This window comes from Hylobates moloch, unplaced genomic scaffold, assembly GCF_009828535.3.
Source record: "Hylobates moloch isolate HMO894 unplaced genomic scaffold, HMol_V3 SCAFFOLD_17, whole genome shotgun sequence".
Taxonomy (NCBI): Eukaryota; Metazoa; Chordata; class Mammalia; order Primates; family Hylobatidae; genus Hylobates; species Hylobates moloch.
In genome coordinates this window covers 73,868,606-73,940,694 of record NW_026652292.1, presented here as the reverse complement: position 1 = coordinate 73,940,694, position 72,089 = coordinate 73,868,606, and the positions used below count along the sequence as shown (strand labels likewise).

At 36.4% G+C, this 72,089-nt stretch overlaps 1 long non-coding RNA gene across 1 annotated transcript; it reads right to left on the bottom strand.

The window, feature by feature from the left end:
* Positions 1-29,193: 29,193 nt before the first annotated feature.
* Positions 29,194-57,798, bottom strand: LOC116456923 (uncharacterized). Its single transcript, XR_004244846.1, has 4 exons — positions 57,633-57,798; positions 35,261-35,327; positions 31,347-31,482; positions 29,194-29,476 (listed from the first exon to the last, which is right to left on the bottom strand). It is a non-coding gene; the product is annotated as an uncharacterized LOC116456923 (long non-coding RNA).
* Positions 57,799-72,089: the final 14,291 nt, after the last annotated feature.

Here is a 72,089-nt window from a genome sequence, read left to right as displayed (position 1 = left end):
ATGACTAGCTAAGAATTCTGGGGAAACTAGGTTTTTGAGAACTTGGTGAGCAAAATTTTTTTTTTAATTTTTAAAAAGGGACCACACAGATATCAAATATTCAATGCTAGTGACTGGAAACAAGTATTTAGCACAATGCTTGTCACAAAATAAATGATAAAAATTTATTGAATTATTAAACAAATCAATACTTAGATAAAAGGCAGGAGCCATTAAAACACAGCACTGGTTCATAGAGAAACTAAACCTACTAGAATTTTTGACAGGTATTTTAGACTCAGAAATAGATACACATTTTTTAACCTGGATTTAAGAAGGCATTTCCAAAAAATCTCATGAGTTCATCATGTTCAAGATCTAGAAATGTGCATTAAGTGACTGTAATAATTGGTTTCATGGGGGATTGCATAAATCATAAGGTAAGAATTAATGAATCAATGTAAAATTGACAGAGTTCCCTAGTAATGCATCTGATGGTCTTGTCTTTAACCCTGCAGTGTTCAACATTTTAATTAAACCCAGAAATGGTTACAGGAACATAGATAGTCACTGATGTCATGTAACAAGGAGTATTAACTATCCTGCATGATAGAATCAAGATTCTCCAAGGTCCTGATGGTGACTTTTAAATTAACAAAAAGAAAAAGGAAAAGAAATCGTTCACATTTAATTTTTTTAATGTAAATAAGAATTCCTGAGGTGAAGTTGGATATCTTCATGCTCCTATATCTTATCTGCCTCCTTCAGATGTCCGAGAAATAGAGCATAAACATAAGGAAAATTTAGACCTGTGTGTACTTCTCATTAATACATAAAATATGATCTGTTCTTAGTCACTGTTTTCAGGCTCACACTGAATTTTTCTTTGCGTTAAGGAACATGGAATAGTCCTCTTCTATTTCCTTCTTTTCTTTTTCTTTTTAAATTGACACATTTTTATTGTACTTAAAATATGAGGTACAATTTGATGTTTTGATACATATATAATGATTCAATTAGGATAGTTAGTGTACCTATCACCTCATTCATTGTTATTTGTGGTGAGAACATTCAAAAACTTCTAGCTATTTTGTAATGTAAAACACTTTACTCTTAACAATAGTCACCCTACTGTGCTGCAGACCACCAGAAATGATTCCTCCTAATGGGAGCTTTGTACCTGTTGAACAGCTGTTCCTGGTTCTTCTTCCTCTGCCCCACTTCCCCATCTCTAGTAATCACTGTTCTGCATTCTGCTTCTTTGATTTCAGCCTAAAAACACTTTTATTTTAGATTCCACACATGAGTGAGATGAGGTATTTGCCTTTCAGTGCCTAGCTTTTTTTCACTCAGATGATATCTTCCAGATTCATTCATGTTGTTGTTTAACAGAATTTCATTGCTTTTTATGGCTGAAGTATTCCATTGAGTATGTATCACGCTTTTTCTTTATCCGTGCATCCATTGTTGAACACTTAGGTTGATTCTATATCTTGGCCACTGTAAATAGTGCTGAAATAAACTTTTTTATTTTTAATACTTGAGGGTACATAGTAGGTGTATATATTTATGTGATACATGAGATATTTTTATACAGGCATGCAATGCGTAATAATCACGTAATGGTAAATGAGATGTCCATGACATCAAGCATTTATCCTTCGTGTTACAAAAAAATCCAATTATACACTTTTATCTATTCTGAAATGTACAATATATTATTATTGACTGTAGTCACCCTGGTGTGCTATCAAATACTATATCTTTTTAATTCTATTCAACTATATTTTGGTACCCATTAACCACCTCCACTTCCCCCAGTCCCCTACAAACACTACCCTTCCCAGCCTTGGGTAACCATCATTCTACTCTCCATCTCCATGAGTTTAATTGTTTTGATTTTTAGCTTCCATAAACAAATGAGACCATGTAAAGTGTGTCTTTCTGTTCCTGGCTTATTTAACTTAACATAACGCCCTCCTGTTCTATGCGTGTTGTCTCAAATGACAGGAATTCATTTTTTTTTAATGGCTGAATAGTAGTCCATCATTTCTGTGTACCACATTTTTTATCTATTACTTCTGGATTTATTTTTCAGATTATTCAGTGTTGGCATATAGAAATGCTATTGATTTTTGTATGTTGGTTTTGTATTCTGCAACTTTACCTTAATTTGTTTATCTGTTCTAACAGGTTTTTTTGGTAGAGTCTTAAGTTTTCCCACACATAAGATTACATCATCTGGCCAGGCATGGTGGCTCACATCTGTAATTCCAGCACTTTGGGAGGCTGAGACAGGTGGATCACGAGGTCAGGAGTTCAAGACCAGCCTACCCATGGGCAGGGCCTGCTGAAACTCAGAGTCCACTTGTTGGGATGGGTTATTCACTTCTGGCTAGGGCTTGTCTAAATTCTCCCTCAATGGAAGCCAGCCGAGTCCTTCCCTGTGTTTCTTCTACTGTGACAGGGCAGCACAGAGTTCCAATGGAAACTACCATAATCATTGACCTCTCCCTTCTCCAAGTGAATAGATTCTGTCTCCACACCACATGGCTGCTGCCACGGAATGGGGATGGGGTGACAGGTGATTCAAGACTGTCTTTTCTACCCTCTTCAGTGCGTTTTTTCTTAATATAATGTTAAAACCAGGTACTGTGATGGCTCACCTGAATTTTGTTCCTTATGAAGATATTTATTTGTGTGTGTAAATAGTTGTTAAATTTGGTCTTCCTGCAGTGGAGACAATTGCTGAAGGCTTCTATTCAGCCATCATGCTCCACCTCCTCCTCTCCAGCTGCTTTCATTTTGAATTTATACGCAGTAATGGGATTGCTTCATCATATGGTAGTTCTATTTTTAATTTTTTGAGGAACCTTCATGCTGTATTCCATAATGGTTCTACTAGTTTATAATCCCACTGACAATATGTAAATACATCCTTTTCTCTACATCCTTGCCAACACAGGGTTTCTTTCGTCTTTTTGATAATAACCATTCCACCTGGAGTGAGGTAATATCTCGTTGTGGTTTTTGATTTGCAATTCTGTGATGATTTGTGATGGTAACCATTTTTTTATACACCTTTGGCCATTTGTATGTCTCCTTTTGGGAAATGCCTATTAGGGTATATTGGCCATAATTTAATTGACTTTTCTTTTTGCTGTTGAATTTTTTAAGTTTTGTACATATTCAGAAAATTAATCCTTTGTCAGTTTTACAGTTTGAAAGATATTTTCTTCTATTCTATAGATTCTCTTTCCTCTGTTGTTTCCTTTGCTGTATAAAATATCTTTAGTTTGATATAATCCCATTTGTTTAATTTTGTTTTTGTTGCCTTCCTTTTCAGGTATACTTTTAAAATTCTTTCCCAGTCCAGTATTGTGAAGCATTTCCCCTGTGATTTTTTTCTAGGACTTCTATAATTTCATGTCTTATAGTTAAGTCCTTAATTCATTTTTAATTGCTTTTTGTATATAGTCAGAGGTAGGAGTCTAGTCTCGTTATTCTGCATGCATATATCCAATTTTCCCAGCACTACTTATTGAAAAGACTGTCTTGTCTTCAATATGTGTTCTTGGCTCCTTTGGCAAATATTAGTTGGCTATAGGTGCATTCATTTATTTCCAGGCTGTCCATTTTATTCCATTGGTCTCTGTGTCTGTATTTATGTCAGTGCCCTGCTGCTTGGGTTACTATAGTTTTGTAATGTATTTTGAAGTCAGAGGTATGATATCTGCAGCTTTTTTCTTTTTGCTCAGGATTGCTTTGGTGATTCAGGCTCTTTTGTGTTTCCAAATGAATTTTTGTATTGTATTTTATATGTCTGCAAAAAATGCTATTAGTATTTTAATACACATTGTGTTAAATCTGTAGATTACTTTGGGTAATATGGTCATGTTAACAATGTTTTTCAATCCATGAACATGGGATTTTTCATTTATTTGCATTCTCCTTAATTTCTATTATCAATGTTTTATATTTCTCCATGCACAGATCTTTCATCTCCTTATTTAAATTCATTCCTAAATATCTTTGGGTTTTTTTATAGTTATTGTAAATGGATTTGGTTTCTTGATTTATTTTTCACATGGTTCACTATTAACATATATTAACATATAAAAACACTACTGATTTTCTGTGTAGATTTTGTATCTTTCAATTTTGCTAAATTCATTTGTTAGTTCTAACAGTTTTTTGGTGGAATCTTTAGGATTTTGTATATATTAGATTATGCTATCTACAAATGATAATTTGATATTCTCCTTTCCAGTTTGGATGCTCTTTATTACTTTCTCTTGCTTAATTGCTCTAAATTCTAGTACTATATGTAATAGAAGTCATATAGCTGAACATCTTTGTCTAGTTCCTAATGCTACAGGAAAAGCCTTCTGCTTTTTCCTATTCATTGTAATGTTATATGAGAGTTTGCCATCTATAGCCTTAATTTTGTTGAGGTACATATCTTTCATACCTAGTTTGTTGAGAGTTTTTATCATAAAGCAATGTTGAATTTTGTCAAATACCTCTCTGCATCTATTAAAATGATCATAAAGTTTTGTCTTTTTATCTATTAATGTCATGTATTATATTTCTTAATTTGCATATGTTGAACCATTGTTGTATTTTTGGTATCAGTCCTACTTCATTATAGTGAAGGCTGTTTTTAATGTGTTATTTAATTTGATTTGCTAGTATCTTGTTGATAAATTTTACATCTATGTTTGTCATGGTTACCATCGGTAGTTTTCTTTTTCTGTGTATACCTGTCCAGTTTTGGAGGAGGAGTATTGCTGGCCTTGTAAAGCGAGTTTGGAAGTCTCTCCTTCTCTTTAATTTTATGGAATAATTTAATAAGGATTGATATTAGTTCTTCTTTAAATGTTTGGTAGAATTCAGCAGTGGAGCCATCCAGGTCCTGTGCTTTTCTTTAATGAAAGATTTTTAAATTAGTGATTCAATTGTCTCAATCATTATTGGTCTATTCACATTTTTTATTTCTTTATAATTTAATCTTGGTAGGTTTTATGTATCCAGAAATATATTCATCCCTTGTATGACATCAAATTTGTTGGTGTATAGTAGTAGATAATTGTCTTTTATAGTCCTTTGTATTTCTGTGATATCCATCAGAATGTCTTCTTTTTCACCTCTGATTTTAATTCTTTGCATCTTCTATTTATTTATTTATTTATTTATTTATTTATTTATTTATTTATTGTCTAGCTAAAGGTTTGTTAATTTTGTTTATCTTTTAAAAAATCAACTTTTCATTTTATTAATATTCTGGGTTTTTTTCCTCATCTCTGTTTTGTTTATTTCTGCCCTGAGCTTTAATATTTTCTTACTTCGACTCATTTGGGGTTTAGTTTGTTCTTGTTTTTCTAGTTTCTTGTGGTGCATCTTTAGGCTATTTATTAAAGTTCTTTTTTAATTTTTTTTTTCTCTTTTTGAGAATGAGTCTCACTCTGTCACCCAGTCTGGAGTCCAGTGGCACAATCTTGACTCACTGCAACCTCCAACTCCCAGGCTCAAGCAATTTTCCTACTTCGGCCTCCGAGTAGCTGGGACTACATGCGCGTGCCACCTCACCCAGCTAATTTTTTGTATTTTAAGTAGAGATGGGGTTTCACCGTGTTAGCACCTCATGATCCGCCCACCTCAGCCTCCAAAAGTGCTGGGATTACAGGTGCGAGTATTTTTGATGTAGGCATTTATTGCTACAGACATCTTTTTTAGAATATTTTTTGGCTCATAGATGTTGAGATAACATAGTTTTGTTCTCTTTTGTTTAAAGAATTATTTTAAAATTTCCCTTTAATTTCTTCACTGACCCATTGGTTATTTAAGAGCATGTTGTTTCATTTCCAAATATTTGTGTGAAAGTTTCCAAAGTTTTTCGTTGTTGTTCATTTCTAGTTTTATAACATTGTCGTTAAAAAAACACTTGATTTGATTTTTATCTTCTTAAATTTGTAATACTTCTTCTGTGGCCTAGCATATCATTTATCTTGAAGAATATTTTTTGTATAGTTGAAAAGGATACATATTCTGAAGCTGCTAGATGGAGTGTTTTGTAAATATTTGTTAGATTCATTTGGTGCAGTTAAAGTCTGATGTTTGTTAATGTTTTTTGTCCATTGTAGAAAGTTGGGTGTTGAAATTTCTTATTATTATTGTGTTATAGTCTATCCCTCCCTTTAGATCTAATAATATTTGTTTTATATAGTTCGGTGCACCAGTGTTGGGTGTGTGTGTGTGTGTGTGTGTGTGTATATATATATATGTGTCTGTGTGTGTGTGTGTGTATATATGTACATAGATATATGTATACACACCTGTTATTTTTGTTGTTGTTGAGTTGCTCCTTTCATCACTATACAATGACTTGCTTTGTCTCATTTAAATTTTTTATTTAAAGTCTATTTTATCTGAAATGAGTATGGCTACTTCTGCTTTCTGGTTTCCACTTGCATGGAGTATCTTTTCTTATTCCTTCACTTTCAGTATGTTTGTCTTTAATAGGGAGAGGAGTCTCTTATTAGCAGCATATAGTAAGGTCTTTAAAAAATTATGCACCACTCTCTTTTGGTTGGGAAATTTTATCCATTTACATTCAGGTTTATTGTTGATAAGTAGAGAAATATTCCTCTCATTTTGTTAATCGTTTTCTGGTTTTGTAGAATTTTGTTCCTTTCTTATTCTCCTGCTGTTGGCCTCTCTAATTTGGTGGTTTTCTGTATGCTCAGCTTTGTTTCCTTTCTTTGCTTCATTCATACATCTGCTGTAATTTCTTTCTTTATGCTTAACATGGGGCTAACATAGAGTCTTGTAGTTATAATAGATTTTGTAAACCTATATGTTGTTGTTTTTACCATTTGACTAAATCTTCATACTAGAGGCCTGAAAGATTTACATAGCACCATAATATCACTGAAAACTTCTGAGTTTGATTTATGTATTTATTTCTATTGATATTTTACTTTCATATGTTTTCATGATAGCAATTATATCTTTACTGAATATGGTACTATTGGCTGGCATTTTTTTTTCTTTTGGCACTTCTAATATATCACTTTACTCCCTCTTGGCCTATAAGGATTCTGTTGAGCCCCTATACATGATTTCATGCTTTTCTCTTTAGCTTTTGGAATCATCTCTTTATCTTGTCTTTGACTTTTGGCAGTTTCATTATAATGTGACCTCAAGGGTAACTTTTTGAGTGCTATGTCTTTGCAGACCTTCAATTTTCCTGGATCTGAATGCCCATATTTCTCCAAGACTTGGAAAGTCTTTACCTATTATCTTATTAAATTGTTTTTTCACGCCTTTCTCCCTTTCATCTCCCTCTGGCAATTCTATATCATGAATATTTGTTTGCATAATGTTGTCCTAGAGGTCTTATAGTCTTTTTCATTCTTTTTAAATGGTTAATTTTTTTTCTTTCTGACTGGGCTATTTCAAAAAACTTGTCTTCAACTTTAAAAATTCTTTCTTTTGTTTTATCTAGATTGTTATTGAAGCTCTCAATTGTATTTTTAAAATTTCTATGTTTGAATTCTTTAGCTCCAAGACTTTTGTTTATTTTTGTATAATACCTATCTTTGTTGCATTTCTCATTCAAATCATGAACTGTTCAATTTCATTGAAATTTTGTTTATGTTCTCTTGTATCTCACTGAGTTTTCTTAAGATCATTATTTTAGAATTGTTTTTCAGGCATTTTGTAAATATCTTTTCCTTTGAGTTCTGTTACTGGAGACTTATTGTGCTCCATTGGAGATGCTATTTTTCCTTCTTTTTCCATTTTTCCTGTGTCTCTATGTTGATATCTATGCATCTAGTGGAAGGGTTGCTTTTTCTAGTTTTATGGAGTAAATCATAGGTGGGTCCTGAGGGTTGTTTGGGTATGGTGCATTGGCTTTGGTTTCGGTTGGACTCAGTAGTGTGGTCTCCATACAGTTTCTTCAATTGTGATCCTCTTTGGTGATGTCTGGGATTGCCTCAATGACTTAAGCTACAGAAGTTCGTGATAGTGGTGACATGTTTTTGCTGGGGAGGAGGGCAGCAGGTTGGATTTCTAGCCCAGTGTAAGTGGGCATGGAGGGCCAACAGGCTATCTGGTGAGCTCTCTTTGTGGGGCTGGGTCACCACTGGACTGACGGTCAAGCTATGTATACACAAGCAGGCTGGCTACTTGTGTGGTAGTCTTTCCAGAAAATCAGGGCAAGTGTGATGGCATGGTTGACTGTTCAACAGCTTCCATTCTATGCAGATCCACCAGTTTCCTGTGGAAAGGCTGTGGAGGTATTGTGTAGATTTAGATGCTAGGATCTCAATAATTCTGTCAGATCTAAGCTGTAGGCAGCCAAGAGCATGGTGTTCCGGACATTCACGGAAATGTGATGGAATGACAGCAGGCACCCAAAGCTGAAAACAGGCAGTGGCCCCTGGTCCCAAGAGCAAGATACGCTTTAGTAGTTTGTCCAGTTTCAAGATGGCGCTGTGCCAGATCAGCTTAAGAGTGGAGGCAAAGGGTGCTCGATGTGGGCTCCTTTTCTAAGACAATGCAGCCACGAAGCCTCTCAAATACTCTCCAAACTGGAGATTGGAGGCCCGTGAGGAATGGGGGACCCTCCTGAATGAAAGGGGGAAACAGTAGAGGGTTCTAGGAAAAAAAGACACAGATGGAGCAGTAAAAGTTACTGATAGATGTTAGAATTCAGTCAGGAACTGAAAAAAACAAACCAAACAAAGTTTGACATAGAAGCAGGGAGAAAGATTTTATTGCTGTATACGAAAGTTTCTCATTCTCTTGGAGACAAAAGGGAACAAATTCCACTCTTGTGCCTTTTTCATAAAGCACGGAACTTCCAGTCTATAGACACAAACTCTTGGCCAGCACTCTCTCTAGTGGTGGACCTATGAACTACCCCTCTGCACTTTTCTCAATTCCATGAAAATGCAGAAGACATCCATTATTTAATAGTTGTTTATTACATCTGGGGAAAGAGAAATACATCCATATTATGTGTATATCCATATATAAAATATAGATGTATTCATATGTATAAAAATCCATACATATATAGATATTATATATATTCATACAAATATATTTATATTTATATAATATATGCAATATATTGGATATGTGTGTGTGCATATGTCATGCATATATATATGCATTTCCAATAAAGAAAGTAATTTCCAATGAAGTAAGTATTTCCAATAAAGACAAAATTATACCCATGAGATCCCACCTAATAGGAAGAAGTGGCCCCTGCAGAGAATAAACTTGCAAAGATATTCAGGGACCCGGAAATCAATGATAAGGGAATGCATCTGGAACAGGCGATGTGTAATTTACTAGCTGTGAATTCTAATAGTTCACATAAGCAATCTATGCCTCAGTTTCCTTAACTGATCTATTTGGATTGATCGTATGTCCCAGCTTGCCTGGGACCGTTTTGGTTATGCCAATTGTCCCATATAATTATTAATAATTCTTATTTTACTCTCTAACGTGTACCATTTGGGTGATGAATGATATGGTCACCCTAGTTATGTGATCCAAGGGTACTTTTTATATACTTTCATGGGGAGAAACGATTAAGCATGGAGCAATTGAGGTACAGCCAGGAGTCAAGTGCTTGGTACTCAGTGCATTTTTAAACTAAGGTTTTGTCTGTGGAACTAATTTCACCAATGATTGTTAAATGTCTCTTTGTATCTTCAATGTGTTATGTAAAGATGAGAGACTGGAGAGAGTATACATATCTTGTATTACATATTTCTCTGCATTTTCTGGCTTCTTGAAATCCTTAAAAACATTTAAAATCTTTCACAAATAACTGAGAAACATTGACATTTCCACTATATTATAAAAAGTTATGGAACAGGACAGAAAGCAATGATAATGAATGCATCATAATTTGGGTTTGGGTTAAGCTGGGCATTCCTACAGCCGCACATTTTATTTTGATAAAAACACACATATGAAACAACTTTAATATCAAATAACACGTAAGTGGAGGAGTAATTATAGAGCATCCATACAATGCAACATATTGCAGCCACTAAAAATGATGGCATAAAGTTGTATTTATTGACATGGAAAATAGCTCATAGCATACCATCAAGTGAAAAAAGCTATTGCTGACAAGCAGGTGCAGTATTATTGTAAATTTATGTACAATTACATAATATATAGTTGTGTGTGTTTATATGGTTTAGAAATGTCTAAAGTGTTCATCCACATATTAATAGTGATTATCTCTGGGTGGGGTGATTGCAGAGGACTTTTATTTCCTTTTTCTATTTTTTAAACAATGAATATGTTTCCTTTTAAAAAATATAAAACATACAATTTACATGAAATTACAAAAGGAATTTCTCTTAAACTATAATTCAGAGGGTGAAATACTTATGCACAGATGATGAGAATAGGCATTGATATACGAAAGCTAAATAGTCAGAACCTACACACAATTAGAGCTCTTTCTACCGGCAGTATCTGAGCCTTCCTGTTAGCTCCATTTCTTGTAACTACCCCCCCAACACCACCAAGAAAAAACAGTAGACCCTAAATGTAGCACCACAATTCCTGTGGTGCCAGTTTTAAGGTGCCAAATGGCCCTGTCCCCTGATTTAATACCTTTGTGCAAACCTGTCCCATCTCATGTGAGCTGGACTTGGTGACTATCTTCAGTCAATAGAATTAAACAGAAATCACATGGTAAAATAGAAACTAGGTCATAAAAGTAGTATGACATCACCCGGAATCTCTCTATCACTCTAGTTGTCATGGCAAAAAACCACTTAGACAGACTATGAAGAGATACATAGGGTGAGAAACGGAGGCCTTCAGCCAACAGCTGGGAGAAGCTGAGTCCCGTCAACAATTCAAAAGACTGCAGCCCCAGCCAACAGTTTGATGTAACCTCATGAGAGACCCTGAACCAGAACCACCTAGGTAAGCCACTCCCAGATTCATGACCCACAAAATGATGTGGGATAATAGATGTTTGTTGCCACATGCTGGTAAATTTTGGCAAAATCTATTACAAACCAATGCATAACCAATACAGTTTTAAACTTATTTGAGGAGTTCTGTCTCAGGAACAAGTAGCTAAGGAACACTAATCTCAGCCAGCCTTTCCTTCCATGCCAGGCTCACTTGCTTCTGCAATGATAAAAAGATTCCTTGAATCAGCTGTTATGTGGTGCTTTTTTTTCCTTTAATATCAATCATGGTTCTTGTTCTTGGCACTTAGTATCCAAGTCGGATATTTCAAAGACACGTGACAGTTGTTTTTAGGTTGAAATCTTGCCTGAAATAGGGATTCCAGATGCACTGCTTGTTCTGATCTCTGAGTCCTGACTGCTCTTGCATTTAGTTGGTACTTCCTGAATTTTCCGGGCAGAGACCCATGTACTACCTGGACATCTTCCTTGGGCCAGTGATACCACAGTACACATTTGTAAGCACCATTTCTCTAAAACAGTGCAAGTGGGGGGAGTATTTATTGACTGTCAGTGTTTTAGATATGACTTAATTTAATCAAAATGCTCTGAAAAGAAGTATTTTCATTTTGTAGACAAACATTGAAGGTTCAGAAATGGTAAAAAAAAAAAAAATGTCCTGGAGTATGGAGTTGGTAAATGCAAACCCGTATTTGCAACTGGTACATATTTGACTCATATACGCATGTACTTAACCCAAATAATGCATGGTCTCCCTAATAAATAGTTCTTTGTGGTAAGCCAAGGGGGAAAACATCTTTCTGACAGCCCCCTTAGCTGCTTCCCTGAGATCCTTTCACCTGTATATTCATTCCTCTTCAGTGGTCATGATGTGTCTGGAGTTGGTTCCTTCCAGTGGGTTCTTGGTCTCTCTGACTTCAAGAATGAAGCTGAGGACCTTCGCAGTGAGTGTTACATCTCTGAAAGGTGGGACGGACCCAAAGAGTGAGTAGCAGTGAGATTTATTGTGAAGAGCGAAAGAACAAAGCTTCCACAGCATGGAAGGGGACCCGAGTGGGTTGCCGCTGGGTCCGCGGCTTCATTCTTGAAGTCAGTGAGACCAAAAACCCACTGGAAGGAACCAACTCCGGACACAATGACAAACCTGACCACAGAAAGGAAAACGTTACTATTATTCATGCCACTGGCAGGTGGGGTCTGGAATTGTTTTGCATGACACTTTCCCAGTAGATGCTCCTCCTGGGCCTATTCTAGTATATCACTATGATACCTGTCTACCAAAGTTTATCCACGTGCAGTTTCTTCCTAAACTTTACAGTAGGGACTCTGTTCCCCTGCTAGGATGGAAGTCTTCCATGTCCCAATCCCTGATTTAAAACTCTGACAAGCTATGTGGCCAAATCCTTTTCCTGGGTGGGTACTGACCTTGGCTTCCAGACACCTTTCCCCCTTGATTTATTTCCAAGAATGAACAAAGAAGAGCAGATCAGGTACAAATAGACACAACTGTAATATTGTCACTGACTACAGCTTTTGTTTCATTCTATCCCACACTCTGTATTCATTATCCCTTTATCATCTTGGGGTCATTTTCATCGCATTAAACCCCTAAACCAGTTGTTCTAAACTTTAGTGTGCATAAGATTCACCTACTTCACTACTTCTTGCTTCTATGAACTTGGAGAAGACAAAGTTCTTATCTAAGCCTCAGGTTCTTTTTGTAGTGGTGATTTTTAATAAAAACTACCCTATAATGTGGCTTTAAAAATGAAATGAGATAATCCATGGGAAGCTCTTGGTATGCTTCAAGACAAATAGCAAATGATAGTATTCTTTGCTATTAAAAGGCACAGGTGGTGCCTTCGGATGCCCATTTTTAATAAGCAACTCTAGCAATTACAACACAAGTTGCCATTAGAGCATACTATAAGAATTACTAACAGAATATAACTAAACCTTGTTTGGTTATTTTGATATTATTGATCTTATGCATTCCCTAGTTTCTCTTCTCCTTAACTTTTGCATCTAACTCGCCAGGGAATGTTCTCTCTCTTTTCAGAATTTTCTGCTTTATTTCTGAGATGCTAAATAGCTGTGTTTCTCTTGCCAGAGATTTTATTTTATTTATTTTTTCTTTTTTTTATTTTTTCAGACTGACAACCTGGTAATAGTGACTGTGTGGAAAGTGGCCTGCAGCTCTAACCCATATTCTATCAGAGCCCTTTCCTCTAGAGTTAGTCCATAATCTGTATTGGTTCTTGTTTTTTCCATATCCACTCATATAACAAATATTTCAGGATGTAAAGTACATCTTTTTCTGGAATAAGAACCCAAAGATTATGAGCTACTTAGTCATGGAAATGTCTATGGTTTAGTATTAAATTTCAAGACAAACAAAAAGGCACTTCCATTTTGGTTATGATGGATAATAGATTTTGGAATTATTCTTTGCTTGTACAAACAACAATGGCATGAAAAATGGGACAAATAAATGGAACTAGTTTTAGGTCTTGGCAACAGAGATCTCAGAATGCATGTTGTTTTTAAATGTCAGAAACATTCATCACGATAGCCCTTATATTGGAAAATAAAATGTTACAATAATCTTTAAAATTAAAGCAAACACAGTGACTATAATAAAATTGCATTAGAAGCCAATTAAATATTTCTAAAAAATACCCAAAATATTTAGTAATAAATTGGAACAAAGTAATAATCTGTAATAGTATTATTTATAATTAAATCAATACTAAATACTAAATAATGCAAGATAAAATAATAATTACATATAATTTCTAATAGTATAAAATGACTATAATATTTAGATAAAATTTGTGGAATTAAGCTGAAATATTGCTTGGAGAAAAATCTATAACTTCAAATGACTTGATTAAAAATAAGATAGGTTTAAGATTAGTAATGTAAGTTTAAACATTAAGAAACTAGGAAAACAGAGGTAAATTGATATTAAATAAAAGGAAGGAAATAATAAGGATAAAAATAAAAACACATAAACAAGAATAGCAAACAGTCAACAAAAACAAAACGTCATTCATTGAAAGGACCAATAAGATTAATACACCTCTAGATTAAATGATCAAGAAAAGAAAGAGAAAACACAAATTATCAATATCAGGAATGAAGGAGAAAACATCGCCAAGAATTCTAACAATATTACAAGAATCTCAAAAGATAATTACGAAATCTTTTGTGCCAATAAACTCTTCAACTTAAATTAAATAGAAAAATTCCCTGAAGTCATATTCCCAAAACTGTCTCAAGACAAAATAGAAAAAGCTGTGTATCTATTAAAGAAAGCTAGTTTCTAGTTAAACATATTTTATTCAAGGAAACTCTAGGCATACATAGCTTCCTTGTTATATTCAGGCAAATATTTAAAGTACTGCACATCTGTTTTTAAGAACCTAGAGAAGGAAACACTTTCCAATTCATTTTTTGAACTATCATTACTGTGACAACAAAACCAGACAGGTATTACAATGAAGGAAATCTCAAGATGGATCTCTCTCAGGAGCAGATGCAAAAATTCTTAACAAAATAAATATTAACAAATCATATCTGATAATAGACTGTAATCAAGTCACATTTATTCAAGGCATGCAAGGTTGGTTTAACATTGCAAAGTGAATCAATATACATTACCATATGAACAAATTAAGAAAATAATGTATTTAGTCATTTTGACAAATGCAGAAATATTATTTAATACAAATTCTCAGCAAACTTAGAACACATGGGGACTTCCTCAGCCTGATAAAGACATGTATAAATAATCTTCAGCTAAGATCTTATTTAATAGTGAAGCCATAATAAAAAACAGGACAATAATATCCATCCATTAAGAGGGATATTGCCTACCCCATTGTGTTGGAGTGCCTGGCCAGTGCAATAAGAAAACAAGCAAGCAAACAAATAGTATGTGTAGTTTTTGCAATAACATAAAGATGATAAAGGTTGAAAAATAAGCTGAGGGATAGATTTATAAGAACTTAAAAAGCATTGCTGAAATAAATTTAAAAATTCAAATAAATGCAAAAATATACCATATTCACAGTTTTGAAGATTGAACATTGTTCCTGGGTTGGTTGTTTTCAGATTGATAAATAGATTTTATACAACACTCATAAAATTACAGTAGAGTTTTGCCACAGTGATTTAAAAGTCATATGTTCATTGTAAAAGTCATGTATTAATTTCAAAAGTTATAATTGCCAAAACTGTTTTAAAAAGGAACAAAATTGAATTTAATATAAAGCTTCAGTGATCAAGGGAGTGTGAATTTTGCATAAAGATAAACAAATAGATTAATGTAACAGATTATAGTTTCTACAAATATACGTATAATTATCAAGTTGATTAATTCTCAACAAAAGGCAACAAACCAATTCGATGAAGAAAATTAACATTTTAAATAAGTTATGTAGAATCAAATCGATAGCCGTAGGGAAAAACTATTCCCAACCCTTGGTTCATCCTATGTGCAAGAGTAAATTTGAATGGATCTGACGCATGAATTTTAAGGTTAAAATTATGGTTCCTAGAGGAAAACAGGAAAGACATCTTTGTGATCGAGACAAAGTAGAAAAAGACTTTTTTGAAAGCACAGTTCCATAAAACATTAAAAAGTGATGAATTGAACTTTATAAAAATTAAGTTCCTCAGTTCATCAAATGACTCTTAATAAAATTAAAATGTATCATCAGCACAGATATCTGAGAAAGGACGTTTTCCAGAAAAAAAGAACTCCAGCAATTTAAAAAAAAGGGAATGATACCTAAAGGCCAATAAGCACATTACATTTTTTAATGTGCTCAGCATTATTAGTCAAAAGAGAAATGCAAATTCAAATCAAATTATGATATCATACAAATCCACAGGAATAGCTAAAGCCACTGCACCAAAATGTTGGTGAGAATGTGGAGCTATAAAAACTGTTTTGTTTTGTTTTTTTTGAGAATGTAAAACATTACAAGCATTTTGCAGTACTCTGGTAGTTTCTTACAAAGGTAAATATTCAGTGATCAAACTATTCCACTACTAGTTATTTAAAAAAGAGAAATCAAAACAAATGCCACAATAAGACTTTTATGAGAATGTTCAGAGCAGCTTTATTCATAATATACAAATAAAACTAAAAATAATTCAAATATCTATTAACAAGACAAGGAATAAATAAAGGATGATAGATTTATAAAATGAAATACCATTCAGGAATATCAATATTTGTATGAATGAAATGACATGGGCGAATCTTAAAAACATGATGTTGAGCTAATACATTCTGACCAAAACAGTGTGTATTGTAAGATTTCGTTTATTTGAAATTCTATTATAGGCAAAGCTTAATTTATGGAGATAGAAATCAGAGTAGCAGTTGCCCCTGGGTGGGAGTTTGAAGCCAGACTGCCTTGGGAGGTGGCAGAGAGTCCAGGCTTTCCAAGATGTTGCAAATGTTCTCTTCTGACTGGGGAGAGGTTATATGAGTATATGCATATGTTAAAACATATTGCAATGTAAATTTAAATTCTATGTGTTCCACTCTATGTAACTATATTGGTGTACTTACTCTGTCATAACAGAATACCATAGACTGAGTGGGTTAAACAACAGAAATTTATTTTCTCACAGTTCTGGAAGTCAGAAGTTCAAGAACAAGGTGCCTTCAGAGTTGGTGTCTGATGAGGCCACTCTGTCTGACCTTTGCTGTGTGCACACTAGGGAGAGAGAGAGCTCTAGTATCTCTTCCTCTTCTTCTAAGGACACCAGTTCTACTCAGTTAGGGATCTACTTTTATGACCTCATTTTACTTTACCTTCTTAAAGACTGTACCTACAAAAATCAAAAAAGAAAAAGAAAAAAATTTTATCTTCAAAAAAGTCACACAGAGAGCTAAAGGTTCAACATATGAATTTGGGAGAGACACAATTTAGTTCATGACAGAAACTTATAGACTTACAATGGAAAAAAAAAAGGCAGGGAAAAGATACATTTATGTTCTAAGGGAAGTTTCATTTCTAGTTATATTAAAACTAAACATTATTATTATTATTATTATTTGAGACAGTGTCTCACACTGTCGCCCAGGCTGACGTACGGTAGTGCGATCTAGGCTCACTGCAGCCTCCTCCTCCTGGGTTCAAGCAATTCTCCCACCTCAACTTCCCTAGTAGCTGGGACTATAGGCATGCACCACCACACCTAGCTAATTTTTGTATTTTTTGGTAGCGACAGGATTTCACCATGTTAGCCAGGCTGGTCTCAAATTCCTGACCTTAAGTGATCCACCTGCCTTGGCCTCCCAAAGTGCTGTGATTACACACGTGAGCCTGGCCCTAAATATTAAATATTAAAATACATTTCATTTCTAGCGATATAGAAATTAAAGTGATAAAACATCCAGGGTCACATATTTATCAACAAGTATAGTAACAAATGCTCTGAAGAATCACTCAAAGGAAGCTGATTAAATAGCTTGAATTCAACACAATTGAGCTGTTTCCACTATGCTGGTCTTACTGGCAATGACACTTTAGTTAAGAAAGGAGTGAGGTAGTTTACCTTTAAGTGAGGCTTCGATTTTGCCAACTTAATACAGAGCCACATCTACCACCATAAATTATACCTCTCACTAATCCATTTGTCATTCTGACATATTAGGATGATTTTTCAAGATTCCACATCAATCACACACCTTCATGTATTACATATGTGGCAAATTACTATTTGATAAAATCTAATTTAACTCCATGCAGTCAATGTTCCATAGGAAATAAGCTCTTGAAGGCTGGGCAAAATTGAGAAGCTTGAAATATTATTATATGTTTGTTTCCTTCTACTCCACGGGAATCATTGTGTAAAGACCCATAGGAAATGCTTTCCCAGATGTCCTCCCAGGAATATCTCCTGTGCTACAACTGGAAAAAGTAATATTCTTTCTTCTATCTTTGCATTAAACATATATTAAGCATGTTTTCTCTTTCTAAGCACTGCAGTGGGTGTTGGTCATAAGAAATAAACACAAGTAATTTTAGCCATGAGAACACTCACACACCCATCATTCTCTGAGATATGGTGGTTTCCAGCAGAGACAAGATTGTGAAACTCTGTCTTGGGCTAATGAGGAAAACAGATGTGTGAACTTTGACCGAGTAAACTGCAGTTTACTTGGTAGAGGTAGAGTGAGAAACGGCAAGAAAATCCCAGGTACAAGGAATAGCAGTGAAGCTTTTAAGACTTGAAAAGAGCATGGAGCATTTCTAGAATTTGGTGGCTCTGTGTGCCTTTGTGGAAGATGAGATGGGAAAGGTAGGGAGAAGACAGAATGTGTTGAACAGTGTCAGATATAATGCTTTCATTCTTCTAGACTTTAGTGAGCTTAAGAGAATTTTTAAACTGAATTTTATCACTAGATTTTTCTCTCAGAAAGGCTGGAGTCCCAACTATAAGGGGGGTGGGGGGAAGGGATCTAGCTATAAAACCACTGTCATTGGGAAACTGGATTACATAGAGGCCAGCACTAAGGTTGTTTCCAATTATTTTATTGATTGCTTTAATACTTAGTAGACCACATGGAATCAGCTAATGAGATAGTTACAAGGAGTATATAGAGAACACATTGACATCTCAATAATCTAAGAGCATATAACCCATTAGTGGAGGCAGACAGGTGAATGAGTACTTAAAGATATCAGTGGCATCTTGATATTTTTTCACAATCACTGTATTTCCAATGTCTTCAGTGAGCAAAATAATACCAACTTCTCACCTTTATTAGGCATTTTGTAATTTCCAAAGCATGTCTATATACATTTTCTCACTTGAGCTTCACAAAAGCCTCTGTAATGCAGGAAGTTATCCTAGGAAGAAACTGGGGCTTATACAGAGGAAATGATTTGCATAACAGCCTAAGAGTAGTCAGGAACAGAGTTGAAGCCCGAATGCAGTATTTATTCCAGTGCACTGCACAGCTTCTCTGTGAACTCTAGTTCAGCATTTACAATCATCTTCTTTATTTGTTTTGAATCTTCAAATCCTGATTGTTTACCCAGCAGGTCCATTGGCCCTCTCTGACCTCTCCTTTCCCATGGGTGTGCTGGTGACTCTCAGTCTTCTAGAGCTACACTGCTGCCCAGCCCTGCTCCATAGTATTTTGTGTCTTCCCGATTCCTGTTTGTATCATCAGCCCCTGACCCACAACTTGAGCATCCCAAATCCTTGGGCCTATCTTGTGCTCCATTTGACTGTCTCCTTCTTACACCTGGACTTGACCTACTTGAAGAAAATTTTCAAGGGGCAGAGAATTTCTCCTCAAGATCAATATTTTGTTTTAACTCTAAGCCTAGGTACTTGGATTCAATCAGGTCTTCTTCTTTTGTTAATGGATCTCAAGTGCAATTGTATTATTTACAATCCTTGGCCATGCAATGTATCATTGGTCTGCGGATTACATTTTTTTAAATTTTCAAAAAGTGATTACAATTAATTTGAAATATATAGACATCCATGAACCCACAGTTAAGGAAGAACATTAACAATAACTGTATGGGATTCTCTTGCATTTATTTTTCTTATGTAACCCCATCTCAAGTAACCACCATCCAAAATTCTCTGTGCATCATTTCCTTGTTTTCCTATTTGTGTGTGGCATTTCAAACAAGCACTTGTTTGTTAATAATTGTATTCAACTTTATTTTTAAAAAGGATTTACAGCATACATAATATTTTTCAACTTATTTTAAAAATTTGAATATATTTTTATAATTCATCTATACTGTTCATTATTATTATACCACATGTATTTTTAGGGCCATAGTAGTAAATATACAACAGTTTATTCATCTCATATCTTCTCTATTGGCATTAGGTTGTTTACAGGTTTTTGCTAGTTTCAAAGATTTTGTGCATAATAGTGGACATATATCTGGTGAGCCTTTTTAAAAGGTTCCCTTGGTTCTACATGTAGAAGCAAAATATGTACTTTTCTCGGTATTTGAATATACAAGTTTACAATACTCAACTGTTTTCTTAAGAGATCCAGCCAAGTTTACATATCAACCAGTAATAGTTAAGAGATGCTATAAATTTGTATCTTTCTAGCATTTGATATTGTCAGACTTTTGAAATTTCACTAATCAACTGACTCTAAAATATAGTAGCATATCATGGTCTTAAACTGCATCTTTCTCAACACTAATGGAGCTGGATATATCCTCATATTCTACAAACCATACATATTTTTATATTTTATGACAAACTTATTCAAACTGTCCATATTTCCCTGGGGTTTGTGTTTTTGTTTTAAACTTATATAAGTTCTTTATATAGTCTTTGTTGTGTATCTTAAATATGCTTTCTCTCAGCTTCTAGCTGATCTCTGAAATAAATATGATGTACTGTAAAAAGACTAGTTTGAAGAAAAACTGTGTCATAAATTTTAGTGTTGACACTTATTCAATGTGTGACCTGTGGTTATTCAGCACCTCTTGACTTAAGTTGTATGTTAAGTGGTCAAAAATTCATGCTGCTAGTGATAATTAGGAATCAAATAACATTGTTGAGCTCTTATTATATGCCAAACACTGTGCCAGGCCCTTGGTTAGGGAGAGGTGACACATTCTCTGACCTCACCATGAGTATGATGTAATGAGAAGCGGATGAACAAACAATTATTGTGAACTGTAATAGTGTGACGCAGTTGATAAGCACAGGTGCTGTAGAAGCTTGAATCCAATCTAAAACAGACTTTGCAAGAAAAGGCTGGCAGTATGGCCATGTATTTATTCAAGCATACATGCATTCATTTACCAAACATACAATGAATACCAACTCTGTGTCAGATACTTTGCTAAGCGCCATGTGTTATAAATGGAATTCACATGAATTAGAAAATGGTTAACTTTTGGGGAAAAGAGAAAATAGAGTGTTAAAGAACTCCCAGGTTTTTACCTGTGTGAACTGTGTTTATGCACAAGGTGTGGTCCCTACTTTAGGCTTTAATCTCACCTCCTATTATTCAAAGCTCATTGGTCCTACTAAATTATCAGCTTGTTAATAAAATTAGTATGGAAGATTATATTTTTGTTCTCAATTTTTTACTCCTTTTCTGCAATAAGATTAAACAATTGGGTCGCCTGACATGTGACTTACCCTGTGACATTGACCTTGGCCATATGACATACTTTGGTCAATTAGGTGTGAGCACATATTTTTCTTGTCAGAGACAGTGCTTTAAGTGTTATTGCATTTTGTGGCTCAGTGTCCTTGAGTTTCTGCCATGGTCCATGGCAGGAATTCTCCTGCAGTTTGGGTGCACACATAGAGCATTTCTTAACAAAGCCTCTGCCAATCTGCCCCCCACTGGCAGAACACCCTAAAACCTTGATGGATTCCTGCTTACTTTTCCCATCAGTTGAAATGTTACCTCCTGCAGAAAGTCTTTGCCATACCCACTGTGTATCTTCCCACTCTCCCTTTAGACTGAGTGCTCCTTAAAATCAGGAACCTGTTGATTTCATTTTTCTATCATTGTCCGCCAGCCAATGTTTGATACAAAGGAGGTATTCTGCAAAGAGTTGTTGAATGAGTGTATGAATGAGAGGCCTGAGATTCCCAAGAGAGAGGACTTGGAGTCTCATGCACAAACTTTTTCACACACATTCACTCCTGACTGTTGAGTTTTATGAATATTTTAGTAACCTACAGAAAAAAAGGTAATTGTGGCTGGGTTGACTTCGGGAATCACTGCATAACAGAATTTTTCTAAAAAATGCACCCTTGAAAGATTTTGTCATAATAAATCATAGCAATAACAATTGTGCATAATTTTATTTTTTGACCATTTATTTCATTCCACAAATATTCATAGAGTGACTCTTATGTACCAAGTTTTTCATTTTACAATTGAAATAACTGAGTACCTAAAAAGGAAAAAGACTTGCCTTGTTCAAGATTAATAACTCTGAATTGTAACTTAATGATCTCTGGGGAATAGGGGACTCCCTGAAAACAAATTAAATGTAGATGTTCTGGAAGACCCTACTTCTTCTTCCTCCAGGTTTCACATTCAAAAATGGAAGTGGATTTTGTACTGAGACAGATCAGAACTCTAGTGCATTTGTACATGTGTATGAGAGTGTGTGTGTGTGTGTGCATGTGTCTGTGTGTCTCTGAGTATGTAACAATGTGTGTGAGTGGGTTTGTCCATATGTGTGTACGTGTGCGTGTGTGTGTGACCCAAAATCCAGGAATTCCACCCTGCTGAGCAAAATGCATTTCATCGGTATTTATTCATACATACTACTGAAATTTGAACTGTCTTTTGAAGTTGACAAAGTATTTTAAAATTCATTATATTTTGTGCTAGGCAGAGGTATTCTAATCTTTTTCATTTCAGAAAAGGTAACCAAAACAAATATAATGACTACCATGGATTCAGAAATATCAGAGTGCCAGGCTCTGATCACAGGGCTTTGCAGATTTTTAACTCAGCTAACACTCATATCAACTACGTAATATCGACTCTATTGATATATATTCACAGTCTTATGTTAGTATCACAACCAATTAATATCACCCACATTTATCTGATGAGGAAACTGAAACATAGTGTATTCAGTAACCTGCCTCAGGCCACACACATAGCTGGTAAAATATGGTACTGTGATTTGACCTTGGCACTCTGACTCCAGAGCGAAACTCTGAACTACTCCAAGATACTAGTGATGCTTCATCCATCATTTCCCAACCTGTAGGTGGAAGATCAAACTTCCGACTTAAAATTTGTAACTTTTCTCATCCTTTTTTAAAGTGTCATATCCCTGCTAAACATTTTCATTTACAAAGCACATTTACCATAATTCATTTATTTATAGAACAACAGATGGGTGAAACAAATAAAATTACCTTTCTTCAGTTCACAGGTTAAAAACTGGGTTTCAGGCTCAGAGTATTCAAGAGGCTCACCTGGGGTTATACCGGCAGTTAGCAGCAGACCTGGGACCAAAACCCAAGACACACAAGATGCAAGGATCCTCAACTCATATGACCTCTGTGGTCCACGTGCTTATTTTGAGTTTTGCTATTTGAGTGAGCTATGTTTACAGATGTCTTGACCAGTGTGGGCTGCTATAACAATGTCTCATAGATTGAATGGCTTATAAACAACAGGTATCTGTTTCTCACAGCTCTACAGGCAAGAAATCCAAGGTCAGCATACCAGCATGGTCAGATTGTCATGAGGGCCCTCTTTCAGATCGCAGATGGCCACCTTCTTGTAGCCCCACATGGAAGGAAGGAAAGAGAGCTATCTAACTCCTCAGCCTCTCCTTATAAGAGTACTAATCCCATTGATGAGGGCTCCACCCTTGTGACCTAATTACCAGCCAAAGGCCCCACCTCTGAATATCATCACATTGGGATTAAGGATTCAACATATATGAATTTGGTGGGGAGGAATACAAACATTCTGTTCATTGAGACAGACACGGTATAATTTCTAACTTTACCTTAATAAAAAGATAAACCAAAGTGACCCAGAATGTCATAACAAACAAGCCATGACCATTGTGCCACTCGGTTCTTAGAGCAGACGTCATGGAAATGGGCCAGATGTAAGGTGATTGCAGTATTTGGAGATACGTAGTTGAAAATAACACTTGCAGCCCCCATGTGCCCAGAAGTTTGTATCTCAAAGCAAATAGAAACAATGGAATGTTCACAGTGCTGAGAGCCAGGGCGATAAAGGCTGACTCAGTGAGCAGGGGAGAACCTTACTGGAATTCAGTAGCAGAGGTTTTGATAGGCACCATTTAATTAAGTGTTATTATATCAGACCCATGGACTGTTAACTCTTTTGTAAGTTAGTTCAACTTTCATGTCAGGTAAAATGTGGCTCTTTTTTGTATTGGGATCATAGGCCAATCCATATTATGTATCAGTTATCTATAGTTAACATTAATTGTGACAAGCTGTGCTGTTGAGTTATCTCAAGTTATAGGACTATTATATAGCTTTGCTGAAGTTGCACAGCCAATTCAAGAGTAGCTTCAATTGCTAATGAATGTAGTTCCTTTTTTTCAGTCATTTTTCTCTTACACCGTTAGCCATCCAATCTATTAGTCATTCCAACTACAAATTCCAAACCTAGATTTCCGTGTTGCCTGACATTTTTCAGAGCTTGTCTATAGGTATTTTCTCACAGTCTTCTACAAAAGACTTAGAAATAGATATCACTGTTTCCTTTTTAAAATTTAAGAATTCTCTTTTAGAATTCCTAAGGCTGGAGAAATATAGATACTTGCCTGAGGTCACATGAAGAATGCAGCAGAATCTGATCAGAATGCAGGAGAATTTTAACTCCAACTTGAGACTTTTTCTTCTGTCACACAGGGGGTCCTGATTAAAAACAAAAACAGGCAGACCATTCTTCCAACGCCTGAATATACAAAATGCAAATATATACAAAGATGCCTATATATACAAACATGTAAAGAAATTCGGATTCTTCACTACTATGCTCATATTATCTCAGAGCTGGCTGACTCTGTTAATGCCACTCTATTAATCCTCTTATTGACTATAGGATAAAATAAAGCCCTTACTCCTCAACCTGACTTTTACCATCTGAACCTTGTCTATTTCTGCAGTCTTATCACCAACTCTTTTCCTGTGCTCACTGCTCCTTCCATCACACAGGATGACTTATAATTTCAAACCATGTCCATGTTGTCTAGTAATTCTTCCTGCATTGTCCCTCCAGACAGCCTTGCAATCCCTTTTCCATATGCTTGGTTAAAACTTACTGTTCATGATTACTCAGATCATTTGTCAATTAATTAAGTATACCCTTTGGATTCCATCTTTGTGCCATATATAGTGTTAGGCCAGGGGCATTCAATCTTTTGGTTTCCATGGGCCACATTGGAAGAAGAAGAACTGTCTTGGGCCACACATAACATACACTAACACTAAAGATAGCTAGTGAGTTTAAAAAATTACAAAAAAGACCTCATCAACTTTTAAGAAAGTTGATGAATTTGTGTTGGGCCACACCCAAAGCCATCCTGGGCCACATGCAGCACACGGGCTGCAAGTTGGACAAGTTCGTGCTAGGCGCTGAAGGTCTAGATAGAGTGACCAATTGACCTGGTTTGCCAGGAACTGAGGGAGCTTCTGGGTTAAAGAATGTATAGTGCCAAAAGTATAATAGTCCTAGGCAAAAAGTTGGTATACAATATCTAGAGGACAAATTGACTCCTCAATTTCATCCTCTCATCCCTAGGCATTTGGATATTGCCTCCTCTGGGTTGCCTGGTTCCTGTCCCTGCATTTATCTTATTGCTTTAATTTTTGGTGTATCAACTGTCCACCTCCCAAAAAACTGTGTGATATGGTTTGGTTTGGCTCTGTATCCCCACCCAAATCTCATCTTGAAGTATAATTCCCATGTGTCCAGGGAGGGTCATTATGGGAGGTGATTGGATCATGGTGGTGGTTTCCCCCATGCTGTTCTCATGATAATATGAACGCTCTCATGAGATCTGATGGTTTAAAAAATAGCAGTTTTCCCTGTGCTTTCTCTTTCTCTCCTGTTGCCTTGTGAAGAAGGTTCTTGCTTCTCCTTTGCCTTCTGCCATGATTGCAAGTTTTCTGAGGCTTCCCCAGCCATGCAGAACTGTGAGTCAATTAAGCCTCTTGTGTTTGTAAATTACCTATTCTCAGGTAGTATCTTTATAGCAGTGTGAAAATGAACTAATACAGAGAATTGGTAACAGGAATAGGGTACTGCTATAAAGATAACCTGAAAATGTGGAAGCGAATTTGGAACCAAGTGACAGGCAGAGGTTCGAACAGTTTGGAGGGCTGAGAAGAAGACAGGAAGGTATAGGAAAGTATGGAACTTCTTGAGACTTGTTGAATGGTTTTGACCAAACTGCTAATAGTGATATGGACAATGAAGTCAAGGCTGAGGTGGTGTCAGATGGAGATGAGGAAGTTGTTGAGAAATGGAATAAAGGTAATTCTTGTTATGCTTTACCAAAGAGAATGGCAGCATTTTGCCCCAGCCCTACAGATCTGTGGAAATTTGAACTTGAGATAGATAATTTAGGGTATCTGGCAAAAGAAATTTCTAAGCAGCAAAGCATTCAAGAAGTGAGCTGTATTGTTCTGAATGCTTTCAGTTATATGCATTTACAAAAAGATGGTTTCAAATTGGAACTTATGTTTAAAAGCAAAGCAGAGTATAAAGGTTTGGGAAATTTGCAGCCTGACTATAAAGAAAAAACTCATTTTCTGGGGAGGAATTCAAGCTGGTTGCAGAAATTTGCATAAGTAATGAGCCAAATGTTAATAGCCAAGTCAATGGGGAAAATGTCTCCAGAGCACGTCAGAGATCATAACAGAAGCCCCTCTTATTACAGGCCCAGAGACTTAGCAGGGAAAAATGGCTTTGTGGGTTGGGCCCAGGGCCCTTCCTCTCTGTGCAGCTTTGGAGCTTGGTGTCCTGTACCCCAGCCACTCCAGCTGCAGCCATGGCTAAAAGGGGCCAAGATACAGCTCACGCCATTGCTTCAGAGGGTGTAAGCCCCAAGCCTTGGTGGCTTCCACGTAATGTTGCATCTGTGGGTGCACAGAAGAGTTGAGCTTTGGAAACTTCTGCCTAGATTTCAGAGGATGTATAAAAATGCCTGGATGTTCAGGCAAAAGTCTGCCAGAGGGGTGGAGCCTCATGGAGAACCTCTGCTAGGGCATTACAAAGGGGAAATGTGGGGTTGAAGCCCCAACATAGAGTTTGCATGGGGGCACTGCCTGGTGGAGCTGTGAGAAGGCTGCCATACTCCAGACCCCAGAATGGTAGATCCACCAACAGCATGCACCATGTGCTTGGAAAAGCCACAGGCATTCAATACCAGACCATGAAGGCAGCTGCAGGGGCTGTACCCTCCAGAGCCACAGAGGCAGAGCTTCCCAAGGTCTTGGGAGTCCACCCCTTGCATCAGTGTGCCCTGGATGTGAGACATGAAATCAAAGGAGATTTGGGAGCTTTAAGACATAGTGATTGCCTGGCTGAGTTTCAGACTTGCACGGGGCCTGTGGCTCCTTTGTTTTGGCCAATTTCTCCCATTTGGGAAGGGAACATTTACCCTATGCCTGTACCCCCTTTGTATCTTGGAAGTAACTAACTTGCTTTTGATTTTACAGGCCCTTAGGTGGAAAGGACTCTCCTTGTCTCAGATGAGGCTTTGGACTTAGACTTTTGAGTTAATCCTGGGTTAAGAACTTGAGGGATTGTTGGGAAGGCATGATTGGTTTTCAAATGTGAAAAAAAAAAATGAGATTTTGGAGGGTCCAAGGGCAGAATGATATGGTTGGGATCCCTGCCCCCACTCAAATCTCATCGCAAATTGTTATCTCCATGTGTCAATGGAGGAACCTAGTGGTAGGTGATTGGATGATAAGGGTGGTTTCCCCCATGCCGTTCTTATGATAGTGAAGAAGTTCTTGTGAGATCTGATGGTTGAAAAATGGCAGTTTCCTCTGTGCACTCACTCTTTCTCCTGCTGCCTTGTGAAGTAGCTCCTTGCTTCTCCTTTGCGCTATGCCATGATTGTGAGTTTCCTGAGGCCTCCCCAGCCATGCAGAACTGTGAGTCAATTAAATCTCTTTTATTTATAAATTACCCAGTCTCAGGTAGTATCTTTATAGCAATGTGAGCATGAACTAATACACTGTGAAACACTGAAGGCTAATGGTGGAGGAGGATCATGTACCTTCTTTACTCATCCCAGATCCTGGCTCTGAGCCTGTATATAAGAAGTGCTCATTGAATATTGGCAAATGATTTTGCAGAAAAGACCTTATATTCTTTCAGTGGACACTCAGGAATTGGATAGTGCATGTGTTCTGTAAGATGGGAGCCATCAGTGCCCTGATATATTGAAGGGTCATTTCCTGAACCCAGATATGCTCCATTCTCTCAGTTTCTTTAGTTGTATAGAAAAAAACAAGTTTGGATGAGATCACTTCAGACAGTACATAAAATGGCTATTTCTGTTTTTGTTTGTTTGTTTTTGTTTTGTTTTTATTTTGTTTTGTTTTTGAGACGGAGTCTTGCTCTGTCGCTCAGGCTGGAGTGCAGTGGCCCGATCTTGGCTCACTGCAAGCTCTGCCTCCCAGGTTCACGCCATTCTCCTGAAAATGGCTATTTCTGAAAAACACATAAAGAAGGTGAATTGCTGAGAGAAGAACTAGAATGAAGAATAAGAGCAGTGGGGAGGTGTATAATAAGTGGTGCAATTAATGCTTTTTATATTCAATATGTAATTATAGCAGTGATACAACGATTCTTAGAGAAATGGCTAAATCTACTCACAAAAATGGCAACTTACTCAGAATGTTTTAGAGTCAAGTTTCAGGAAATAAATCAAGATAAGAACTGTTCCAAACTCATACAAACTGTTCCAGAGAACTTGGAAACAGATGATTCACTTGAACTTATTTTATGAAGCTCAGATAATCTTGGTATCAAACCAAGCCAAGACAGATGATAAATGAAAATTATATAACAATTCAAGTCATGGACATAGTTGTAAAAATTTTAAACAAAATATTAACAAATTGATTCCAGTTATATATGAAAGATTCAGGACTCATTTGGGTGTATGCCAGGAATGCTGGTATAGTTTAATATTAAAAAATATTTTAAAGTAATTATCTTCATTAGTCCATTAAAGGAGAAGAACCATAAAATCACTTCAATAGATTCAAGAAAACATTTGCTAAATTAATTTTTTAATAGAAAACCTAAAACATTTAGGCAAAAAACATATAGGCAAGCATTTTAATAATCCTGGATTATAAATACATACAACATAATGAACTCTACATAAAAGACACCTTAAAAAGTGAAACAAAAGATCATAAACTGTAAGAATATATTTTCAATGTACAACCAACAAAGAACTAACATCATCAGTTTACATAAATCCTGGACCATACCTCTATTTTAGTACTAACACATAAATATATAGAGTTGCTTTTTTGCTTGTTTGTTTTTAGGAGATGATGAGCTCCTGAGCGAGACTTGTGTTTGTGTCATTTTGCATCCGCAGCACTGAGAAGAGTACCTGGCACTTATTGGTGCACAGACAATGTTTACTGCATGATTAGAAGGTTTAACCGGAAAAACCTACTAACCTCTGGTATGTGTGGTCCACCAGGTACAAGATAATGTGCTGAGTCACCTTCAGTGGTTTATAAATGGTTAACCATTCACATCATTCAGGGCTTTAGGCTGAAACAATACAAACTCCACTAGACAGTTTAGGATGCTATGACAAAATGCTATTGATTGAGTGGCTTAAACAACAGACACATTTCTCACAGTTCTGGAGACTGAGAAGTCCAGAGCAAAGTACCAGCAGATCTGGTGTCTGGTGAAGATCCACTTCCTGAAGGTTTCCAGATGGACATCTTCTCCTTGTCTCCTCGTATGACTAAGAGCAGAGAAAGAGGAAGCAATTTCTTTATAATTCTCCTTACAAGGGCATTAATCCCATTTATAAGGACTCCACCTGTATGATCTAATCATCTCCCAAAGGCCCTACCTTCTAATACCATCCCATTGAGCATTATGGTTTCAACATATAGGTATTTTTTTGAGTTGGAAGGGGACATAATCATGCAGTCCATACCACAACCAAGTGAATGCTTCTTTAGGCAGAAAAAAAAACTCCTTACTGAGAAGATAGGGAGTGATTCATAGATTTCCAGGAAGATTGGAGAATCAGGCTCAAAAGAATAGAAATAAGGAGAGGCTTCTAAGCCAGAACCATGGCACAAATGAAGCTGCAGACTTAATCTAGTGAAGGCCTGAATGCTGTTGCCACTGCTTCCAACACTGCACATGAGATCTCCACTGTGCTGTGGGCCATCCCTGGTAGCTAATTCTCCTACTGCGCCTCCTGCCCACAAGAACATAAAAGTCTCCATTCCTAGGTCTTTTCTATCCCTAAGACCAGACACGTTCCTTAGCTGGTAGGCAAGGTCGCAGCCCTTTATATTTTTCTGAGGGATTGGAAGGTTAAATCTTGGTCTCTATCAACCTGTAATTAGGGACACGATTTGTTTGTATGTAGGCACAGGCTTCAGGTGCTTTGCAGTCCGTGAAACTTTATATGTCTACAACATAGCCTTTCAGCTTTTGGACACTGAAACCCCTTTTTTTCTAGGTCTAAGAGTATAGTCTGAATTCAGATGAAAGAAAGGGGTTCTCAGATTTCTCTTAAGAGTCTGACCTCAGCAACAACCGTCTTAAAACTCCAAGGTTCTCAATTTGGGTGGGAATTCCTCCCGGGAATCATTTAGAAATGTGTTGTGAATTCTGTTTTTTATTATTCACTTTTAGATCTTACTATAATTTGATGTGGGGAGAAAGAGAAGTGAAACAACTCACAATACACACAACACTTTATGAAGCAAAGACTTGTCTTATCTCATGCACACATCTTCTGAACACTTACCATCACTTTCCCTGGGGTGAAAGCCCTCACTGCATGGCTGCTGTCACACTCTATGTGGGGGCCCAAAGCCAGGCTAAACAGTCTGTTGGGGAATTTCAGAACCAAACTTTGTTATTGAACTTGGCAAGGAGAAGGGAAAATAGCTTGATCTGGAAATATGTAGACCTGGATTATAGTCTATTGCATTTAAATTTCTCTTGAATTGAAGGGACTATCTGACACTGGGCCAGGCTCCAGGGCTACAGGCTTCAGAAGACCACTGGCTCTCTACTGCTTACCTACTCCCATGTCTGGGGGGCAATTTCATCATCATTTGAACTTAATAGCATCTTCATTTATTTTATTTTCAATGCTATTTCCGTGTGTGTTTGTGTGTGTGTATATTAACACAGTAACCTTTAGATATTATGTAGCTAGAAAGGTTTTATTCAATAAAGTTATTTTACATCCTAGGCCGGCATGTACTTTACAACACTAATGGTCATTGTGTTTACAATTGTAACCCATTTTACTGACCATATTATTTGCTCTGAGTAAAAATATATGTATATATAAATATACATATAAACCCTACTGAATAAGTATTATCTTTGATCTTAGAATTTAAGCTTTTTCACAACATTGTTTATGGAATTGTATAGTAACTAGAATTCCTAGCTATAACTTCCAGCACTCTTTTCTCTATAGAAGGAATAAAAAAGTCATAATAAGAATAACTAATGCTTACATAGTGCTTGGTGGTTTATGAACATTTTCAAATCTTACATACCAATGAAGTAGGTATTACCAATGTGCCACTGCAGTTTATAGTGTTTGAATCATTTGAGCAGAGCAATGAGCTTACACCAATTGGAGTCAGGATGTCACACCAGGTCTTGAGCCTCCCAAACCTGTTCTCATCACTGCATGGCAATTGCTTTCATCAAATATTATTTTGAAAATCCAGTATCTTCTTCCTATGGTCATTGAGCATCTTTCAACTTGAGGAGGAGAAAAGAAAATAAAAGCATCATATAATTAGATCAGAAAAATACAGAAAAATATATTTTTCTTTTTACTGTTTATATGCAAATATTTGTTGGAGGACATCATCCAAAGTGAAAGGAGAAAAATGTTACTTGAAACCACAATGGTAACAGATATAAAATCACTAAAGGGCAGCTGTGGACACGTAAGTGTGTGGAGTAAGCGTTCTCATTCGTTTGATGATTTCCTGAACTGGGGGCGATTTGATCAGCACATTGGAGGAAGGTGGAGGGAGATAACACAATCGCTGTAATGACCTAATTTTCCAGTAAAAGGGTTTTCAGACTCCTGGAAGAAAACATTGTAGTATATAATGAAAATAAGCTGCAGTGCTGATGAAAACAGTTATCATTGGTGTCGCTTTTCCATATCCAAGGGAAAACCTGGAGATTTATTGCTTGGATCTGACCTAGCTCATATCACCAAAGTCTGATCTCTTCAATACATTTACCATATGTGTAAGCACTAATCTTTTTTAAAAAAATAGGACTTCTATGGGTAAAACGTCAACATAACAATAAAATGAAATAACCATATATGACTCATCACTTTTATAGTTTCTGTTTGTTGGTGTTAGTATTTAAGTGGTTGTCAACAATTTTTGCATACAATAATTATTACACATTTAATCCTGATAAAATTCAGTTAGGTGATTTTTTATATATATATATATATACACACACACACATTCCTATGCAATTATTATTATTATTGTCACTTAAGCAACGATAATAGAGACTGGCAGCAGTTAATTGACTTGCCAAATACAACAAAGCTGGAATTCCACCCTGCTTCTCTGACCCCAAATCCCGAGTTCTTCGAAATTCTTGGTGCTGCCTGTTTTACAGCATATCAAGATTTCACTATAGTACAAAGTAACCCAGTCAATGACCTTTCTCCTCAGTTTTCCTGTTCACACTAAATATGCCATAAATATAGAGCCCCTTCCTGCCATATCCTCTAGTAACCTTAGTCATATTGCTTTGAGCCAATGACTTAACTAATTCTGTTTTCAGGGCTCAGCCATGGAATAAGTGTCATCCATGTGGCTGGTTCGTATTTCTGCTATTCATTTTTCCAAAATCACTAAGTGTCATCTTTGGTCCTTTCGAGTTTAGAGAAAAAAAAAAAAGCAAGAATTTCACTTAGAGTGTGACCTAGAAGTAAATTGTTTCTTAATGGGTAATAATCATGAAATAAATCTGATTTTTTAAAACTTAAGGTTTTGAGCCAATAAATCTTAAATTATATGCCTGCAGAGTACAAGGGCAAGTGGGTTGGCCATATAAATGTTTTGCAAATACAGAGAAAAAGCTAAGTTAACTTTTTTAGAATTATGTTAGTCATGAGGTATTTTTCCTTAATTTCTTTCTGATAATGTTAGCTACTCTTATGTGCAAACAGAAAAAAACTGAATGCACATAGTGTAAGTAAGCAGACATCAACAACAGCTACAAAAACAAAAGCAGTGACAGTTTGGTTGAAAAGCTGTCTACTAACTACCTTCTCTCTAGTGCCCATCATAATAAGATGACTTTTATACACCATGTGGGCATCAAATCACATTTTCTGATAGCAAATACTTTCTTATTTTACATGATGAAATTAAATACATGATAAAACCATTATATCACAGAATTCTATAAAAACACTCTGAATTCCAGGAGTGTTATCACATAAATGGGTTTCTGATCCACTGAACTAGATATTAAATATCTCTTACAGTGGTGGTGGTTTATAGTTTTATAGTATGCAATGTGCTTTTTGAAATCAGGACTTTCCTAGAAAATAAGTCAGATAAGATCATCCTTATATGTATAAATTGAGGATGAAAATATAAAGATACCCAGAAGACTTTTATCATGACAAAACTTTATGGGGAAAAAAAAAAACTCTTGAGAAAGTTTATCCTCCTCCTCCTCTTCTTCCTCCTCTCTCTCTCCCTCTTCTTCTACCTCTCTCTCTCCCTCTTCTTCTCCCTCTCCCTCTCTCTGCTTCTCCTTGTTCTTCTTCTTTGTGTAGGAGTCTGAAGCATTTAGCATCATCACTGGGCATATAGTGGATGTTTACAGAAATGTGTATACAAAATCTGCTGTTCAAGGGTGAGTTTTGTAGTCTGTACTCCATTTCAAGCCCTGTGTGATTTGTCACTCTAATCTCAAATAGCTTTTTTTTTTATGTAGGGTAGTATATGAATGTTGGGCAAACATTAAGTGTAAGTGCACAGAGTTCAAGCACTGTGAGAGATGCATCGTGTACAAGTATGGAAGAGAAAATGATGAGAAATCATTAAGCATGATGGCTCTAAGAGTAGCAGACAGAGGATTCAGGCAAGTTGGAAGAGTGGGAGCTACGAGCAGAAAAGCCAGATTAAGGGTATCGTAATACCTAAGGTAAAGTGTAATAAGCCACGTGAACAGAATCAGTGGAAGTCAGCTTGAACAAGCAAAAGGAAACTTAAATCAGTTTTAGATGGCAAAAGTAACAAACTTTCTGCCAGATAAAATAAGGGTCAGTCAATGGAAAAGGGTATTTTAGTATAACTACATAAATAAAGAAGTCTTTAGAAAAAAAGTTTGTGTTGGGAGGCCAAGGCAGGTGGATCAAGAGGTCAGGAGATTGAGACCATCCTAGCCAACACGGTGAAACCCCGTTTCTACTAAAAATACAAAAAAATTAGCCGGGCGTGGTGGCAGGCACCTGTAGTCTCAGCTACTCGGGAGGCTGAGGCAGGAGAATGGTGTGAACCCAGGAGGCGGAGCTTGCAGTGAGCTGAGATCGCGCCACTGCACTCCAGCCTGGGTGACAGAGCGAGACTCCATCTCAAAAAAAAAAAAAGGAAAAAAGAAAAAAGTTTGTGGAAAGAAGACCTGGGTTTGAGAACACTGAATTTGAGGGGCTTGAGGGATACACAGGTAGATCTATCTAATCAGAAATGACTTTGTACTAAGTAACTAGCAACAGTGGGGCTGTAGGGTCAATCCTTTCACTTGCCTTCTTCTCCCATCTGCTTTTCAAGCTAGGCTTTCTTAGATCAACCACGTTGCTGGAAAGAGATATAAATTCTTCCTTTCCAGCCCCAGACCGTGGTGTGATGTTCAGCAATTAAACATGTTGTTAAGATCAGCTTAAAAAGAGTGGCTGCGGTCCTGTCCCCAGTCTTTTGGAGGCTATCCTGGTTTAAGAGGGTTGTCCCAGAGTAATTATTTACAGCACCCCTTTTCTCTCAAAAAAAAAAAAAAATCCTGGATCACCTTCGCCATTATTGTCTTCATCATCATCATCATCATCATCATCATCATCATCATCTTAGTCATATAGATGATGTTTACTTTGCATGATCTCTAACAGCTTTAAATAACATTTGCTGCATTATCTGTTTCGACCCTCACAACACCTAAGTGGGCAGGTGGGGACAGAAGTTAACCCCATTTTAAAATAAGGACGCTGATGTTTCAGTAACTGCACAGTCGCACAGGTTTTTGGTAAGGCAGCAGCGTGTGAATTAGTGTGTTCTGAGTAGAAAATTGTGAGCTGTTTTCACTATACATTCATTTATTAATTTGACACTCTCATCGCCTTTTGACTGGATGATCTCATGGGGGAAAAATCCAAAAACTCATGATCAGTGGGAAGTTATAGATGACACGAGGCAAATTTTAACAGGAACATTTTAAGAGACACACCCTTGGTTCACAAATTCACATTTTCATGCCAGATGTTTCCTCTTACCTACCAAGCTCTTTTCCTCCTTATCGGCTTGAGGCTGAAGTCAGCAACTTTGCTTCACTTCTTCTGGCTGGGCAGGGTAATAGGAAATTTTTTTTTAATGTATCCTCAGGAGGCATCATATTTAAAAGGAAATCCTTTGAAAGTGAACAGATTTTCTAGCAAAGAATCAAAACTTTGACCTGGCACTGAAAACTATTATCACACATGTGAATATTTCCTTTTTGGTTTGCAGAACATAACTACTAACTTTTCTTCATTTAATTTTCACCAACTAAAATGGGGGTTAGTGACAGCAAGTATGAGGGAATCTAATGCTCTCTTGAGTCTGTCAGATGCTGAAATACACACTTTCCCCATTACAACACCAGGTTCTCTAAGATGAAATTATATTCTCAAATTGTATGAAATGGTTTAAGGGAAAGTACATCTTGCTGCACCTGGAGAAGTCTTTGAGTTTCATTACAAGTTGAACTAGGAAACTCTGAGATCAACCCTTACCTCCAAAGAACGAAAAGTTATTTGACCTTGAACTAAATATTTCCTCTCACTGAGTTTCAGTTTCCTTATCGAGGACTCAACAGTAATTATCGGAGAAGGACCAGATTGTAGATATGTTGTTTGCTGGACATACCTATTTGGTTACAGAAGTATACCCAGCTCAGCCATTATAACCCAAAAGCAGCCATAGGCCATACATAAGTGAATGAGGGTGGCCATAATCTAATAAAACTATTTATAAAAACAGATAGCAGACTGGGTTTGGTCTTTGGACTACAGTTTGCCATTTGCCAACTGTCTTTAAGGGGAAAATATCTACTGCACAAAGTTGTTCTAAGAATGTTATTGACTAAGCTATGTGAATCAAGATATATGAAGTGCATGATAGAAGGTCTGATGTTAAAAATGACAACTAATTTCTTATATTTTCTCTCAACGTTCTTCTCCCAACTTACTCCAATTCTCCTTGAATGAACATTGAGACCCCCTACAAAATGGCATGCATTGGCTGATATTTCATATCTGTAGCAATTCTTCCTTTGTTTCCTTGTTATTTTACTACTTTGGGAGGCAAAGTTAGAGAACTGAGAATATTAAGTTTTTAAAGCATGAAGCTTTGATCAAATTTGAGCTCCATTCAATATGTGTGTGTGTTTAAAGCATGAAGCTTTGAACAAATTTGAGCTCTATTCAATGTGTGTGTGTGTGTGTGTTTAACATTTATTCCTTTTAAAATGGAACTTAAAACAGCCCTTTTAGTGAAATTCACAACATATAAAGAAGCCTGTGATTTAGGCCAAAGGTCCAGTTAACAGCTGTGGGTCTTTGTTTAAATGACAATAATAATGAGGAATCCGCCTCGCAGGCATTTATTATTTTAAGCTTGACCTCGTGTGCTTACATTTTATGTCCGTCCCTGCCAGCCTCCATGAGTGAGTCACTAGAACAGCCCCTTCATTTTTCTGAATCAGTGTATTGTCTTCAGAGCTTGCCCTCTTGACTTCAGTTTTTCAATTGCTTTCTTTTCAAATTATCTTACACACCTCTTTTTTTCCCTCAAGTATCTTTAGAGTATTAATGCAAAAGACAAATTACTCAGAAGCGCTAAAATATAGTAGATTGAAGTTGAAACACACTGAGTTTGCAGTCAACTGGGTACCAATTCTAGGTCTGACTGTATTGCTGATTACCTACATATCCTTAAATGAAACACTTTGCCAGGATAAGTCTTAGATTTCTCATCTATGAAATTAAGATGAAAATTGTTACTCTTCCTACCATCCTACATTTCCTGTGTGAATAAAATGAACACTAGCTATGAACACAAAACACTATTAAATTTCTTTTTCCCTGATTATAATTATTGCTAAAATCACCAAAAAAGCTATAATTTAAATAACACTTAGTGTGGGCCTGGAAGTATACGGATCATTGTGCATAAATTAACTTAGCTAAAATTTATGACTAATGTATCAGGTAAATATTTTTCCTCCCATCTTACAGAGAAAAAATCTAAGAAGTCTAATGTTGAAGTGATATGGCGAAGTCTCACTGTTACTAAATGAATTGGAGTTGAAACTCTGAAATATTAGACTCCAAAGTTCTTTATCTTAATCAAAATGGAACTTAAACTGAATGTAAAACTTTACATTTTTTAATTGCCTCTTACAATATTTTAAAGTTTAAATTTAAAAATAATTATGTAAAAGGTGTTTTCTCTTTAACAGTTATATTCTAAAAAATTAAATAAGCATAAACACATTATTTACAAAGAAATCTTTTCTCCTCTTGCAATCTTTTAAATTTTATTGTTTTTATTGGATATTTACAAATAATAATTGAATATTTATTAAGTACAAAGTGATGTATGATATATGTATACAATTTGGAAAGATTAAATCAAGCTAATTAACATACCTATCACCTCAAATACTTATCATTTATTTTTCCTAACTATTGTACCCTTTGACCAACAGCTCCTCATTTCTACTACTCTCTAGTCTCAAGTAACTATCATTCTGCTGTCTGCTTGTATGTGTCTGATTTTTTTAGGTTCTACATATAAGTGAGAATATGTGGTGTCTGTTTTTCTGTGTCTAGCTTATTTCACTTAGCATAATGCCTTCCAAGTTCATCCATGTTGTCACAAATGACATAATTTCTCTCTTATTAAAGGCAGAACAGGAGTCTGTTGTGTATATATATCATATTTTCTTTAACCCTTCATTGGTTGATAGACACCATCATCTGGCTATCGTGAATAATGCTGCAATAAATTTGGGAATGCAGGTATCTCTTCAATAAGCTGATTTCAAATTCTTTGCATATATACTCAGAAGCGGAATTGCTAGAACATAAGAGAACACTATTTTTAGTGCTTTAAGGAACCTCTATACTGTTTTGCATTATGGTTGTACTATCTTACATTCCTGCCAAACAGTGTACTAGGGTTTCCCCCTTCATTCAGCCTTTTGCTAGTAGCCATTCTGACAGTTGTGAGGTGTTAACTCCCTGTAGGTTTAATTTGCATCTTCCTAATATTTTGTGATATTGAGCATTTTTTTTTAACATTTCCGTTGGCCATTTCCATATCTATCTTTGAGAAATGTCTACTCAGGTATTTTCCCACTTTAAAAATCAGGTTATTTTTTTTACTATTGAGTTGTTTGAGTTTCTAATATATTTTGTATATTAACCTCTAATTAGATATATGGCTTACGAATATTTTCTTCCATTCTGTAGGTTGCCTATTCACTCTGTTAATTGTTTACTTCGCTGTGCAGATGTTTTTTAGTTTTAAGTAATCTTACTTTTAGGGCTTAATTCTAAAAAATCATTGCCAGACCAATATTGTATAGCTTTTTTCCTGTTTTCTTCTACTTGTTTTACAGTTTTATATCTTATATTTAAGTTTGAATTCATTTTGAGTTGAATTTTGTATATGGTATCAGAAAAAGTTCAATTTCATTCTCTCTGTAAACAGCTAATTTTCCCAACATCCTTTTTAAAAGAGATCATGTTTTTCTTATTGTGTACTGTTGGCACCTTGGTAAAAAAATCAATTGGTCATAAACGTATGGGTTCATTTTTGAGCTTTCTATTCTGTTCCATTGGTCAATATGTCTACTGCATGAAGTATCCTTTTTTATTGCTTCACCTTCTGTCAATGTATGTCCTTAAAGATGAGGTGAGTTTCTTGTAGACAGCGTATTGTTGACTATTTGGTCTTTTGTATTTTTATTTATTTATTTTATGTATTTGGCTACCCTGTGTCTTTTTTATTAAGGAATTTATTCCATTTACTTTCAAGCACATACAGAATAACTTATTATTGTCATTTAGTGATTTGTTTTCTGGTTATTTTGTATATATGTAATATCTTTATTGTTCTTTAGTTGTATCCCTTTGTGGTTTGATGGGTCTCTGTAGTGATATGCTTTGAATCATTTTACTTATGTTTTTAATATTTATTATATATTTTTATTTTGTGATTACCTTAAGATTTACATAAAACATGTAACAGGCTATTTCAAGCTGATAGTAAGTTAACTCTGATCTCATATGACAACACTATACTTTTATTCTCCCTTATATTTTATATTTTTAATGTCAAAATTTACATTATTTTGTAATTTTTGTTCTCTGGCAATTAATTTTAGCTATAGTTCTTTTAATAGATTTGTCTATTAACCATCACAGTAGAGATGAAATTCCTTTACACACTACCATTTTCAGTGTAGGGTGTTCCGAATAGGATGCTGTATTGCTTACGCCATTGAATTTTGCACTTTTATATGTTTTATGTTATTAATTAGTGGCCTTTACATAGTTTAAATAACTTCCTTTAGTAGTGTCTGTAAGGCAGGCCTAGTGTTGATGAATTCTCTTAGCTTTTGTTTGTCCGGGAATGTTTTTATTTCTCCCTTATTTATGAAGTACAGCTTAGCTGAATAAAGTACTTTTGCATGGCATTTTTTTTTTTTCCTTAAGGATGTGTTGGAATATATCATCCCACTTTTTTTCTGTCCTCCAGGGTTTCTGTCGAGAAGTCTGTAGTCCTATTGAGACTCCCTTTTTTGTGATTTTTTTAATCCCTTTCAGCTTTCAGAATTTTTTGTCGCTAGATTTTGTAGTTTGATTATGACGTGCTTTAGTAAACTCCTCTTTGGATTGAAGACTTCTTTGCTTTCTGTACTTGGATGTTGGCATCAGATTTGGGAAGCTTTTAGCTTTTATTTCTTTAAATATTCCCCTTTGGACCTTTTCTTGCTTTTCCTCTGGAAATTCTATTATATAAAAATTAGATCTTTTGTTGATGTCCTATAATTCTCATAGACTTTCTTTATTATTTTTCATTCTTTTTCTCCTCTGGCTGGATAATTTCAAATGTTCTGTCTTTGAGCTCACTGATTCTTTCTCCTGCCTGATTGTGCCTGCTGTTGAAGTTTTCTATTGCATTTTTCCATTTACTTAGTGTATTCTACCTCCCTAGGATTTCTATTTTTTTTTTTTTTGCTTTTTCAGAGACGGTCTCACTCAGTCACCCAGGCTGGAGTGCAGCGGCACAATCTCGATTCACTGCAACTTCCACCTCCCGGGTTCAAATGATTCTTGTGCCTCAGTCTCCTGAGTAGCTGGGGCTACAGTCGTATGTCACCATACCCAGCTAATTTTTGTATTTTTAGTAGAAATTGGATTTTGCCATGTTGGCCAGGTTGGTCTGGAAATCCTGATCTCAAGTGATCTGCCTGCCTCAATCTCTGAAAGTGCTGGAATTACAGGCATGAAGCACTGCACCTGACCTTTTTTTTAAAAAATTTCTATTTATTTTTTAAACTCATGATTTGTGTATGATTTTTTTATATTTCCTTTAATTTTATATCCACATATTTTATAGTTTACTAAATTCATTCAAGAGGATTAATTCTGAACTATTTGTTATTTCATAGGTCTCAATTTTTTAGGGCTCAATGTTGGAACTTTGTTTCATAGGTGTCATGATTTCCTTGATGTTTGTAATCCTTGAATTCTCCACAATTGAGAAGATAGCCACTTCTTTCAGGTTTTACAAGGTTTTCTATTTTCTTGGCAGAGATAGACTTTACTGTTTAATATAGGCTGTGATTCTAGGTGGGACTGAACCCTGGGCTTCCTTGTCAGATGAGATGACTGATTTAATTCTGCAATCAAGCAGAGCTGATGGCTGGGAATTGTAGTTGACTCTGATTGGGCCAAGTGACAGAGTATATTCCCTTGACAGATGGTATTGGTATTTAAGATCTGAAATTGGACAGAGTTATAGGCTGGGCCCCAAGGGTAAATGGAGTTCCCTCTTTGGACAAATAAGACCAGCTGTTATGCTTGATAGAGATGCATGGTTGAGGTTTACCTCCCTGCCTAAGTGGGGACTTGGGTTGAGCTTTGAAGATGATCTGAGCACCATTTAAACTCCTGGGTCTGGCAAAGTCCCTGCTCTTTGCCAAATTGCACTGTGGTGAGCATCACTCTTGCTGGGCAGGGGCTTGGAGTAGGGCTTGTAGCTGGGCCTCTTTGCTGGGATATTCAAGCCAGATCCTACAAATTATGGGAGCCACCAGCTCAGCTTTGCAGGTGGTCTATGCTGTTCACTAGTTATTCTGATTGAGCACCATCACTGGCAGGTACACAGGGCCACCACAAAGATCTGTGTGCTGACTGCCATGGGCTCTACCATCTTGCTTTGTTTCCACTTCGCCTCAGATATTCTGCCTATGCTGTTACACCTTCTTTTCCTGTACAGTGAGGCCAAAGTTGGCTTCCTGAGAAGTGTCTTGAAACATGAGAAAGACTAGATGTGGTGCTCTTTTCTCACTTTAGAAACCATGAGCCTTGGACAATCCTCTCTTTTTGGTACTACATCAACTACAAAGGAATATTTTTAAGAATCACCATAACATAATCCTGACCATTTGTAAATAAAACCTTTTTAGAAATGGTTAGGTCAAGCAGGCAAAAATGATCATTAAGAATACAGAAAATGTGAAAAATCAAGTGGTAATATCTGAAGGCCAAGGCTAAGATTGACAAAGAGGGAGGGATTGATAAAGAGAGAAGTGGGGAGAGAGATAATGATATGATCTGTATGTTTGTCTCCTCCAAATCTCATATTGAAATGTGATCTTTAATGTTGAACAGACCCCTGTAATCCCAGCAGTTTGGGAGGCTGAGGCGGGCGGATCACGAGGTCAGGAGATCGAGACCATCCTCGTTAACACGGTGAAACCCCATCTCTACTAAAAATACAAATGTTGAACATGAGGCCTGGTGGGAGATGTTTGGGTCATAGGGATGGATCCTTCATGAATAGCTTAGAGCCATCCTCTTGGTAATGAGTTAGTTCTCCTTCAGTTTGTTTACACAAGATCTGATTGTTTAAAGGAGTCTGGGATCTTCCCCTTTTCCTTTCTCTCTTTAACCCCATCTCCCATGTTCCCACTTCTGCCATATGACTGCCTGCTCCTGCTTCACTTTACACAATGAGTAAAAGCTACCTGAGGCCTCACCATAAGCTGAGTAGTTGCTGGCACCATGCTCCCTGTACAGCCTACAGAACTATGAGCCAACTAAACTTCTTTTCTTTATAAATTACCCAGGCTCAGTTATTTATTTATAGCAATAAAAATGGACTAATACACAGAGAGAGGGAGAAAAGAAAGTTCACACAAGGAAAAAAGTATGTTTTTTAAAGAAACATTTGTAAATTATGGTCACAAAATACATTATAAGGTAAGGCTCATTTATTTTCTAAAAATTAAAATTTCATAAATCACATCTGAGCAAAGTTCAATTGAATTAGAAAAACACTAAACTATATTATTTTAAATTGTATAAGATAGAAAAGAGCAATTGAAATTAGAAAATACATTAATCTGAATTCCAATTAAAAACACTACATATCAAAATCTGAAATACATAGTTAAATACTGTCAAAGAATAAGAGAATATCCCTAAATATTCTGAGCCAAAAATGAAGCAGAAGCAGAAGAAGAAGAAAGAGAAGGAGGAAGAGCAGGAGAAGGAGGAGGAGGAAAAGGAGGAGGAAGAAAGTTATAGAGGAAGAAGAGGAGTTGAAGCAGATGGGAGAAGAAAAAGAGGAGGTAGCATTTCAGCTGTAAAGGCTCAGAAGAACAAACAGAATAAACATGATGATATTGAAAAGAAGAAAATCGTGAAATAGGAGAAAAAACAAACTAAATAGAAAATAAAACAACAAGGAAAGTTAAAAACCATAAAATCAACTCTGGACTAACTGCAAAATAGATAACTTTTTTTCTCAAGACTAATCAAATAAAACAGATGCCTGTAATCCCAGCACTTTGGGAGACTGAGGCGGGCAGATCACAAGGTCAGGAGATCAAGACCATCCTGGCTAACACAGTGAAACCCCATCTCTACTAAAAATACAAAAAAAAAAAAAAATTAGCCAGGCGTGGTGGCGGGTGCCTGTAGTCCCAGCTACTCGGGAGGCTGAGGCAGGAGAATGGCATGGACCGGGGAGGTGGAGCGTGCAGTGAGCCAAGATCATGCCACCGCATTCCAGCCTGGGTGACACAGCGAGACTCTGTCCCCCCCCCAAAAAAAAGAAAGAAAGAAAAGAAAAGGTATAAATAGAGGAAAAAACAAGACTTTAAAAAATAAGATTAAAAAAATTTTAAAACATAAACAACTGTATTCCAGTTAAGTGAAATACCAAACTAAAAAACAACACAAATTGATTTTAGAAGAAATATACGACTTAAAAGAATTTTAATATTAATACCAGGTTCTGATGCTTTTATAAAATTTCAAAAACTAGGTAATCTTCATCATGTAAAACCATTTTAGATTAATAGGAACAGAAGAAAATTTCCAACTCATTTTAGTTATTAAAACCAAAATAGAATAAGCGACAAATGGAAACTGAAATTATGGGCAAAATTCATTCATATGTAGGAAAAAATATTAGAAATTTCTAAATACACCAGATATGGGGTGGTATTTATCACAAGGACATATATATGGTCAAGAGCATAAAATATATTTATTAATTATATCACATTAGGTATTAAAGAGTAAGTCATTTTATAGGTGCAAGTAACATACTAAAAAAATCTATACTCCTTGTTGTTTTCAAAAATTCACACAACAAAGTAATAGCAGAAAGATAAACATTCTAAACGTAATGACGGTTATTTAAAAATCAAAAACAAACATACACATTTTTATGCTTAGAAACACTGTATTTCCAGACAAAAACAACAAAAATTAAAAATGTACTACCACAAATGTATTCAAAATTATATTTGAGTTGCTATGTAATAAAATGAGTTAAAAATGTAAATTAACTACATAGGAAACAAGAAGAAAGCAACAAAGTTATTCTTATTTGCAGACAATCAGTTTATTTTATCCAGAGAGGTCCTCCTGAGTGGGCCTGGCTTAATCAGGTGAAAGTCCTTAAAGAGGTACCTAGACCTTCCTGTGAAGAGTCTTTACACATTGGCGGCTTTGAAAGAGTAAGATTTTCTGAGGTAGACATCATATCAAGAGGGCCACATGGCAAGGAACTATAGCCACTCTCTAGGAGCCAAAAGTGGCCTGTCACGTCAACAGCCAGCAGGAAGCTCAGGCCCACAGTCATTTTAGCCACTAGCAATTAATTTTACCAACAAACCAAATGAGCTTGGAACTGGCTGTGAAAAGTCAGCCCTAGGCAACAATCTTACTTGAGGAAGACCAGTGAGATACTGAAGCAGAGGGCCCAGCTAGACATCCCAGAAATTCCGACACACGAAAATTTAGAGACAATAAGGAGTTGTGCTGCTTTAAGCATTTATTTATGTGCTAATTGTTATGTAGAGATGGGAAAATAATACAAAGGACAGTACTTTCATAGTCACAGGGAAAAATAGGAAAGAGTGCAAGAAATGGGTTACATTTTATGTTTGGTGGTTCCTAGTGCAGGGAGCTTCTTAGCACTTCAAGGAGTGACCTGATCTTGTTTTGAGGGACACTACTGAAAGTTCCAGGAAAGCCTGGCATAGGTGGAAGGTGAGCAAATGGGAGATTAACTGCTTTTTTCAAAAGTTTGTGGTTGTTATCAGGGTTAGATCTTGAACCAGAATTTTCTGACCTCTTAATGACTTTTAATACACTTTGATTCTCCACTCAAAAATCATAAGTATTTAAGTGGAAATATACATACATACATAGATGATACTGCAAATGCAACCATTAAAAATTCATTTATCAGTATTGCATATACCCAGATAATCACACACTGTGTTTGCTGTTATTCTTTGAAACATGAGAATATCTTTCCACATTTTTTACTTGATTCTTTCTTTGCAGAGATACCAGTAAAGATTCCATAAGTTGAATTATAACGTAAAGACATTAGAATTTACTTGAAGCTAAATGTATATACCTTATCCTTTAAGATACATTGTTAGCAATGGCCTTTCTCACCCTTCAATTGATGAATAAATTGTACTTACTGCTACTGCTTAAGGGGCCCAGGGTACTGAGTTGACAGGGAAATCCATCTTTAGACATGAGAACACTTTGGCTTTTGAGTTACTGTTAAACTTTTTTTTAGTGCACAGTTTGACAATGCATTCTGCTGCTTTCCCTGATCGTTCAGAAGTTCTTCTGTAAAGTGCAGGCACATTATAAATATTGGCCCGTAATGATTCTATTATTATCCAAATAGGCTGCCTCTTCACTCTCGGGAAAAGGTCTGGATGTTTGAAGAAACATGTCAAAGGAAAACGTGAGTTAGTCTAAGACTCCTCTTCTATTTCCTAAACGTACAATTTAGTGCATGTTTAGTTTTGATAAGCTAGCACGAAGGTATATTGATTCCCTCCCTTTTAATCTCTGCGAGGAACAAGTAAACAAAGATGTTTCTATAGGATGTGTTTCCATAGGATGCTTCTGTTGGACATGTCCTGTTAATGAAGGACACTTTACAAAGTGGAGGGTAAAAGCAGAATGGAGAGGCTACATAGATAGTATGCTGAGAATTCAGTGAGCAGAGATTGAGTCCACTTGTTTTTCCAAGGTCTTAGTTAGCTGTAAATAAACTAGAGTTCCTTCAGAAGAGCCAATAAGCAAAGCCGTGTTTGGAATCCCATACTTGTGTTCATTTTTATTGCTCTATATTCACTTCAGGGAATCTTTGGATTGCTCTCTCTTAGAAACTGACGGCTTCTTACACTGGTTGTGAGTTGTAAGGGCTTTGGTATTAGATTCAGCAAAAACAGAAAAGGAACAGCTGGAAAGGGACTTTGTGCTAATTAGTGAACTAGGTATCACTTTGAAAGGTGGGTATACTGAAACTCTATTTTTAACAATATGATGCTGAAAGCAGCAAAATTAAGTAAATTGAGGAAAGCCACCAACTAGATTATTGAAGAGGAGCTCATTCCAAAATGGGATAAGTTAGCTATATCCCAACTATCCTAGATAGCTATTCAGGCTATCTCCAGAGAAAATGAGGCCGGGCACAGTGGCTCACACCTGTAATCCCAGCACTTTGGGAGTTTGAGGTGGGTGGATCACGAGGTCAGGAGTTTGAGGCTAGCCTGACCAACATGCTGAAACCCCGTGTCTACTAAAAATACAAAAAATTAGCTGGGCATGGTGGCACGTGCCTGTAATCCCAGCTACTTGGGAGGCTGAGGCAGTAGAATCACTTGAACCCAGGAGGCAGAGGTTTCAGTGAGCAGAGATCGAGCTACTGCACTCCAGCCTAGGTGACAGAGGGAGACTCTGTCTCAAAAAAAAAAAAAAAAAGAAAAAAAAGAAGGAAAATGAGGCTTAAGTATTCATATTGAAAAAGTGCACACAGTTAGCAATATGACAATTAGCAATATCCTTTTGATTTGAAATACAGTTTCTATTTGGTTCTGCACTCTTTTTTTATTTTTATTATTATACTTTAGGTTTTAAGGTACATGTGCACAATGTGCAGGTTTGTTACATATGTATCCATGTGCCATGTTGTTTTGCTGCACTCTTAATAGGTAGACTCTCAGTTAACTATTCTGGCACCTGATTATGGGTTGTTTTGCATGCAAAGGAGGAATTCAGTGAATCTGGACAGAAAAGGTCCACTTTATGAACTTGTTCCTCAGTAAATAATTACTCATTGTTTGGTTTCACTCGGAAATGGTCCACATACATACAACATGTTAACATATATAAGAAGGATACACAAGTTGTAAGATAATATTGTGCATACTCTATATGTATCAAATAAAGATGTCCTCAAAAGTGTTCTTTCTTTTGAGGAGAGTGTTCACATTTAACTCATTGCATTGGCAAAAGCCTAGAATTTTGTTGAAATTTAGTTGCAACTAAAAAATGTCATTCCCTTTCTTCATTTCCACCTCCCCTAAAACTACATAATTGATTTCAAAATGAGCATTATGGATTCAAAGGACCAAATTGGTTTAATAACAGAAATGTAATCCCACAATAGAACTTGACATGATAATTATTTTCTATGCCACTTGTATTCCATTCCTGGATGCTATATTGTCTGATAATCTTTGGAGGTTTTTTAATTTCTGCACTTTTTGAATCTTCATCAACTGCTGTTTCAATTTTTGATGAACAGTAAAAGTCCTTTGATTCCTGGACTTACCTAAATGCCCTTTGTTGTGGTGGTATCATCTGAAATCTTCACTATAAGTATTTGACACTTCCATCCATCGCAGCATCACAGCATGCATTGCTGGACACAAATTATGAGTCATTAAGCAAGTAATTGTGCTCTTAGACTGGTGTCACTCTTGACATTTGTTCTGAGTCCCCTAGACACATCTCCACTTAAAATGCTATATCTGAATAATCTCCTACTTTCTTAAAAGATGAATAATATACAAATATATAAAAACAGATCTGCAAGGGAAATTCAGTTACAAAAGATATTTATTTTAATAAGGTAGTCCTTTTTGTGCCATTGGTATAGATAGATTCTCTGAAATGTGACATTAGATCAGCAGTCTTTGTTGATAATGTTCATATGAAAATTTGGCATCTGCATATTTTTCTAGTTAAATAAATAATCTTAGAGTACTAATTTACTCTAATGACAGAGACCCCATTTGGCTTCACAAAAAACAGAAAACTAATCTAAGGTCCATTTCCTATTTATGGGGTGTATACAACATTCAGTTGTAACATTCACTGAAGTTTAAAAAATGAGTTCAAGCAAATTTAAAGCATGGGGACACTGGCACAAGAACTCTTTGCCATGAATGGTAATTTGAATTTAATTACACATGTTATCAATATTCATCTTCTATCAACATTTAAAAAAGCACTCAGCCTTGCCTTTCTCTTCTGTAAACTTCTACATCTTAGGGTATTCTACCATCACCTAAACCAAACCTTCTTGCAATTATTTGTTTACAATCTTTCTCTCCCACTAGAAAGATGTTGAGGACATACCACACGTTTCTATAGCTGTAAAATGTAGTCCAATGACTCTCTAGCATGATGTGAATAATATGTATTTGTTAAATTAATTAGATTACTTCTGCTTTTCTGAAGCTCGATATTACTTCATTTCCCTTAAACACCAGTTCTACTCTGTATTCCTTTGTCTGTAGATTTCCAAAAAATTCAATTTAATAACCACAAAGATAGCATTTGATCATATAATATACATTGTTCTTTGGCTCTTTTATTAATTATGTAATTTATTGATCCTTTCATTCACCTATGTATTAATTGACTCAATAATCAAATAGTTCAGATTTTTTTATTAAGGATGGGTGATACATCTAAAATATAAATTTTTAATTCCCCAAAATTTCTAGTCCAGTGCTAAATGTAACACTAGTTGCGTATCATTCAGCACATTACTTAACATCTCTGCCAGAGTTTCCACTGTTATTAAGTGGAAATACAATAGCATGTTGTATTTGAAGTGAAGATTAAATTAATCATATAGGAAAGTGTAGCCATGGAACAAATACTATATAACTGTTTGTTGTTGTTGCATTATTAGCTGACTAATAAATCCATGCCAAGTTGCCTGATAAACACAGTTTATTCCTGGAGAGCAAAGATTTTAAGAATAGTAAATTAGGATTTTTTTTTCTAATTTCTAGAGTTCATAGAGTCATTGCTTCTTTTATGATTAAAAAAATTCAAAAGACAAAGCTGTATAAAACATGGTGATATATTAAAACAAAATTATGAGTAATAAATGAATCAATCAACCAAGTTACCAAGTTACCTATCTTTTAAAAATATACAGTAAGTTATGAATATACTGGAATGTTTTATTCTGAAACATATAACCATTTTTCAGTTTCTAACGTGGAAAAAAATGGCCAATGCAGGTTGACTGCTGCATGCTTGTTTCAATTCTGCTTAGCTCAAGTTCAGAACTCATCATCACAAGTGGTTTTAAATACTTTTAAATTGTTCTTCTAAGATAAGCAAAGCTAATTTACAAAGATTCAGATTTCTTTATCTGAGCCACAAAATACTCTTAAGTTGTTCTCTGTTCGTTTATATTTTTGAACTAATGTATTTCCTATTTTTAACAAGTCTAGCTAGAACATAGTTGGCAAAGTATAGAGCTGGGAGTGAGTTTGTTGAAAGTCTCCTTGTGTCTTACATCTGCACTTTTGTCACTGCGTTCACCTTGAGCGGGTCATTTGACTTCTAATCTTAGGATCCTCATTTGAAATGGTATATGCAGAAAAATAGAAAATGTGAGTGGAGTGACTCGCACAGTGTTTGGTACAGTAGTTGCTCTGTGAAGGCTATTTCCATCATCCCCAAGCTTTCTCCTTGGAGCTATAATTTAGTTTTTCAAAATAGAACAACGTGATTTTTTTGTTACTTCTATTGGAAATCCCAGCCTTTCTTTTTCCAGAGAAGCTTAGTAATTGGCGTCATTGGCAGCCAAGTGTTATTAAAAATTTATATTTGGAAATCGTGCAGGGTCCTTAAAAAACATCTGATCTATGTTCCTTCTCAGAATATAATCATCACTGCAACAGCCCTGAATTCTGATTATTCACATCCTCCTTGAACGTCTCCATTTTCCAGGAACTCCCTCTGTCCATAGATGATGCATTGTAATTCTGTCCATCTCTGCTGAGATCTAAAATTCATTTTCCTGCTTTCTCTCCATTGACGTCTCCCTGACTCCTAGAGTAACCACAAAACAGGTCCGACCTCTCTTCCTAGCCCACCTCAGCTGTGTCATCCAGCTTCGCTGTGGCATCCAGCTTCCTCGCTCTCCTTTTACGTATTTAATCTCTCAGAGAAAGACTATTCCTTGTTCTGAGGTTTGGAGCAAGTTATTTACTATCTATCTTTGGGCCCTCCGTTTATTTAGCTAAGGGCACAGATAATATCTACTTTTCTTGGTTGTGAGAAATAAATAAGATTATGTGTACTATTCAAAAAGCATTTATTAAGCCCCAATTATATGCCAGGCCTCAGTCTAGAACGTGGAGATGTAACAGTGAACCCAATAAACAAATGTCTCTCTTTCATGAGCTTTCTTCCTTGTGGAGGAGGCAGACAGAACACAACCTGTCATAAGCATAGTAAACAAGCAAGATAGATAATAGGTTGGTAGGTAGTGATAAATGATAACGTAGAATAGTAGGGCACATGTAATACTGGGGTACGAGGTAGTAAATTTAGGAAAGGTATACAGGGAAGACTTATGAGAAAGGTAACATTTGAAGAGACTTGGAGGGCCAAAGAGTTAGATGTGTTTGGGAATGAGAACATTCCAGACAGTTGGAACAGCAAGTATGGGGGCCTTGAAATGAAATGGGACCTTGACATCATTTCTGTCATGAAATAAAAATCAATGAACTTAACATCAGTTTTTCTACAGCAATGTTTAATTTAACCTAATAGAGTCTCTGAACATTCTTTTTTAAGAAAAATCTTATATTTTCTCACCACAACAGTACACATAGGGAAACTGGTAGTGATATTATCCTAAGAATAACAATACACCTATTTAGAATTTAATTTTGCAGTGCTCATAAGCATTAGCTTGCATTTCCAGACTAATCAAGTTATTGGAACATTGGCCACCCAAATGCTTTTTACAATCAACATTTTTGGATATGTATTTAGCTTTCAGAGACAATCATAATGATATTTCATCTCCAAATATCTCGTGTCTTCTAGTGTGATAGAAAAGAAACAAACATCTACTGCTTTTCATTCGGAAGACACACAGGCCAGATGTGGTTAAAGTTTGTCTATGGAACATGAAATTTCAAATTGTAAACATAACCCAAAGAAAATATTAAGGACAAATGCATAACTACACGTTAATGAATACTGTTGTTTATTTCCTCTCCCTTTCCTTCATATTTTCCATAAAAGTTTTAAAGATTAACATTTTAATATTTTATCAAAGGGCTCATGATTATTTGACATTGTCTGATGTGTCTAAGCAAGAAATATATATATATATATATATATATATATGCACACATACATATTTATCATGGGTGATGTATCACATGAAGGTCAAATTGTGCTCTCTTTTCTAGGAAGGGACACTTTTCCCTAAAATTTAGCCAGTATGCTGCATGTAGACCAACGCAGCTAGAAAGTGTCTCACTCACTCTCAAGGGAAAGAGGCAGGGGAGCAAGACTATTGCCAATCAAACAACACCTGTTAAATCTGCCTACTTGGGCTTACATTACAATGACCCATTAGGCATAAAGGGTAACTTTAACCATACCTGTTTAGGATTTTATTATTTCTGAGCCACAATCTGTTGTTGTTACACTACAGAATGTTGAATTAGGATTAAGATATCGTTAGATAAATTCGGAGTTGCAGATAATCAAGTAAAATATAAACTGAAAGCAGAAAATATTCAGATAAAAATCTTAGTCTGCGTATTGTGGAAATGACTATGTCTGATGATTTGCTGTCAGTTTCATTGAACTGTAACATTAGTGTGCAACTCTGCTTAACATTTCCTTAAAACTTATTTCCTATTTTTTTTTTTTTTTTTTTTTTTTTTCATAAATCTCCAAGTGAGAAGACCTTACTTGTCTTCTGAAAGTCTGGTAACTTTCACCTGCACATAATGCTACCATCGTGGTTTCCTTTTCCTTCCTTCTTTCCACCTTTCCCTTCCCTTTCCTCCCCTCACCTCCCTTTCCCTTCCGTTCTTTCTTTAAGATATAATCGATAACAAACAAACAAAACACTTTGCACGTGTTTAATTTATACAATTTGGTGAGTTTGGACATGCACATGCATCTATGATATTATCCGTATAATCAAGGTACAAGTGCATTCATCCACCAAAAATTTTCTTATGTCTCTTTTGTGTGTGAGTGTGTGTGTGGGTGGGGGAGGGGGTGGTAAGAATGCTTAACATCTGACCTACTCTTTTAACAAATGTTTAAGTACTCAATACAGTACTGTTAACTATAGGCACTATGTTATACAGAAAATCTGCACGACTTATTCATTTTCGTAATTGAAGCTTTATACCTTTGAATAACAACTCCTCCTTCCCCTAACCCAGACCCTGGCAACTACCACTCTCTTTTCTGATTCTTTGAGTCTGAAAATTGTAGATACCTCATATAAGTAGAATCATACAGTATTTGCCTTTCTAAAAGACTGGCTATTTCATTTAGAATGGTGTCTTCCAGATCAATTCATCCTGTAACAAATGTATAATTCATTTCTTTTTAATGACTGAGTAATATTTGTTTCTATATCTTGACTGCTGTGAATAGTGCTGCAATGAACATGGGCATTCTAATAGCTCTTTGAGATTATTTCAATCATTTATTGAATGTGTGTGTGTGTATATATGTATATATACACAAAGACACAGAAAAGGAATTGCTGGACCATAAGATAGTTTTATTTTTAATATTTGGAGAAACCTTCATACTATTTTCCAAAGTGGCTCTACCAGTCAGCATTCTCACCAATAGTATTAAAATGTTTAAATTCTTTCTTTTCATATCCTCACCAATACATTGTCTATTTATATATATAATAGCCATCCTGATGGGTGTGAAGTAATATCTCATTGTGCTTTCACTTCGCATTTGCCTAATTAGTGATGTTTAGAAATTTTTTACATAATTGTTTGCCATTTTTATGTCTTCTTTTGAGAAATACCTATTTAGATCCTCTGTCTAGTTTTTTTTTTATCAGGTTGTTTTCTTGCTATTGAGTTCTCTGATATTTTGGATACTAATCCCTTATCAGATGTATGGCTTGCAAATTTTTTTTTCTATTCTATAGATTGCTTCTTAACTCTGTTGTTTACTTTGCTGTGCAGAAGCTTTTTAGTTTGATGAATTTGCATTTGTCTATTTTTGTTTTTTGTTGGTTGAGCTTTTGGGGTCAATTCCAAAAAAGCATTGCCCAGACCAGTGTCGTATAGTTTTTTCCCTATTGTTTTTTCAGTAGTTTTATAATTTCAGGTCTTATGTTTGTCTTTAATCCATTTTAAGTAGGTTTTTGTGTACAGTGTATGCGAAGGGTCCAAATCCATTCTCGTGTATGGGGGTACCTAGTTTTTCCAAAACAATTTGTTGAAAATATTCTCCTTTCAGTATTTTGTGTTTTTGGCATCCTTATTGGTGATCAATTGACTGTATGTATAATGCAGAAATTTATTTCTGGGCTTGAAAGACTCAATGATCATGTTTAACTATCAGATTTAAAGCATGCATCCCAAAATATTTTATTATATATTTTTTCACTCTTATAAATTATATATAGGTACCATATATTATATATGTTATATATAGGTACCATATATTATATATAAGTTATATATAGGTACCATATATTATATATAAGATAAAGGTAAATCAAAATAGAAATAATAAAACAAATATAAGATTATTATAAATATGGAATATATTCTAAACTCATATCTTCTTTTGCACTCTGAATAACAAATCGTAGCCCAGTCCTTGTAGCTAAATTCTTATTTTACTACATTTATATTTTTCTACCTTTTCCTTTTAAAAGCCATCTTTACACATTTTTTCTTTCCCTAAGTTTTTCAAGATTAATCTTCTGAAGTGGGAAAACTGGAATTACATCAGGGACTCCCCACGGTAAAATTCGATTCTCAAATCTTTACTCTTTTTCTCCTGAAATATAAAACATGACACCATATACAAAAGGAGTCTTGCTTTCAAATCAGGATTTTTGCATTAGACTATTTAATATATCCAATATTTATTCTGCTTATTGAAACTACATGTATATGATATACCTAGGTAAATACTACAGAAGGGACTTCTTATTTTCTCTTTATAATCAAGTGTAATATGATTAGATACAAAGTTGATATTTCTCCAGCTAGATGACTTGATGTCAGGTATTTTGAGCTCTGATGTTTCAGGTAGGGGAAAAAAAATAGAAGAAACCAGGTTTTGCCGAAGGTCACCCTTAGAATCAGTAATAAAATCCAGATGTATGAGTTACTAGTCTATATTTTACCAGAATTTGTTTTAGATAATTTCATCAAAACACTATCTAATCTATCTGAAGATAGTAAATTTCAAGAAGTAAATTAATGTATTAATGACTGTTCTGAAAAAATATATATATTTTTAACTTGTAAAATATGTTAGAGAAAAAAATGAGACACTTAAGAGATCCTCCCAAGCATCCTCCGAGTGGGGATAAAACGTCCACTAGAGGGCATTTCTTCTTGGACGCTCTGTGGTCAAGGCTGTAAGCTCATTCCTCAAAATGCTATGAACTCATGTTATCAAATTGGGAGTAACTAACTAAAAAAATTGAATGTGAAGTATTTTGATGCTTCCGGATTCACACAAGTAAGATCAGAACCACCTTTCCATTTCAAAACTGACAGAATTTGAGAGGCTATCCATTTCTGATAACTTTCCTAGCATCAAGCATGTTGCATGTGTACGTTTTTTTAACCATTAAAACAAATTTGAAAGTAAAATTTTATTATACAAATTTAGAGATGAGAAAACTAGGGTCAACTAATCTATGTGTATTGTGCTCTTATTGTCATGATTTCTATGTGGTTTCATGCCCAATGGCGCCTTTGTATAAAAAAATGTACAGATATAACTATGCTTATTTTTCTTATGCTGCTGTTTAGTTGTATATGTTTCAGCTGTATATGTTTTAATATACATATACATACTGAAATGATTACCACAGTGAATCATACTAACATATCCATCTGTTTACATAGTTACTCTTTTTGTGTGTATGTGTGATATGTGTCTGAAATCTACTGTTAGTAAATTTCTAATATGCAATACAATATTATTAACTATAATTCTTCTGCTATGCATTAGACCTCTAGACTTATTCACTTTACATAAGTAAATGCTAGTTTGTATCCTCAGACCTACAACTCCTCATTTCCCCTGCTCCCCATCCCTGCCTATCTGCCTGTATGAATTTGATGTTGTTATATTCCACTTGTGAGACCATACAGCACTTATTCGGTGACTATATTATTTCAGTTAGCTTGATTTCCTCAAGGTTCATCATGTGGTCACATATTCTATAATGTTCTGTTTTATATGGTACAATAACATTCCATTCCATGGGCATTGCATAGTTTTTGGTAATTGTCTAACCATCTTAGGTATTCCTGGTTGTTTAGAAGCATCATTCTTATTTCTGCCTTTACCTTCACATGGTGTTCTGTGTGTATGTGCACCTTCATGTCCCAATTTCCTTTTTACATGAGAATACCAGTCACATTAGATTAGAGTCCCATTGTACTCTAGAATGGCCTCTTCTTAACCTACCTAATTATATCTTCAATGACCTTACTTCCTAATAAAGGCACATTTTGAAGTATTAGGGACCTTCAACATAGGGCTTTTTAGGGAAACATTTCAACCTACAACAGTCACTTTATGTTTTACTCTATGATGGGCACTAGACTGGGTCCTCTAATAAATATAAGAGATGAGCCATTCTTGCTCTTTAGAATACTATGTGGAGTCCAAGAAGAACAAGATGTTGCTTCAGACAAAAAAAAAAAGGAAAAATGGCTTTAGATTGGAGAGTGACCTAATTTAGAACCAGTTCTGACAAAAAACTTCATGTGACCTTGAACAATTTATAACTTCATGTGACCTTGAACAATTTATTTTACCACTTTTTTGTTTCTTCACATAGAAGATAAAATTATTGAATTTGATCTGTCGCTGCCCAGCAATAATACCCATTAGACATGGATTTTGTAGAAACACTATAGTAGATGATGATGCCTGAACCATCTTTCAATTCTAAGAGGTTGTCATATGCATCTGGAAGAGCCTGAGAATGCTTTTGAGTTATATGTTGAGCTTGACACCAAATACTGACCAACTTGATAACATCCCCTCTTTCCTTACCTCTATTCCTTTTCAATACATATGTTTCTCTGATATTGTATGTTTTTATGTTATAATTGCTATGCCTCAAAATTTTGAATCCTAATCCAAGACATGTGAGGTAGGACTGATGCTTAGAAAATTATGTTGATACATTATAAAAACATCATAAAACCAGGATTTATTATTATTTCATTCTAAAATTATTGTTCTTTCCTCTGCTATATGATCAAGTCTCTATAGCTTTTGAAAAATTCAACCTCTCTAAATATTTTTTCATTTGGATTTGGAGTGTTTTAAATTTTACTTGAGCTTCATTTTTAATTTTTTAATTTTTTAAAATGTTTTCTAACAGGGGCATGAAGCATAATAAGATTTTTATATTCTTTATTCCTTCCTTATGCAGCTAGGACAGGACAGTTTTCTCTTTGATATTTCTGGGAGAAAGAACAATTAGACTGTCATCATAAACTCTTGTTGTCAAAGGACAGTTTAATTCCATTGTCAAGTGCTGATGTCTTTAGTGCTAACTGCTGAGCATTAAGAAGTTCTGTTCTCACTGCCAGAGGCTTACTCATGTTAAATTCTTGTCAGCCTCCCTAATCATAAGCCGCTTAAATGAGGAAAAAAAAACAGTGCTTCCAAATCTGAACCAAGTATGCTACATAAAGTTGGTGGACATGGTAACAACACTTGCCAAAGACATATTCTAGCCAGCAGTGATACGGCATCCTGAGTAACGAGCTTAAGCAATCACCTAGACCTTGATGTGTCATCCTAAAAGTAAAATGGAAACATACCTAAAGAAACAAATAATATTTAAATTATTGAAAAGAGCAATAGATAAAATGATATGAAGAATATATTTGGATCTTCTACCCTGAAATAAGCCCCTCTCTGCCCTGGTGTCATTTCAGGCCAATGAGCTATACCCAGTGATTCCAAAGTCCACATATATTTATTCTGTTCTCATTGTGCAAAGTAACCACTCTGAAGTCAAGTAAGTCGTTGTCGATAGATAGTACTAATTGCATTAGGTTTTATATATGTGTGTCTGAATATACTATATAACAAACATATACAGTACATGATTTTGCCTTTTATATATATGCTTGCATGTGTGCATATATATGCAATCATGCATAGTTAATGGCACACGTATACACTTGTGAAATAGAATATCTACCAATTGCTAATGAAGGGATTTCTCTGATACCAATTCAACTTGTATGGGGAAAGCTACTTGCCTGCTTTATTTCTCAATTTTCTCATCTATGACACAACGTAAGCTGGTGCACATGTTATCTGTGTTATCTCCTAGCTCTTAAATCAGTTTTACAACATGGATTGCATTTATCCAATAGGAGAAACACTTTCTAGCTTGAGTGTAATTGGTATATTTTACATTGCAAGTAACAGAAGCCCCATGGAGCCAAATTGATCAAAATATGGTATTTTAGAAGGATGAGGTGGATCTTACCTCAGGCATAGATGGGTACATAGATTCCAATGAAAATAATATGGCACTGTCTTCTTGTAGCTCTGCCTTTTCTTCTGTGCTGGGCTCTTGTTTACCTGCTACAGGCTGATATTCTCCGTATGGTTGAGTCTGTGTCCAAGCACTGCCAAGCTTCACATCTACCTGGCCTCCAATGCAAGAGGCTTTTAGAACTGCCGTTAGAACAGTCCTGGGGAGAGCTTGGATTTCTGAGTTGAGACATGTGTAAACCCTTAAATCAATCACTCAAGCTGTGTGGACAGTTTTCCATGATACGCTGGATCAGCCATACTTACACAGATTTATTCTTCCATATTTCAAGGAAGTGAGCCATTTTGCTTGATCCAATACATACTTTTCTACAGTGCTTACAGAACTCAGATACAGTGTCTTAAAGGCTTGTTTCCTCTTACTCTTCAACATGAGCCTCTGCTCTAACCATTGTCAATCACTATGAATTTTCTTGTGTTTCATATTTTCTTGATTCTGGCTTGATAATTTCCCCTTCTTCCTAAAGCCCTTAGCATGCCTATCTTGTATACTTTCCCACCCACAACTCCAGATTTTCTCTACAAAATGTTGAAACAAATAAATACACTTAGAAACAAAACAAAAAATAATAACTTAGCACACCTCTCTAGTAAATATTGTTTTCCTCAATGCTGGTGTAGAGAATTATTATTTTCTAAACTCCCACAGTGCCCTAGATTTTTCTCTGTTATTGCACTTACTACATGATACAGTGCTTTTTCTTTTCTACTACCAGACTCTTGCATAAATAAGGCATGTTTTGATCTAAAGAGGCATAAACACAAATTGAAATATTTTATTTAAAAAGAAAAAAAATTGGAAGGATCCCAGTACGTTCATAACTACCGGAGAGTTGTCTTCATATTTCTTGTATTTGCTGACTTTGCATGTCCATTTTATGCTCTCCCTTTCCAGAAAAGCTGGGACACATGATGACTGCCATCCCTTGAGTCACTTGCCCTGTAGCTGCCACTGTTGGAAAAGGGCTTGACTCTCTCTCTGTCCTTGTGCCCACTTTGAGAATCCCTGGGAAGTCCTTGGAGTCAGATGATCAGGCCTCCACCCCTCTGCCAGAAAGTCTGTTCAGTGAGTTTAGAATCATATAGAAAAGACATGGATGTGGGGGATCCTATGCCATGTATTTGAAACAGTAGCTGCCATATAATATGCTTTCAGTATATGAATGAATTCAAAAGGATATTATCATGCTGATACCTTCTAGATCAGGAGTCCCCAACCCCTGAGCCATGGACTGATATGGATCTATGGTCTGTTAGGAACTGGGCTGCACAGGAGGAGGTAAGTGGCAGGCAGGAGAGCATTACCACCTGAGCTCCGCCTCCCATCACATCAATGGCAGCAGGGCACTAGATTCTCATAGGAATGTGAACCCCACTGTGTACTGTGCATGTGAGGGATATAAGTTGCACACTCCTTATGAAAATCTAATGCCTGATGATCTGAAGTGGAACAGTTTAATCCCAAAACCATCCTCCTGCACCCACAAGTCTGTGGAAAGATTGTCTTCCATGAAACTGGTCCCTGGTGGCAAAAAGGTTGGGGTCCACTGTTCTAGAACTTAAACAGTGAAAAAGTTTCAATTTTAGACTCATATAAGTTGCCAGTTGGTGTAAAGCACTGGCTTTTCTCCCTTTTGGAGAATGCTTAGGAATAATTGACTTTTTCAGATTTCAGTTTTCCGCACTTTTCATCTGTGTAAAAGGGTATTTATGTTAAGGATATGTGGGCTAAAGGCCCAGATTCCAGATTAATAGCACAAAGCTTTCTTGTGAGTTAATACTATAATTATTATACTTTTTTCCCTTAAGGCTGTATTTTTTTCCATAGCCAAAATAGTGTTTAAGAAATTAAAGGCCAGCTTGAATGTGGAAGCTCAACTATAACTACAGGGCAAAAAACTAAATCTTGTCATAATATTCATGAGTGGTTATTAATAATGAGGACTTGCAACACTTTCATCTAAATTATCTTGGCCATGGAATTAAAATATACAGATTACTTTCCATTAAGATACCATGAATAAAAGACCAAGTTTATAATAATTAGAGTAGGTTTCAGAATTTTGCCCTGCACTCAACTAGTTACATTTTTTAAATTTTATTTTTAATTGTTGCAACCTCTGTGCCTCCGTTTTCAATTTATTTATACAATGATGATTTTAATGCTTTTCTGACAAAAGTCAAAGGGGTGATGTGAAAGCAAATACATTTTCTTGTTTTAACGCATATATAAACATAGTGCTAGTTCTCCTGTGTTAAGCAATGGTGTTTCTAGAATTTCCTTATAGGAGGAGTGAAGAGTAAGCATTTGGATTGGACCGGGATTTGGAGAACTTGTCATGTTGCTCCATGTGCATGTGAAATACATCATTGTAACTTAGAATGTGAATTATAGAACAAACATGAAAGTTAGAAAAATATTCTAAACATTTTTATGATCTCTACTTGCAATAAGGAAACTGTTAGGTTTTTCTATCAATCAAAGAATAAGTGCACCAAAAACAAAAATTTCTGGATGGACAAAAGGAGATTTGAGGGGCAAGGCTAAAGCCCCCCAAACCTTCCTCAGGATGAACACAAACCCCATATTTTCCTGTTGCCACTGTTCCATGTTGCTGGGCTCTATTCCAGCAAAATTTTGGAAAGTGTTTCTACAGTTCTGCTCCTCATTTCTTTCTCACTTCAGAACAATGATGCCCTTTCCAGATAAAGCATCTTAATTAAACAGATGACATTTGAACTAGACCTTGAAGAACAGGTCAGAGTTATATTGGGAAAGAAGTAGGAGAGGAACACCCAGAAAATAACATTTATGAACATAAAGTCACAGAATATAAATGTCTCTGACAAAGATAGAGATCAAGGGTAAATTTTGGTGTGGCATGGATTAATTCACTAACTCATTTAATATATATATATTTACATAGATAGCATGAATAGATACTAGAAATAAAACAATGGATTAGACATGGGCCCAACCTCATAATGTTTAGCAAATACTGTGTTCCCTAAGGCAGCGGTTCTCAACCTTTTTGGTACTAGGGACCGGTTACTTGGTACTAGGGACCGGTTACATGGAAGACAATTTTTCCACAGACTGGGATAGGGGGACTGTTTTCAGGATAAATCAAGCACATTACATTTATGTTGCACTTTATTTCTATTATTACTACATTGTAATACATAATGAAATAAGTATACAACTCACCATAATGTGGCATCATTGGAAGCCCTGAGCGTGCTTTCCTGCAACTAGATGGTTCCCTCTGGGGCCGATGGGAAACAATAACAGATCATCAGGCATTAGATTCTTATGTGAGGAGCCCTCAACCTACATCCCTCTCATGCACAGTCCACAATAGGATTCACGTTCCTATGAGAATCTAGTGTCGTGGCTGGCAGATCTAACAGAAGGTGGAGCTCAGGCGATAATGTAAGAGGAAGCGACCAGAAATACAGATGAAACTTCACTTGCTCACCTGCCTCTCACCTCCTGGTCTGTGTCCTGGTTCCTAACAGGCCATGGATAGGTACGAGTCTGTGGCCCGGGGGGTTGGAGACCCCTGTCCTAGAGTACATATGCAGTGGATGTTGAGAAACAGATTAATTCATTAATGCAGAGTCTTCAATGCCAAACAAAAGATTTGAGGGTTTTATCTGTTATAACTAATAACAACACTTGTGTTTCACTAATTATATGTCAGGCACTACACTAATAACTTAAAATTTATTCACTCACCTATTATTAGAACAACATTGTGATATCGGAATACACTTGATATGTCCATTTTACTGATGAGGAGATTCAGACATAGAGTAGTTATTTAACTTGAGTAAGGTCTTCAGAGCTAATAAGAGGAAGAACCAGGACTTGAGCATGGGTAGGGTGGCTTCGGAGTTGTAGTCTGGCTGTTTGTAATCACCAAAATGAAGCTACAGTGATGTTTCAGTTTACATAACAGAGTCCTGAGGCTTAAAGATGCCAGGAAATTAATTTAAAGATATTGTAGTATGTATCCCTGGCCAGACTAGAACTCCAGTCCAGGAGAACGCCAGTGCTCCTTCTGCTTCACATAGAGAACACATCAGTACTGTGACACACAGAAAGGTTTTAGCGGGATGCTTGGTTGAGAAGAGAAATATGTTTACAATGAAAGAGGTGATAGTGTTGCTTGTCTTTGTATTGGTGAGACCAGTAGAAAAATATGGGACACCTCAATCAGCTGAAGTTCAACATGTTCAAAGGTAGACAAAGTTTCTTGTTGCTCTAAGTAAGTTTAAAACTGAGGCAAAAAGGCCTTGATTGATAAGGGTGGTGGATACATTTTTGAGTTTTCACTGGCATGATTCACAAAATTGTATATTCCCAGGCTATCCCACCATTAACTGCCTCATGGGGACTGTCTCTAACTTCTCCAGGACTTGATCCATAGGGAAATGCATGCAAGAATAAAAAGCATTAATGAATTCAGGATGCGTTTCTCACTAAACAGAAGTTTGGGGTGATGTCACACACACACACACACACACAAAAATGGAACAAGTCAGCCCCATTTTCAGCATTGCCTCATTTAAGCTTGGCACAAAAAGACAATTGATGCTGACTCACAGTTATTTCAAGATGGAAAGAGTGTCCTGAATTATCACACCCCACGTAATCCTGGCCACCCCGTATTCCCTCTCCTTACTGTCCCATAGGTGGGTACATCCATCCCAGATAATAAGGCTTGACTCATTTTAGGCCCTTTTCCTTTTGCACAAGATCCTGAAATTTTCCCTACCCTGTGTGTTTGATGGTGCAGAAGAAACAATTCTCAAAAATAAACTAGTTTATCATTAGATGGAAGCAAGGTGGCACCTTTATTAATGAGAAATCAGAGTTTGGAGGACATAGTGCATTCCTCATGCAGATAGACCCTCTGCTATTGGCTCCTGCCTTTAAATTAGAAAGCCTTACTCTTCCATCTGCAGGTATTGCTATCCCTTTACAAGCCTCTGCTCCCAGGGAAAGAAAACTGTGCAACATATGACAAAAAGCAATAGAGGCTTCAGACTCTCCAAAAAGAAAATGAAATTGTGACAAGAATGTAGTTGATTACTTCCCAATTGACTCTAAGATTAGTCAGTAACTTTTCCATGATGTAATGAGTAATGAGACAGAGAGAAGCAGCGTGTTCCACTAATTGATCTCAATCCACAAGAAAGGGGGAGTATTTCCTCCTTCCTTCCTCCACATTGTGTTCTCTTAGAACTGTGCTTTACTTGCCCAGGGAAAATAACACAAGTTTAACAAGCCAGTTCTTCCCATTCCCAGTTGAGGCCCCACATCTAATGCTAACACTGCTTCTTGGAATGCATAGCCTTTAGAACTATCAATGAACTGAGCTGACCTTCCCCAACCCCTGTAGACTCTAAAATGGGTCAGAAGAGCACATTGGTTAAAACAACTCTAAGGCTGAAAATTTAATCTCTGTTTGATTTTCTGGCTCACAATTTTTTTCTCAGTAACATTGCCGAAATAGCCTAGCAGGAGATCCATTTTGAACTTGAGTGATAACAATTATACTCGAATCACAAAATGTCAATAATGAGATGACCCACATTTAAATAACTTTTTTTTTTTGCTACTATAACATTACTGGGCCTATATTAAAATAGATTAAATCATTTTGCAACTTAAAGTATAAATATAATGCTTCCAAAGAATTAAGGTCCAAATCATTTTTTTCCCTGATACTTGTGAGTTAAAATTTAACAGATTTTAAAGTCCCCACTCATTTAATTTTTTGACCACTTGGTGTCAGTTGGAAGAGTTCTCAATACATTGGACAAGACAGTGATCTCTAAGCATTTGAAAATTGAGCTCTTTCTCATTAGAAGGGGTGCACTTTCTTCTTCGTGGTCTCAGAAGTTGTATTTGTTTAACACTGAGTCTCTGAAGTTATTCACTATTTAAGAAATTCCAAGAAGTTACTGTTAAAGATTATCATAGCAATGGCATTCATTCTGAGAACTGGATAAACAGAGCAATTCATCATGGTTTCTAAAAGAGTTTTCACAGAGAAAAATATTTTCAACCTGATCATTTGTATTGCCAAATACTGCAGCAGAAAGTTAGTATTGTGCTAAAAGAAGATGGATATCTTGGTGGAGACCTTCTTGGCATATCATTCAGTTCGTGCTATTTTTTAAAAATCTAATAATTGAAATTTTAACTCAATTGGAAAGCCGTCTCACCAAGATATTAATTCTGGAATTTTTTACTATATCAGTAAAATTTACTTGTAAATACTGCCTGATAAGTCAGAACGGATTTGCTTGCTTTTCCACTCATAACATTGAAAAGCTCCTGGCTTCCATGTCTGCTGAATGGGAGTTCTACGAAGTAAATGGAGTTCCCCACACTTTCTTATGATAAAGCATTTTTCAGTTCTGAAATACTAAGGCTGCTTCTCCTTCATTTATCTTTCAAAATTTTAAGACATAAAAATATCCCTTCTTTGAGAGGGTTTCCCCTCTTATAAGTAATTAAGAGATACAGAATTAATTTATCACAAGATAGTGTTGATAGTGGGAGGGTGAGTTAGTTGATACTTGACCCCATGGAAAAGCTGGTTGATATGGTTGGCTGTGTCCTTACCCAAATCTCATCTTGAATTGTATTCCCCATAATTCTCACGTATTGAGGGATGAACCTGGTGGGAGGCGATTGGATCATAGGAGCAGTTTCCCCCATGCTGTTCTCATGATAGTGAGTTCTCATAAGATCTGATGGTTTCGCTTCCTTCAATTCTCTCTCTCACCTGCTGCCATGTAAGATGTGCCTGTGTCACCTTCAGCCATGATAATAAGTTTTCTGAGGCCTCCCCAGCCATGCAGAACTGTAAGTCAATTAAACCTCGTTCCTTTATAAATTACCCAGTGTCAGTGACATTCTATATAGGAGTGTGAGAACAGACTTATACCCTGGTGCTGGCTCTAGACCTGCAATTTCCTTCCTCAACTTGAATCGTAACTAAAATTCAGCAGCCAATTTAGCCTCTTCCCTAGGCCTGGTGTTAACAATTTCAACCTAGAACTACCCTTGTGCCCTGTAACACACTCATAATTCACTTTCTTTCAGACTAAGCACAGCACATATTCCTCAACCACTGAGGCCTAAAAGTTCTTTAGTGATGATGTTGTCTCTAATCAAACTCTTGCCTCAGCTGAACCTTTTAACTGATGCCTCTGAGGCCACCACTATTTGCATGCTCCCTGTTCTTCATGCACATAAACTAAGTACAGGTCAAGATCATGGTGCTGGGACCTGTACCCACAGGCAGTCTACAAATCTGTTGGGACTCCAGAAGCCCTCTTCACATTTGTTGGGGCGTCCTTCTATATAAGCTATCACAGAACTCTGGCCAGTGTCACAATAACCTGCAGTAACCTACCATGGGCAAAACAGTCCAAAGATTCAAAGATTCAAAGTCTCTAGACCATGCCACACATACATAAAGCCAACTCCACAATGAAAAACCAGCTGCACTGTGTAATGCAGGGGGCAAGTCACTAAAATTAAAAAAAAGAAAAAAAAAGAGCCAGCATGGCCTGTGCTTAGAAAAGCAGTTTACAAGCATCTGTTCCAGCTCTGCCAAAAGCCAAAATCATTGCATGCATAACTCATTTCCAAAATTTTACACCTTGCTCATTTCTCAAGGTGCATAGCCCACACATCAGAGTTATTTGAGAGAAGCTAAATGAGTAACATTCCTTTTGCCATGACCTGGATTACAAACTAACTGAAAAATAACGTTTCAAGCAAATAAAAGCCAAAATATACCCATTATTAATAATAAGGGTAGATTGCAGTACAAAACTTACCTTTATGAGCAATTGGACATACTGACACTAGCTTCTGAATTAGACACACTTACTGATCCAACCATAGATCATTCTGCATGGAAACAGACCTAGTAAAAGTTACAGAATGAAGGAACAACATGTGATAATTGCATCTGCTATGAGACAAACTTTCAAGGCACATTGGTTGCACACAGATCAATCGCTTCTTGGATTGGGAAAGATAGTGTTGGGCCCTCAGAAAAGGCTGGAAGGAAGATTCTTGTTGCAGTGGTTTACGAGGTTTAGTAGGAACATTCTAGATGAGAACATGAGTGGGTGGAGATTCTAGGAATAAGTGGCACACTATGTTAAGCAAAGATACATGGTGTTTTTTGAGAAAGAGTAAGTCATTTATCATTATTAGAGTATAAAGCATAAAGGGAGAGGTGGGAGGCTACATGTTTAAAGAGATTAAAAGGTGCCAACTTATGAAACCCATTTAGGAGGCAATTAGGAGGTTCCAAAGGTTGGAAGCAGCAGAAATTCATGATCAAACATGGCTTGCTATTTGCTGCTTTTATATACTGTATTTCTGAAAACATAAATTATAATGCTTTTAGCACAATTAAAATTATAATTGTAAAAATAATGTCCACTAAGCACTTACTGTATACTATGACCTTTGCTAAAGCCTTTTCATATGTTATCTCTTTTAATATCTAAAGCAACCCTGAGGGAGGGAGGAGTATTGTCCACGTGGCAGAGTGGATGATAAATGGTAGGACCAAGGTTCAAATGGAAAGCTCCCCACTCCAAAGCCCAGGCTCTCAACCTTCACTCCTCCTGTATTTTTAAATAAAGCTCCCTTATCTTGTCTGAAAGCAGGAATTTTCACATCACTAGAGAAGAGAGAAGAAGGACATTTGTACTGGGAGGAGTCGACTAGTCCCAATCAAGAGAAAGTAGCTACAGAGTCATGGGTGAGCTGGGTCCCCCAAAAAGGAGCTTTAAGGGAAGGGACTGAATCAAGTCAGAGATGTCCCCAAAGCAAGACCAAAGAACTGAGCAAGAGAAGCATTTATCAGAAACCAAAATTCAGCTACAAGTGAGCATCCAGATGGAGGTATTATGAAGAGGAACTGAGACTGAAGGCAAAAAGTGGCAGCCAGAATCCTGGAGAGGAGAGCAAGAACCAGGACCTCATTTAAGAGACAACCTGCTTAAGGCAGAGTGAGGTGAGACTGGATTCATACAAAGACCTGGAATTCAAGTAGGTTAATGAACAGATAGTGTGTGCCCATGCCATGAATTTACAATAATAATAAGGGTGCTAATAATCACATGGAATTGTAGAGTATAATGAAAATATACACACTGGAGAGAAATTGCGTGGGTTGGCATCTCAGCTTTGTCATTTACTATAATAGTTCAGTGACCTTGGGCTAGTTATTTAACCACTCTCTGCCTCAATTTCCTGATCAGCAAAATGAGTTAATCATTCTTTTTGTTTTTTTCAAGATGGAGTCTCACTCTTTCGCTCAGGCTGGAGTGCAGTGGTGCGATCTCGGCTCACTGCAGCCTCCACATCCCTGTTTCAAGCAATTCTCCTGCCTCAGCCTCCCCAGTAACCAGGATTACAAATGCGCACCACCATACCCAGCTAATATAAATATAAATATATATATAAATAATATAATATATATTATATATTGTATATATATAAATAATATAATATATATTATATATTGTGTATATATTTGTACTTTTAGTAGAGATGAGGTTTCACCATGTTGGCCAGGGTGGTCTTGAACTCCTGACCTCAAGTGATCTACCTGCCTCAGCCTCCCAAAGTGCTGAGATTACAGGCATAAACTACCAGGTTTGCACTATTGATAATTATTACAGCATAAAGTTTTTCTGAGGACTAAATGAGGCAAAATATGTAAAATACTAATTATAACTATTGACAAATCCCATAATGCTTGTCATTACTATACTTAGACTTATTTTAACATTAAAAACTGAAAACTGAAGCTCTGAGAGTCTGTGTGACTTTCTGAGGATTAAAGAACTGAAAAATGGTAGAAGTAGAATTTGAACCAGGAAAGTATGGTTCTTGAATGCATGAATTTAATCCCTATTAAATACTTTATCTTCCAAAATGTATGACTCCTTAGTCTTCTTTGTTAACAAAACTTACTTTACAAAATATGGAACTCTCAGTTGTATATATCAAATAATATTTGTCTATAGCTGGATTCTATGGACGTATCCAGTCATCCATTCCATAGTTGTAAGAGCATTATTATTATTATTATTTTTTAGACGGAGTCTTGCTCTGTCACCCAGGCTGGAGTGCAGTGGTGTGATCTCGGCTCACTGCAAGCTCCGCCTCCTGGGTTCACACCATTCTCCCGCCTTAGCCTCCCGAGTAGCTGGGACTACAGGCACCCGCCACCATGCCCGGCTAATTTTTTTTGCATTTTTAGTAGAGACGGGTTTTCACCGTGTTAGCCAGGATGGTCTCAATCTCCTGACCCCGTGATCCCCCTCCCCCTCCACCTCAACCTCCCAAAGTGCTGGGATTATAGGCATGAGCCACCGCGCCAGACCCACTTGTTTTAATGAATGGCTGTGTTCATATATATACATAATAAAATGTTTCACCCGTGTGGTTGCCCACTGCTTCTGAAATGCCATCAATCTCTGGTGATAAGTTGTATTAATTTTGTTATAAATTTGCAACTGTGGAAAATAAACATAGACCTATCCAGCTGTTCACTTCCTCAAGCGACTTATCTCCATCTCTTGTGATCAATCTATTCTAGCACTCCTTCAGACTCCCTGCCAATTAATTAATGCCCCTTTGTAAGATGGCTTTCTTCTTGAGTTCTTCCATGGGGCTTCCCCCAGTATAGGTGAGAGTAGTGGTGAGCCATGAATCAGAGAATAATAACAATGGTCTAGGGTAGGCAGAGAGGGTGAAATTCAACTTGACCAGTGTGTCATCCTCAACAGCAAAGAACTTTTTCTCCTTTGAGCAGAAAGTCAGTGGTTCCTGTTAAGCAATCACTTGATGCCCTCTGAGATCTGAACTCTGCTTAGAGCCCCAGGTTCATCTTGCCATCCTGTACCCATCCTGGCCTCCACTTAAATGCACTTAGAGACGTCTGAATGCCCTGCACCCTGTATCTTTGCTGTGATTTTGCATGTGCTGCTCTCTGGAAAAGTTTCTTTCCCTCTACTTTGTTTCACTTGATAATCTCAGATCCTGTTAATGTGTCATATATGTAGGCTACCTTCACAGGCACTTCCTCTCTGTATCAGTTTGTTAGTTTTACTGTAACAAACTGCCACAGACTGAGTAGCTTAAACAGCAGAAATTTCTCACAATTCTGGAAGCTAAAAGTTCAAAGTCAAGGAGTCGACAGATTTCATTTCTTTTAAGGCCCCTCTCCTTGGATTATGGACGGCAATCTTCTCCCTGTATCTTCACATGGTCTTTCTTCTGTTTCTGTGTCCAAATCTCTTCTTATAAAGACACCAGTTATATTGAATTAGGGCCCACCCTAAAGCCTCATTTTAATTATATCTTAAAAGACCCTGTCTCTGGAAACAGTCACAGTTTGAGATACTTGGGATTAGGATTTCAATGTATGAATATAAAGGAGACACAATTCAGCCTGTCACAGGCATTAACTCCAAAAGAGTCCCTTCTGCTGATATTCCTGGCAAGTAACAAGTGCCTCCCTCGGAGGTGGGCTCAGCTGTGTCATGATTATGTGTTCAGACGTCACCTACCGTAGGCTGTGATCTCTTAAGTTGTGGCCTGGCTCCTGTTAGTCTCCTCTCCTCAATTAGGTAGCAAACTTGTTGGCAGTGTAGGTGGCTAATTGGTAGATGATCCAGAAAAAGAGGATCTTGTTAATGGAAATGTAGTTATTAAACATAATTATGAATTTATCTATCTTTTTATCTATCTTCTGTCTTTCTTCCATGTACTACGTAACTGCCATTATTTAATTAGGAGATTGGATATGTCTATAAGTTTCTTTCTACTAAAAAGAAAAATTAAGTAATTTTAATTTCTTCACCAACTTTCAAGATCACACTTTTATTCGTGCTTAAGTATAATTTTTTTTATTTTTGTATTTCCTGGTATCTTAAAGGATGCACCTATATTATGCAATTAGCAGCAGTTAGCATATGGCTATGAGACACGGTGGCTGTGGATGACTTTCCATAAGAGGCATGATTTATCTTGGACCTGCAAAGGTGGGGAGTGGTGTGGGATGAAAATAAGTGAACTAGCAAAAGAATATGAAAAGAATATGGAAAACACTGTTTGGCCTCCCATCCAGAATTCTCTTCTGGTCAAATATGCTTTACGAAAAAAGGCCATCATGTTGCATGAGTTTCTCAACCTTTGTACTGGACATCCTTCTATTTACCTGACTTTTCATTAGTCACTAAGAGACCTTCTGAGGATACAGAAAGGACTAGGAAATAGCAACAAACAGTGGGACAAGAGGTCTGCAATAGGATGGCTAGTACTAAAAAGTCAAGGCCGGGCCCAGTGGCTCACGCCTGTAATCTCGGCACTTTGGGAGGCTGAGGAGGGTGTATCATGAGGCCAGGAGATTGAGACCATCCTGGCCAACAGGGTGAAACCCCATCTCTACTACAAATACAAAAATTAGCTGGGTGCGGGGACAGGCACTTGTAGTCTCAGATACTCGGGAGTCTGAAGCAGGAGAATCACTTGAACCTAGGAGGTGGAGGCTGCAGTGAGCCGAGATTGCACCAGTGCACTCCAGCTTGGGTGACAGAGCGAGACTGAAAAAAAAAAAGTCAAAAAATAACAGATGTTGGTGAGGTTGTAGAGAAAAGGGAATGCTTAGACACCGTTGGAGGGAGTGTAAATTAGTTCAGCCATTGTGGAAAGCAGTGTGGCAATTTCTCAAAGAACTAAAAGCAAAGTTACTATTCAACCCAGAAATTCCATTACTGGGTATATACTCCCCAAAATATAAATTATTCTTCCATAAGGAGACATGCATGTGTATGTTCATTGCAGCATTAGTCACAATAGCAAAGACATAGAATCAATCTAAATGTCCATAAACAGTAGACTGGATAAAGAAAATGTGGTACACATGCACCATGGAATATTATGCAACCATATAAGAGAATGATATCCTATCCCTTGCAGGAAATCAAGCTAAATGCTCATCAACAGTAGACTGGATAAAGTATATGTGGTACATATACACTATGGAACATTATGCAGCCATACAAAAGAATGAGATCATGTCCCCTGCAGGAACATGGATGTAGCTGGAGGCTATCATACTTAGCTAACTAATGCAGGAACAGAAAACCAAATATGGCATATTCTCACCTATAAGTGGGAGCTATATGGTGAGAACACATGGACACAAAGAAGGGAACAGACACAGGGGCCTACTTGAGGGAGGAAGGTGGGAGAAGGGTGAGTATCAGATAAAATAACTGTTGGGTACTAGGCTTAGTACGTGGGTGACTAAACAATACACACACTAAACCCCCATGACATAAGTTTGCCTATATAACTAACCTGCACATATATCCATGAACCTAAAATAGAAGTTAAAATAAAAAAGCTATGGGACGAAGCTGGGGCTGGACAGCAAGAGACAAAGAAGGTACCTGATGGATGAGATCCACTGGAGCTGTAAATCTTCAGCACTTCCATCCACGGCCCTGCTGGCTCACAGCTGTGTTTGCTTCAGGTGTTTAATGAACTGCTGAGAGATCAATAGCACATGGCAGAGAACTTTGAAAAATTTCCCTTGACTCAATCAAGTGTCTTAAATCCTCATTAATTCTGATGATGTAAGCTCTTTCTAATTAGCGTAGTTGCTAAATATCCACTCATAACTGTTGATAAGGACATAAGAAACTTCATTCCCTTAGACCTCTGAACTCTCTGTGGGATTAGCAGTTCATTGCTGCTAATCCCACAGAGAGTTCAGAGGTCTAAAATTTTTATTAAATGATATCTTTTCCACAAACATTACACACACAAACACACTTTAAAAGTATTTATTCATTTATTAAATATATGTATTGCATGGCTAGTATGTACCCAACATTGAATCATTTTTCAGTACACAAACCTGGAAACATTAAGGTCTGAATGAATTTAAAATGTGAGCAGAGAACCATGCCTGTGACCAAGTAATTTTAGTATAATACCAAATGTGAAACTGCTTTCATTGACCAAACCAGGCTTTCAAAGGTAAATACAAATGCTAGCTTGATTCTTTCTTCCATTGCTACTTCAAATTTACTCTCTAGAATGGTACTTTTTCTTGTTTAAAATTATAGAACAATTCCACGACTTTCCTGACTAGTGTTAGATAAGATCCCATCTGGAGGGAGCCAAGATAGCTGAATAGGAACAGCTCTAGTCTACAGCTCCCAGCGTGAGCAACGCAGAAGACAGGTGATTTCTGCAATTCCATCTGAGGTACCAGGTTCATCTCACTAGGGAGTGCCAGACACTGGGCGCAGGACAGTG